The following is a 71692-nucleotide window of genomic DNA, read 5'->3' on the forward strand; positions in this document are numbered from 1 at the left end:
GGCGATGAAGTTGTTGGGGTCGGAGAGGATGGCCTGCTTCAGGGCCTAAAGGGTGACGTAGGCGTTGCGGAGGCGCAGGTTCTCGAAGGGCGCGGAGGGGTCGACAACGACGTGCTCGCCGTGGTCGCCAAACTTGTCGAGGTAATAGAGGAGGTGGCGGTGCTTGGCGGCGGAGAGGACGGCAAGGGAGGAGAAGAGGACGAAGAGGACAAAGAGGGTGGCGGTGGCTAAGATTATCCGGCAGATTTAGGGTTTGGGATTTTGAATTGGGGGAGAGACACCAAACGACGTCATTTTATGGTTTACATGCTGACTATACTTTCCGGCGATCCACATCAGTGTCAAAAATTAATAAAAAAAAGTGTCATGTCGGATTTCCGGCCAATCTTATCGGAGTTGACACTAAAATGATCGTTTTTTAAACTTTTTGGCACTTAAGTGATTCGACGGAAACTTTTGGTGCCAAAGTGAGCGCCGTACACAACTTATGACACTGATAATGTACTTCTCCCGTTTTTTGTGACATTTTTCCTTGACTTAAAACCTTTTTAACTTTTTAGAAGTTTAAGAAGTGAGTCCAACAGCAATGTTGACAACACGATATTTGTTGGGGTAATTGCCTATCTTGTTGTGTCGTTGCTCAACCTCCTCACGTCAATTGAACTTTAGGGTCGTTACTTTACTAAAGTTATCTTTGTTAATAGGGTTAATATCCTGAAAAACTTCAAATTGGTATACTTGAGACAAATTTATCCCAAACTATTTTTTTGACCACCAAAAACCCCAAAACTGATATACCTTTGACAAATTTACCCTAAATTTGTATACTTGTGACAAATTTACTCTTTGTTAGTTTTTGTTAAATTTTATCATCAAATTATTAAGTTAAATGACATGTAACAGTTGACTAGTATACCAATTTGGAATTTTATGTTCCATTTGTCACAATTTACATTTTTTGTGGTATTAATCCAATTTAACAGAGGGTATATTTGTCGCAAATTTACCAATTTAGGATTTTTTATAGTCGAATAAAATAGTTTTAGGTAAATTTGTCATAAATGTACCGGTTTAGGTTTTTTCATGGTTGGTCGGGGTACATTTGTCGGTTATACCGGTTTTTGGTTTTTCATAATAAAAAAAAAATAATTTATCATAAATTTGTCACACGTGTATCAGTTTGGGATTTTTTAAGGTATTAATCCTTGTTAATATAGGTTTTGTTGTAATAGATTTCTTAGATAAGTACTATCAATTCCGTACTATGGCCCGACCCTTTTGTCATGGACATGGACGGGAGGTTGAATTCCCCGACCGACGCGACGATATTTTCGTGGAAATTTTTTGCTAGCCAGTCGCATTTCAGCAAGTTCATCACCTTTACATAATTCGGGGGCGAATGCTCTAAATTCTGGTTATGATGGTTTTTTTTTTTTTTTTGTCAATTCCTACTCTACACTTACTCTTAGACTTTTGCCCCGCCTTTTGCGGGACGTGGGAGTCGAAACCCACTCCCGAAACTTAAGCGTCCCCACCGCATCCCCGAGAAGGGGGATTTGAACCTCACCTCCCCCTTCCATGTTGGAAAGGCGACCACCGAGCGAATCGAATCTAGGTGGTTGGTTCGAATGGTTGGACCGTGCGAAGAATTATGAGGACGACTTGAGTTAACTCTTAAGACTTTGTCTATCAATAGCATTACTATGGTGAAGCCGTTTTTAGTAAATAATATCTTGGTTTTTAAAGCAAAACAAGTGCGCCACAGATTTCAATTCGATTTTTCCTTAGGCCCACCCACACAATGGATAAACAGTCCGGATATTTGTGATTAAACCTTAATTCTCCAACGGTTACGCAATCAGAGATCCATCGTCTAGTAAAAACTGGCATTCGTAAGTAAGGTGAGCCAATTTTGTACGAGTGTGCGTGTTTCAATGCTACAAGAAATCAGGCTATGGCGACCAAATGTAACTCCATCACCATTGATATGATGCCACGACGACAGCACAATTCATCCCCATAGCTTGGCTCATGGCGGTGAAGTTGGAAATTAGCCGCCATTGGACTCGTCAATGATCGTCGTTATAGTGAGACAATATCAACCTTGTCACGTTAGAGCACATCAGAACAAACCTTAAATTGGCGAATTGTCTTCTAACCCTACAACCCTTAGAGTGGCCATCGCACGCACAAACTCCCTCCCTCAGGTTGAGCGTGCAAATCTGAGGCCCTTATTAAGGTCGCGATGTCAAATCAAAGGTTATCAAACTTAGCCACGCCCCGCCGTTCATGTGGGTCAACCTTGCAAGTTGCAATATTTCAGGAACCATACATAGTTGCAAATGTATAAATTTGTAATATAACTGATAATTATCAAAATAATCATAAACTTATTAAATGGATACCAATTTAAAGTCTTAAATATGTTGATGATTTATTAATGTAATATTTTGGCTGAAAATCGTTGATATTGATGATTTTTATAATTTTTTATAAAAAAATATTTTTTTTCTTTTTAAAAAGAAATTGAAAAAAAAAATGTAAAAATTAGGAAAGGAACACTGCCAGATGTTGACCGTGAGTAGTAGGCCCCCTGAATCGACTAAAGATGCAGGACTTCACGGTGTCGAGGATTCCAGCGCAGCAAGCAGGCTATGACACGATGGGGCTTCAACGACGTCCTGAGTCATGACAGCTGCGCTTGCCTTGGCTTGGACATGATATTTTTTGAATTTTTGAATTGTTTCTTCTTCTTCTTTACTTTTTCCTTTTTTCTCAATTTCTCTTCTTTTCTTCTATTTTTGTCTTTTTTCCCCTTTTCCTTTAGGTCACCGGCCTCGAGCGAGGGCTACCCTCGCCATTGAAAAGGCCCGGAAAAATGGGGGAAAAAGAGAGAGAGAGAGAAAGCAAAAAATACAAAGAGAAAAAGGAAATAAAAAAGTTTACAAAATACGAAATATTATTGAAAATTATTCATTTAATGTCAACTATATCACATAGGACTGTCGATGTCTACTTCAATTATTTTCAATCAAATTTATGGATGGACTCAATTGCAAAACATAAAAAGATTTATGACTTAATTAACAAAAAATTAATAGATTTAGAATTTTATAGGCATAAGCATTGGGTTCTCTTACGAGAACAAGAGATACCCTATTTTAGATTATGTGATTTCTTTATCAGGAAATTAGGATATTTTCTTCCTTATTTCGCCATGACAAAAGTTTTCAAAAATAATGCCCTTGTTGCTTCAAAATTTGATCTTTCCTAGTCTGAGACTCCCCAGGTGCTAGACACATGAAAATTTCGGCCACTATAGGTTTTGAATGGGCCAAATTTCATGCTCTTGTGGACTTAGTCCTAAAAATTTAATTAAGTTCAAAGCCTCCCTGCTTGAACCTATTCAGCACCTGGTTAATTAAAATGCCATTAACGTGGGCCTGTGACGATTAAAATGTTCGTAATATAATGCAAATTAACAATATTTTTGTTTTGGTTTTGACCAACTCCTAATTTTTATGAAGTGAATAATTAAATGGGGTTGCGTAAATTTTACGTGTCAACACCCACTTAGCAACCCTCATTGGCTCAATTGTAGCAAAGCCCAATTCTAGTTTGAAAAGATTCTGAAAAGCAGTTATGTACACTTAAAAGTCATTTTCACAAAAGTAAACAATGACAGGTGCTTTGAATTGTTGACTTGTAAAAAATATGCTGCGACTCCAAAAATCTTTCCATGAAAAATACTTAATAATTGACTTTGAGGGTTTGTCACTACTTTTTAAAATGGGTTAATCTTTAAAAAACCAAAAACTGATATGTATGTGACAAATTTACCCAAAACTAATTTTTTAACTATCAAAAACTCCAAACTAGTAAATTTTTGAGAAATTTATCACAAATTGATATACTTGTGACAAATTTATTCTCTGTTAAATTTTACTAAGTAAAATGATACGTGACAGTTGACCGATGTACCAATTTGGGATTTTACTTTCCATATGTCACAATTATACAATTTTTGTAATTTTTTGTGGTATTAATTCAATTTAATGGAGAGTATATTTGTCACAAATGTTTCAATTTAGGGTTTTTGGTAATCGAACAAATTAGTTTGGGTAAATTCGTCACAAACATACTAGTTTGGATTTTTATGATCAAAAAATTAGTTTAACAAGTGTATCAATTTGGAGTTTTTCAGGATATTAAACCTTTTAAAATTTTCCCAAAATGCTATACTTTTTCTGCATGAAGGTGGTAGGCAGCTATGAAGAAACCTTACACAAATTTGTTAGCTTATCGTATCCAAGAATTCTAGAAGTCACAATTGTGATTATAAGTTAGGTAGCTTTGATCAAGCTCAGCATGATAGCTTTAATTCTATTCATTGACTCTATCACTGGTTACATGCACGAATAATGCTAAGGATACTGAAATTAATAATAGCGTGGCAAATTGCAAGCAGCTATTTGAGTAAATGATATTTAAACACCCAACAAGAATATAAATTTTTCTTTGTAGATCGATTTTGTATAAAACCATTTATTATTCCTAGATAAAACATCATCAGATATGATCTCAAGGCAAAAGGTTTTCCAAAATTAATAAAGCCTGATGCACAAGACAGTTATGTTGATTACTACCCATTATATAGGTTTTTCAATATTAACAGCGAATTCTAACTTATATGTACCAAAACCAACATCGCAAAGTTTTGGTATCTATCTAGTGGAATGCGTCTGAGATAATTTCATCGGAAAAAGAAAGAGATTAGAAGCAAATCATATTCCCAGGCAATCATTTCGGGGCTCTAGAGTTTATTACACATGCAATTAATCACATGGACCAATTCTTCACATAAGAAGCACGCACGCACGGACCCATTTGATTCATGAGAATTTCGCATAGAAATAATCGCACAAATGATATGGTACACGAGAAAACATCCACTAGACGTTTATATCAGTTCTACATCCATGGTCGAATTTAAGATACAGACCCACTTTGAACGGACTATAAATTCGAAAGAACTAAGCATCTACTTAGCACCACCGAGGTAATTCGAAAGAACTAAGCATCTACTTAAATCATGACAACATGAATCTGCGATTGTTTATTTATACGTATTGAAGTAACATTCTTAGTTAGGACCAGACCAGAACTGTTCCCAGTCCTGCAAGGACAATTCGCTCTCACCGGGCAGCATCTCGATGTCAATACCGCTTCCTAATCCCCCTGCTTGCGACGGAATTGTCCCATGGTCCCCGGAGGCGCTTGAACTGTCTGCCGAGGAGCTTGCTCGCTCCGTGGGTGGAGGACTACCCCGACGAGATGATGTCATATCCTGAGGATGTCGACCATCATTTGGCATGGTGTTCTGTTGAAATGTGTGGCTGCTGCTTCCAATTATATCTCCTATCGGTCTTCGGTCGAATGACCTCAAGGTCTTTGTTTTCTTGTACACCCGGCACACGCTGAATTCTTGCGTCGCCTGCAATTATTCATTCAAAATAAAGACGAACGAGAGTATGCTCAGGTTGGTACAAGCACTTGCACTTAGGTTACGCGGATCTTTTTTCGTCTTGATTACTGTTAATGCCATTGCAGTTGCACCACCTCCAGCATAACCATGTCCAGAATAAGATTACGCGAGAAACATTTTCAACCACGTTAAACTATTTCATACGTGCGTGACATAGATTATCCAACAGTTTTTCGTTAAAAAAAAAAAAATGGATTAGCGCATCACATACCACCACTGAGATGTCTTGAGGAGAAGTAGCCTCCCCTTCAATGGCTCTGTACTCATTCATCTTCCATTCGGTTTTCCCACCGTTCGGAGCTCGTCCTGTGTAGAACACCATAGTTCTCTTCACTCCCACAATGTGATTGTTTGAGTAGACGAAACCGGGAGAGCCCGTGGCTTTCCAGTACCCAGTGGTTGTGAGCCGCCTCGGCCTCCCACCACGGTACTCGCTCTCCTGCCTCGGGATGAAGAAGAACCATTGCTCCGGATCTCTGCGGCATAGATCTCCTGCAAATTCTGGATCCAAAAGAATATTTTTGTTACATAATAGAAGAGTATAGATCTTATCATATATAATCTTCCGTTGGTAGGGCTGTATTTAATTTTTTCACCATTTCTAACACATGCGCGTGCATTCAAACTATATCATGAAATCATACTGTGTGTACATGTTGCATATGCATAAGAACACTGCTTGGGAAAATAAATCAAGAATTTATGGAATCACTCCATCAATTACATGCTAATATATAAGTTTGGTGAATTTCCATTCATTAGCTATCCGACAACCTGAATGATGTGAAAAAGTTGAAGCCCATGGCGTTTTACTTATTTAGAAGAAAACCATGCATACATATCAATAGTTGGTGTCTAAAAGGTACAACTTGCATATATAATTTCTCCAAATTCTCTTTGGTTATTTTCTTTTCAGACAAGGGCATAAAAAGTGAAGGCCATCATAGAATCTGTCATAATACGTCGTCCCAAACTCGTAGTACTTAATAAGAAACCGAGTTTCGAAGGAGAATCCATTTTATGATTTAAAGAAATGCAAGAAATCTTAAAAGAGAAGCATCTTAGATCACTACTTCATTAAAGTTGAAAAGGACGAATGGCAAATTCATGCAGAAATGCATAGTAGGTCCACATGAAAAAACGAAAAGAGCTGGATGGAGAATGAATGCTCTGATGTTAAGTGATAAAAAAACTGTAATGCTTTATCTTCTCCCTCTGCAGTCAGATCTTTTAATTTGAAAGTGCTTTGCAACATGAAAGCAAGCGACGACCGTCAAGAAGAAGAAGAAGAAGAAGAAGCAAGGATTGCTACATACGTGGAAGGTCCGACGGATTGAACTCGTAGATATCAAGAACGGGTATGACCCGGTCAATAAGCCCGTGCAGAGCCCCTCTTGTTCCCTCGAGCTTGCTTCGTAAATAGAACGAAACCAACTCTTCTTCCGTCGGGAAGAACCGAAAGCCTGGTGGCAAATCCTCCATCTCTCTCTCTCTCTCTCAAAACAACTTGCTTTTGGCTTTCCTATCTTGCTGCTGTTGGTTGTAGTTGTGTACAAGAAGGACGTGTTGAAATCATCACACTGCGAAGAGATCGAGTTCTCGTGGAAAAATTGAGAGAAGAAGAGGGAGAGAAGAAAGACTTCAAGAGCAGTGAAATGAGAGAGAGAGAGGGAGACCTGGGTTTTGCTTGCAAATTTCCACGCGCTTGTGCTGGAAAAAAGCTTGTCGTCCTATATCCCCGTACTGGAATACAGTAGGGTTTTCCCGGGTGTGTATTCTTCTTCTTTTTTCCTTTGCTGGGGGGTCGTCATGACAATGAAACTCAGGACCACCGCGTGCGACCAGTCTAATCAACTTGTGGCACAAATCCAATCGAACGATTCATCGAATGGGTACAATTTCTAGATCGAAGTGTGTAAGGACTGACTGTAACCCTGCAATCGCTCCTAATGTCTGCGTGGGACTTTGACAATGATAAAGCTCGCTTATGTCTAGGATCGATGGAACGTGAGTGAAATCGAGGGAAGATCTGTCTGCAAATTTAAGTTCGAACATTCATTCTCTAAGCAATGTCGGTAGGACAACACCATTCCCTGTACAATGACAACTCATGAATATTGTGAAGTTTAGATCTCCTGCCATGTGAGCCAACATTACTCCATGTTACTTTATAACCATAAAATTCAATGTATCATTCAAATTTTGGAAGGAAAAAAAAAACCAGAAAAATCATATACTAATTTAAGTGTTAATATATATAAATTGTGAAATTTTTACATATTTCAAGTTGCAAAATAGAAAATCAAAATACATACGCCGCAAGATTTAATTAAGTGAAAGGTAAACCAAAGTCGATTCAATTAATGGTTTTGCTATTAAAATCTATCCTCAAAACAAGTTGGGGAAATTAATCACTTCCTACACTGGAAAATGGATGTGACATTCTCAAATCTCCACAGAGAGGTAAGGGTGTGGATGATTAATTTTAAGTGTGAGTTTCAATTTTCATGTCTTGCAAAATAGTAGAGCAAATTACCGCCTCCATTTTTTCTATAATTATCTTTCTCTCTATTTTTCCCTTTAAGTTTCTCTCGGATAACTTAGATTATAATTAATATAGTCTAACTGCAGCAAACAGATATTTGCTCTACAGCTCCCGTGCAGGCATGCAGGCAGAAGTTTCGCGCTTCCAACGAAAATGGTTGACCATTTCCAAGTAAATTGCACTTCAAAGAAGAAACGTATATTTTTTGATCAAGTGACTTAACCGTCTTAAATCAAGATCAGATGTTTCTCTATGCTATATTATTCAAGACATCGATACACATCATGCCTTTCCTGTAAAGGCTGTAATCTAAGTAATTGTCCCACATCAATTTGGAATTTCACTGGCATTTCTCTCCTAATTTCGACTTGACCCTCTTCGCAATCTAGAAAAAGCTTTATCTTAGGCTGATGGAATCATGATATCATCAAACCGTGATCGCATTAAGTTTTCCACACACTATATATCAAATTATTATTTTTTCAAGATACAAAATTACATTTGCTTCTTTCTTTTTTTTTTTTTTTATTTATGACAAAATATACGTTAAATTGAGAAAGTTATATATATTCGCTAGCAACCGTAGGGATGATATTTTATGTAAATTGTGATTTACACAATTTTTAGTTAGTCAAATGGCCTGTTAACCATATGAGAACATTCCATCACAAGTATGGAACCTTTAGAGTAACACTAAAGGGGGCTGCCAAAACTGGTTGCCCCTTCTTATTTTTGTCACCTATTAAAATGGTGGTTAGTAGAGGTTATCGGTTCTTGGTTCTCAAAAATCGAAATCGGGAACCGAACCACACCATCGGTTCGATCCGGTCCAATGGAACCAATCATTTATTTTTTTCCACTACTCGGAACTGGACCAAAATATTGTTTGGTTTACATTTTACAAATTTTTTGAAGAAACAATAAAATGAAAGAAGTATGTTTAGTCAGTCTGGTCCGATTCTCCCTTAGAAATGGGAACCAAACTGACATTCTAGGAAACCATACTAAATCGGTCAATCTAATTTAGTCGGACAATTTTCAGTTCGGATGGTCCATTTTGTACATCTTGTAGCTAGCCAGCCAATCAAGAGACTCATGGAAGGGCTTTAGAAATGCGTCCTTCTATCTTCGGCCAAGGAAAAGAACATGAGGTAGGGTCAAGATGAGGAAACTTACTGTTTTATGAACACACACGGCTAACTCGTAACTAATTACGTCATAGAAAATTTTGGGTGGACATAATTATTTCTTTCTTTTATATAGATTAAATCTAATTAGTTGGATTCACATGAGTCTTCGAGTAAAAAAGAGAAAATGGAATAAAACAACCGCCTCCTCTTTGCCCCAAGAATGGTTTAAGTGGACCTTGGTCATCATGGAAATGATATCTCGTATGGTTGTAGCTAGTTAGGATTGACTTTGTCAGGTATAAGCATCTTCTTCACCGTTCTTGACGCTGAGTCTAGACTCCAGTGGTGCGTGGTCCGATGGAGTTGACTTGGGCATGATGAATCACTATTCATTTTATGACTTGAAATGGACTTTGACTCGAGTGCTTTTTTGGATGCCCCATCACGAGGAATTGCACAAATCTCACTCAGCCCATTTGGTAATGAAACGATCAAACCGATTATATTAATTTCATGTCCCACATTGATACGTCTCCACTTCCAATTTCTGCATGACGATGGGTTCAATAAATAGCAACATTAGGTTCATTAAAACTGATGTAATATATATATATATATATATATATATATACATGTCAAACTGTCACCGGTATTTTATAAATGAATTGTATTCAACAACTAATAATAGTTTGACATGTAATTTAATAGGCTGTTGTTATAAATCGGTATTAATAAGTTTAGCATTTTCTATTGTTATAATCAATTTCCGACTCACTTTTTATGTTTCTCCTTTTCAACCTAACTGTATTTTTTTAGCATCTTTTATCAAATGAACTTATCTTTGGGCACCCACCACCTGAGTGGCGTTGCTGGCTTTGGGCCCTCTCCCCCTCGTGAAGGGGAGAGGTTCAAATCCCCAGTGCGTCGCAGAGTGATTTAACTGCTGGCGTAAGTGTGGTGGCCAGCTTGCGTCAGCCCCAGGTTCTTCCGGCCGGCTGTCGACTTTCGGGGTTTCCTAGGTCATCAAAAAAAAAAAAAAACTTATCTTTGGGCATAAAATAAAAGCCAACCAAAAAGTTGAGAGCTCTTCTTGGAACCAGTACACGAAGTTACAGACAAACCTTTTTCCCACAAAAAGTACGGCAAAATAGGCATACCGATCACGGTAAAGATTCTCCTTACACTGCTACTTCACTTTGTCTCCTTACTTTTCAAAATAATTGTTTGGCATTCAGGACAAATTTGCATGACCGGAAGGACCAATAATTTGTTTGCTGCGGTCTAATGTGAAATGCCAAAAGTAGCCTTTTTATTTTTTTTATGCCGAGGATCTAGCCTAACTCATCGGCCTAGCTCACCTTCGGAAGCACGGTACCAACTATATCTCGAGGAAACTGACTCAGTAACCCACTGCCGGGGCCTCCCTCTTAAATCACGGAACTATTCTAAGAGTCGTGAACGACTCAAAGAATTGAACCCTTGACCCGATGGCCTAATCAAGGGTATGTTTCAACCAGTGCAGCCATGCGTGAGTGAGTCAAAAAGTAACTTTTTTGCTCTCCACTAAAATCTAAAGTATTATTCAAATTTATGAAAAAAAATATATTTACATATACGTGTCAACATTTATCTATTTTTAAAGTTTCAAGCCTTTTAAAGTCCAGTGCGTCTAGGTGCAAGATTTGGAAGTTTAAAACAAAAAGGTGAAATGCGACAATTTTTCTAGACAAACCTTGAATTACTATCTGTGTAAAAAGAAGCCCAAAAAACCTTAACACCAAAAGTAGCCAAAAAAATCCTACACCAAACCCTAGTATCTTCTCCCGCCACCGGCACCACCAAGTCATTTTGCCATGGCCGCCCCAGTTGTCGACCACCAAAAGTGCAGCATCACGGCGCTCTTACAAGACGGAGTCCTCATGTGATGGGGGAGGGTAGATTAGCTGGTAATAGTTAGGATTTTTGATTTGCGAGTTCTTGGATTGACAGGAGATTTAAAATAACGGCAAGACGGTCATAGAAAAAAAAAATTATGATTCTGTATATAAAAATATAACTTAAATTGATTGCGTCTAATGTCATGATGCAGAAATTTGCAAATCACTATACATATATTGGTCTTTTTTTTCTTGTGACCAAGCTATCTAAACTTTTTGACTTGATTAATGCTTAGGTAGGTACTTAAAATGTCTCGTTCACATGCATAGAATTATACTTCATTCATATAGGACAGTTGGGCGATGCTCCAATATCATTCATGGAATCGGTCTTTACATTTCATTCATATAGGATAGTGCTGAATATCATTAAATGAATGGGGTCTCACCCGATTCAGTGGTTCATGTAAATTAGTCTATATATGCCCCGCAAGAGCTTAAGTCATTGTCTAACTATCTCTCTCTCTCTCTCTCTCCCAGAGTCTCTCTTTAACTCTTGGCGCAATCCCTGAAACAACGTGTTATACTTTTTTTCTTGTCCATTAGCGCGTGAAATCTGCTCGACTTTGCACTATAATACAATCTTGGAAGGAACGGGGTTTGAGTTGACGTACCTTGACCTCACCTATTCCCAAGGATATTTAAATTTATATTAGTGAAAAGACAAGTTCGAGAGAGAGCGGACGCGGTTACGTAAGTTTCATGGAACCATCCATAGGTGGGAAGCTGCAAGACGACATAAATCGAAGGAAAACGAGAAGCAAAGCTATCAAGAAATGGAATTAGTCTACAAGGTGTGAATGCCTTCAACTCTGAAACGCCCGGTTGCACCGTGCGATGAATTACGGGGACGACTTTGGCTTAGACTTTGTCTAGTAATAGCATGACTCTGGTCAAGCTGTTTTTTTTAAATAATTATAATTTGGTCGTTAAAGCAGCACAAGTGCGCCACAGATTTCAATTTGACTTTTCATTAGGCCCACCCACGCATCGGAGAAAAGTCTGGATATTCGTGATCAAACCTCATTTCCACAAGGGTTATTCAATCAGAGATGCATCGTCTGGTGAAACCATTTAAAGTGGATCGTCAGTGTAAAAAATAGCATTCATAAGGAAGGTGAGCCAGTTTTGTATGTGTGCGTGTCTCCATGCTACAAGAAATCAGGCTATGACGACGAAATATAATTCCATGACCATTGATACGCTACCACGACGATAACAAAATTCATCGCCATAGCTTCGCTCACGGCAGTGAAGGATTGAATTTCGCTATCATTGATATTCGTCAATGATCCACACCGTCAGAGCAATACCAAAATAAACCTATGGCGTCGAATTATCTTCTAGGCATAACCAGGCCTACATAGCTAAGCCTTAGAGCCGCCATCACACGCACAAACTCCCTCCCTCTGGTTGAGCAATCAAATCTATGGGTCTCATTAAGGCTGTGACATCAAATCAAAGGTCATCAGGCTTAGCCGCGCAACTTGTGTGAAAGTTGCATCTTGCGCCGTTCAGGTGCTCTTACGTAGACACAGATGTATGGACAAGCAACGTGAAGATGGTGGCAACACATGGAGATGGTGCCCGGTGCTAGGCAAAGAGAGGGAAGAGATTTCCATATTAATGTATACTATATGTACGAAGGCAAATTTTCTCCCAAGTTGGTATGATTTCTAGTGAAGTTGGTTTAAGTGAGTCCCGTGGCTTTAAATTCGATGCTTTCCTTGATTGCCATTTTCACTAGTTAGATCCCATTTAGTTCAATTTTCCTAAGAGACTTTTGAGTCTCCATAGCCCCTTGGGAAAACTATAAAGTGTCTTGTTCAGTTTTTGTGGGCCTCATTAGCCAAATACTAACATTTGGAATACTGAAAACCTAACCTATTGCCTAATCTATTGAAAGCCCAAAGCAAGTTAGGCTTTCAGCATTTTCAGAACAATATTTTGAGGATTTAATGACTTTTTTTTTTCTTAATATTGCCCTAACTGATAATTATGTTTTCCTCTTTTATCCTAAGAGAACACTGTTCATTGTCTTCTTCCTTAAACTTGCTGATCAACCAGCAAAGCTCAACTGGTGGCAACGGAGTTATCTATTTTCATTTCTCCATCTTGGTAGATGACTAATCATTGACTTGGGTTAACGAGGCACTTGTTGCAAAAACAATTTCACCATGCCAAAAGAAGGAGAGGGTAGATGAATTTGAGGTTAGTAGGTAACTTAACAAGGGCTAAAGAACTTTGACCATATCAAGCATCTTTCCATGATTCCATACCATAAAAGAAGGCCAAAATCAATGGATTTGAATTGACTCAAAACCTTATTTCCTTTTCGGAGACTTAAGAAGTGGGTCCGATGGCGGTGTCGACAAGATGACATTTTTTGTCGGTGTAATAGCTTAACATGTCGTCTCATTGCTCGACCTTCTAACATCAATGGAACTTCGTAGTCATTACCTTGCTGAAGTTATCTTCGTTCACATAGGTTTTTTTTTTTTTTTTTTGAACAGACACATAGGTTTACTTTTATTAGATTTCTTAGATGAGTGCTGTCAATTCTATACTACGAAACTGCCTTTCTTGACCGGCGAGACGAAATTTTCGTGGGAAGTCTTTGCTATCAGGTCGATGTTCTCACTCTTTCTCAATTTTTTTCAAGAATGGGATATGACGTTTATGTATAAGATTCATCACAAGCACTTCAACAACTTCATTACCTTTACATAATATGATTATGTACCGACCTCTATATTATGCGTAATTTCCAACTAATTCAGTCAGGCACCATTTAGCCTAAACTTCAGAAAATTATATGCTATCTCATCTCCCGTTTGTTTGGAAATATAAGGACATCGGCCAACTTTTGGTGAAATATCAACAGAAAATGCACGTGTTTGGTCGCCTGAATAGGAAAAAAATGATCTCATTCAGTGTTTGAAGACACCTTTTTGTTGAGATAAGCCTAGATATTCAATGATGGCAATGCTACCCTATTGTTCTTGGTTTTAAGGGTGGCCGACCACCACGCTGGTTCTTAAGACCACCATCGCGATGGTCGCCACTGATCTATAATACATCATAAGATTGGTTACCCTGTCCAGGCAACCACTGCAACAATAGTTGGCCACATAACTGATATAGATACAACATTTGGATCTTAATGTATTATTTCTCTTTTTATTGTGTTGGTCTCAAGCAACCACCATGAGAGACTCAACCATCAAAACTTGATTGTTGTGGACAAGCAATCACATTAGGTGATATTTTGTACACACTAAATAACAATGTGGGATCAAGAAGCAAACTAAATAAAGAATCAAATTCTCAAAATTCGATACAAAATCAGTAAGGATAAATATCACGCGAACGTTATGATTGATCAGTTGTATTTGATTGGTTATGGTTGATGTATGGGGAGGAACGGGAGGAAAAAAAAAACATGGTAAAGCATTTTCTTAGGCCCATCTTGTATGTTGGACAGGCCCAGTGGACATGAGATGATATTGGACCCTGTGATCACATCTCAGGCCCATCCAACTTATCTCCCAATTCTCCTGCAACTTTCCAGCAAGAACTTTCCAGTATTGTCTTCGCTGCCTTTCTTTTCTCATCGTTAAGCGCAGTTCTTGAGATGGCCCTTCGAAATGACTCGATCCTCAGCTCCATAGAAGTGCTTTGTTCTATTTACAGGGCAAAGAGTGGGGATACCATTATGCTCAATGAACAGCTAAGAAAGACACATTGCTCAATTAAAGAAAACACTCGCAATAATGTTTAGGAATACTTTTTCCACACGCTTATATGGGTCATCTCTTGGCTATTACAGCCCTACCAAGGAGGTGATCTTACCTCCCTAGATATTTCTAGAAATCCATCTCTCCGATAATTTTAGGGACAACTAATAATACGAGATTTAGCCAATCTTTTAGCCACTTCCTCTTCTGCTATATTTTCTCCTATCTCGCCTCAAGAAAAATCTAGATAGTCAAAGGAATAGAGGAGTGTAGAGAAATCTAGAGTTATGGAGAAGAGACACGATGCAACTTTTTCTTCAATACTTCCTTTCACTGACTACTCTTCTCTCGATGCGAATGTAGCCTCAAGAAAAATCTAGATAGTCAAAGGAATAGAGGAGTGTAGAGAAATCTAGAGTTATGGAGAAGAGACACAATGCAACTTTTTCTGCAATACTTCCTCTCACTGACTACTCTTCTCTCAATGCGAATCTAGCAACCATGTCAAGTTATTTTCAGAACTCTTCAAACTTTGCAATGCTAGTTCTTTGGTGAAAGTATCTTCAAATTAATCACTTATCTTTATATCTTTCAGTAGTATTTTTTTCACGCAAGAAGTAATAATACTTCTACATGCTTAGTTCTTACGCAAAAGATCAAGCTCTCTATTAATTATATGGTTGATGGATTATAGTCAATAAGCTGTTGTAGTTCTTTAAACATGTATTTTCTTGAGTCGTCATTGCCGCTACTTTGTACTTAGCGTCCATAGTTGATAGTGATAATGTGGGTTGCTTCTTACTACACCATGACGCTACCCCTAATCCATATTAAAATAGTACTTAAGCATTATTTGTCATGGTCACCAACATAGTCAACATCGCAATATTGACCTCGCAGTTTACTCATTTATTATAGAGAAATACAAGATCAGAGGTTCCCTCCACATACCTTAATATGTGTGGGCTTTGATGATTTCTCCATAAATCAACTTGCTACTCCTGCTACAATAGTGACGTTAGGCTATATTGTAATTGGATAGATTAGACTTCTTATCTATTGCCCGTACATAGTTGACTCTTCTAATTCTCGTCCTTTAGCCATGCAAGCTCTATATTTCCATCTATACACATAGAGATCGACTTGCGATCAAGCATCCAAGCTTCTCTTGGAGATCTCATGTAGGAATAACTCTTTCTTATTTGCTCAACCCCGGGTCCTAAGTAGTGCTTAAGATTATCCAAGCTCCTTCATCTAAAATTGCGTAGATAAGTTGGCTCTGATTCAATACATCGCGTTTTCATCATGTTCGATAGTGATTAGATCATCCACATATCTTAGTACCATAACAAGCATTTCGCATTTCTTTAGAACAAGCTCGAGTCGCTATTTAGTAACCACTTTGTACTAGAATTCTACCATCATAAAGCATTTTTTTTTCTTAGATTGTAAAGGTAACTCAAACGAATCTTACTCTTAAACCATTGGGCGGTTCAATGTACATGTCTCAACCTAACTCCCCATCTAAGAAGCGTAAATCACATCCACCTGCCATGACTTGCAGTCCAAATCCGGTCCATACCATCGCTCCACGGACGATCCGACCCGCCAGGCGCCAACCCTCTCTCTCTCCTCTGCGCAAATTCCAGCATCTTCTTCCCTCTTTCAAACTAACCAGAAGCGTCGAGCTCACCTGAACTTCAATCTCTCTCGCTATCTGCGCCTTTCGACTCTTGCAAGCAATCTCTCTCCGCCGTTGCTTCTTCCATAGCCACTCCTTCCTCCTCCTCCCCCGGTCGCTCCGAATCTCGCTCGAGAGACGTCCAATCGGGGAGGCCCGGGAGGAATTCGACGCCGATTGAATGTGGATGGAACAGCAGCGGAGTCCCTCGGGGTCGTCGCAGAGCCCCAGATCCCCGTCCGCCCACCCGTACCTCTCGGTCTCCGTCACCGATCCCGTCAAGCTCGGGAACGGCGTCCAGGCCTACATCTCCTATCGCGTCATCGCCAAGGTAACGTCGGATCGGATCCCCCGGGTCTAGGGTTTGTCGCGTGTGTGTGCCGTCTTAGCTGTTGTTGTTGTTGTTGTTTTGGTCGACTTTTGCCGGCGGAAGGAACTTCCGAGGAAGAGACCGGGGTCAATGCATGCTCGTCAATGTCGAAATTAGAAGAGAGATGCGTGTATCGGTGGCGCTTTCTTGAAATTGGATTGATTGTCATCCGGCTTGCTTTGATTGATTCGTGTATTCGAATTTTATCTCATAAGTTATGAGCTTGTGATCTTTATTTAGTTTATCTTGACGGGGTCGGAGGTTTAGGAGTTTGGCGAATTATGATTTGTTGCTTGTGTAATTTGAGAATTACCCTTCTGCAGACGAACTTCCCGGAGTACCTGGGGCCGGAGAAGATTGTCATTCGAAGGTACAGCGATTTTGTTTGGCTGCATGATCGGCTTTTTGAGAATTACAAGGGCGTTTTCATCCCTCCTCTGCCCGAGAAAAGTGCTGTAGGTAACAAGTCAATACACGCCTCTGTTTTTGTTGTTAATATTTGTGGCACCTGGTGGGATTGTATGAATTGCATTCTGTTAAGTTGTGCAGTGAAAGTTTCTTGGTGATTTTTTATACCAGTATCCTCTTGGACATTGTGTAGGCTGTATCATCTGTTTTTCTCCCCCCTTTTAAGGTGACATTGCCCTTTGCCTTGACCGCTATTGCATGTCCAGTGTCCCCATAGGCATGTTGGCGCCCTATTTTGACTGAATCATCAATTATGATGATCATGGAGCTGGCTCTAGGTGTGCAAGGGTCAAGCTCTCTGCAACTGGAGTGTGACTTGGTTTTATTTGAGTTTGAGTAGTTCATGTGTCAAATTTAAGCTCAATCTCGGTTATACTAGAATAAAGGGGATTAAAACAATTGCATTTGTCTCCCCCCAAAAAAAAAAAAAAAAAAAAACACCCTACTCATATCTCTCTCTTTCTCACTCTTAAAACATCAGAACTTGTGAACATAGTTTTATCTGTTAGATTCAAGCATTTAATTTGACTAATTTAATCCTGACTAATTAGTCAAATTAAATTAAAGCAAACCCTCAGCCTTTTCCTTCCAGAGAGCTCTTAGAAACCTTTTGGAGTTTCAGAACAGTTTGCTTCTGTCTCATGTTAATTCCTGAGGATCATAGCGTAATTACCCTGGAAAAGCATTGCGACTAACATTCTAATGCAATTGTATTTGATGCAGAAAAATTCCGCTTTAGTGCTGAATTTATTGAAATGAGGCGTCAGGCTTTAGATATATTTGTTAACCGGATAGCTTCACATCACGAGCTGCGGCAAAGTGAGGACCTAAGAACCTTCTTACAGGTTGATGAAGAGGTGAGTCATTCACTGTTTGATGTCATGTGATGATCAAATTATTTCCTTTTCACCTGGAGAAGTATGTAGCATAATATTTCTAGTTTTTGCCATATTTCGAAATATCAAACAAGGTGGAAATTCTGTTATTGGCTGCTCGTGTCAGCCAAAATGTACACATAATGTTGCAGTTGTCCATAAGTAGCGTAATATCTCTAGTTTTTGCCATATTTTGAAATATCAAACAAGGTGGAATTTCTGTTTTTGGCTGCTTGTGTTAGCCAAAATGCACACATAATGTTGCACTTGTTCATATGTCCATGTTCCATGTTGGGACACAAATAATAAATATGCAAGCATGCACTAGTTTTCCTGCTGAGGTGCCTTGCCTTTATGCAGAGGATCCAACCAAATCTTGCAGTCACTCTTTGATGTTTGGGTGCTTCTTTCTATAAACTATAGTCCTCCCTGTAAATCCCATCAAATGAAGTAGTTATAGGAATCAGTGTGCTCGCGAGGAGGCTTCCAAATATGTCATAGTAATGCTTCTGAGGGAAAAAATAATACTGTTCCAGAAAATACAAGGATTAGTTTACACCAATAAGGATTTTGCTGAAGCCAACCTGGTGGTGGTTGTGATTGTATATGCTTGAATAATGAGGATAAATACCATAAAGAGTAGCTTTTTTTTTTTTTTTTTTTTTTTTAATCTTTTATCTGCGAATTTTTAGAAGGAAATTTCATGCAGTCCAGTGGTTTAAATAGATCATTATTTCTAATTTTGTCTAATGCATTTGTGACAATCTCATAAGGAGGCATTGGACAATATATAATGCTTTTATTTTTATTAAAGAGTCTTAACTGTTTCACCTTATAATTGTAGTCATATATTGTAAGCATTTGCGTAACTCTAACCTGTAGTCTAGTTGTATTGCATTCTTGTTGCCCTTGTGACACTCTCAAATCCTGATGCGATTATTTAATGAAGACCATTTATTCTTTAGCAAAAGGAGGCCCTTGCTTTTTCGTTTTACATAACCCAGTATATTTACAAATTACAATGGAAGAGAAAAATAAGGAATGAATTAAAACTTATAGATCATAGCCCGGTCCAAATAATCTCCTGACAACTTTATTAAAAAAAATAAAATTGGTAGTATTGAATATGTAAAACATTCAAAAGTTAATTAAATAAGCAATTACCAAAGCTCTAACTCGGAAAGATGCACTTGAGCCTGATAGGATTGGAAATCCATGTCAATGACACCTATTGTTTCAACTACAATTTTCGTTTTCAAATGGAAAGACAAGTAAACTATTATGAGATCCATATGCATCTCGTCATCAGTGTAGTCTGAGACTCCAGTAGTTGCCATTACGATATTATCAACCTTAACTGGTGTATAACAAAAGAAACAATGGGATGAGTTGCACACTCAGTGAATTAACCACACCCCGAGAGATGGGCACTCCCTTCTAATATTAGGCTGAATTTAAGTTAGAATTCAATATTGCGAGATCTAATCGCCATTATATACTCCGAAAACCTTCAAGGAATAGTTCAATATTAGTAAACCAAGGAATCCAATACCTCAAAGCTGAATAATATGTAAGTCCGAAATAATAAAAAATTAATGATCAAGATGAGAGTTTTGAACTTTCAATGGATTGTTCATAGTATGGGATAGTCAAATTCCTAAGTTCAATCATGTGGAAAATGTGCTCTCCTTTCAAAAGGCTCACTGATCAAAGTTCATAAGCAAAAGTTCAGAAGTCAGGATCTTATGACCTCATTAATCAGGAGGTGTAGTAAGTTTGCATAAGTAGTTGGCAATGGAGAAAACCCTCTTTTGTTTCTGGAATGTTGGAAGTATGCTTCTAAATGTGTTTTGTTCCCTCTTATCAGGTAATGGAGAGATTAAGGTCATATGAAACTGGCATATTTAAGAAGCCAGCAGATCTTATGCAGATATTTAAGGTAATGATTTGACAGTGATCTACATTGAATATCTTCAGCATATGCTTTGCAGAGGCAATGAATAAGATATGCCCTATGAAGCTAATAATACATTGATATTGGGAGTTACCATTCCAATAAGGGCTGTAACTATTTGACCGTTGATGACCTGGTCTCCGTTGCTGACAGGACGTACAATCCAGAGTGACCGATGTGGTTTTAGGAAAAGAGAAACCAGTGGAAGAGTCGCATCCTGAATATGAAAAGATGAAACACTATATCTTTGAGCTTGAAAACCACCTGGCTGAAGCACAGAAGCAGGCATATCGACTTGTAAAGAGGCACAGGGGTAGTGATTCTGAATGCTTTGCTTGATCTTAATATGCTTTTGGATTTTACTTTTGGGCTTTTATCTTCTGCTTTGCCTTGCAGAAATTACCGACTTAGGTGTATTCTTTTGTCTGAATTCCTGCAGAACTTGGGAAATCTCTCTCAGATTTTGGCAACGCAGTCAAACTCCTTGGTGCCTGTGAAGAAAATGCTATTGGGAAGGCATTTTCTGAACTTGGAGCAAAATCAGAATTAGTATCAGCTAAGCTGCAGAAGGAGGTAGACTGTAATTGAATTTAAGAATATTGGACTCTTAAATAGGGTTTTGTGTATGTGTCTTTTCATGCTTGCTTGTATTTGCCCTTCTAAAGTTGGGGAATTTTGTTGGTACTTATTTGGTATATTTGACACGCAGGCTCATGAGCTCTTAATGCATTTTGAAGAACCTTTGAAGGATTATGTTCGTGCTGTGCAGTCTATTAAGGTTAGCTTCATATTTCTTCTCATACTATGGAAGGCCATGGAGTCACTACAGAGCTCTTGGGTTTGGGACTTATTTTCTGGCTGCTGGAAATCATTGATGTGTTCATTTTTGTCGGTAATTCTGACTTTCATGAGCTAATATTGTGACCTGTGTGTTGTGAAACAGGCCACCATAGCAGATCGAGGCATCGCCTTCAGACAGCAGTGTGAATTGGCTGAAACAATTAAATTGAAAGAGATAAATCTGTATGTGTCAGCACAATTGGTTAATATACTTTGATACCCTGATCATCACTAATGAATCTAACTAAAGGTCATGATATGGTTCTCTGCTCCTGCTGCTTTTTCAGGGATAAACTCATGCTGACACGATCTGATAAGGTGAGGGACGCGGAGATTGAATACAGAGAGGTGAGTCACTTCACGTAATTGGTCAAATTGCTTCCCAGGTTTCCTTTTTGCTGATAAAATAGGAATCGATGCAGCTGAAAGCAGAAAGTGAGGAAGCAATGAGAAGATTCGAAACAATAGTGAGACGGATGAATGAAGAGATGGTACGCTTTCAAGACCAGAAGACGATAGATATGGGAGTCGCGTTTCACGAATTTGCCAAAGGGCAGGCACGTCTGGCAAATGGAATTGCCGATGCTTGGCGAAGTCTCCTTCCCAAACTGGAAGCTTGCTCTGTCTAGGGGTGAACTGATCATACAAGTGTCGGTAAAAAACCAGGCGGTTTTGCCTGAATGACGGGGCTCTGGCTTTGTGGGAACAGTCCCCGCGAGTTTGTGCCAGAGAAATGAGTGACTCTCGGTTCATGTTTTTCTCATTGTGTACAGAGCAGAGTCAATGTTTCGGTAACATTGTCATCATTTGGAATACTATAGTGGGAAAAATACATCGTTTGACTTTATTATTATGAGGATAGAGCTTAAATTTCTCAAGGTGGATTTATGATGCCGATCTGTCAACGTTACCGTTAAAACGGAATGACATCTAGTTTTTCAGAGAAATTCCCTTTTTTTACGCAGGGCAAAAGCCATCTATCCTCGACCGAATGTGATTCGTAAAACGGTTCTGATGTAGATAGCAGAATGGTGGCTTCGCAACCGGAAGACATAGGGGATTCAGCAGCTAGATAGCGGAAGCCGGCCACTTCCAAAGTGGTAATGAGCTCTCCTTGGTGTCGAAAGACCTCTGCTTCGGGGGCAGATATTCTAGGAATTTGTCGTCCGTGTCAACATGTCAGTTTGCACGTCATACCTTTGTTAGAAAAAGGAAGGGGGAGGTCCAAGGTTACTTCAGTTTCATGGCCATATCCGGTCCGTGCGATCGAAATGAAATGATGACTTTGCTCTATATATTTCACAAATTAAAAGGGCGATGAGGGCCGATCAGCACTAACGATCTCCTTAGAATATTATTATCAAGATATCATTTTCCTTAAGAGTATATTATCAAGGTTTCGTTTTCATTATGGAATCATTGGATTAAGCCATCACTATTCCTAATCATTCACGACTCGAAGGAGTCCTGGGTTAGTGAGCCATGTACCTCCATCAAGATTCTAGTAGCTAGAAAATCTTTGTGCATGAGGTTTGTTATTAGATTCTTCGAACAAGAAAAGCATGTTCAAATATTAGAGGTTATTGGTTCTCGATCCATTCCCAAAATTCAAAATGATGGACCACACCGGACATGTACCGGCCCAGTCTAATTGAATTGGTTAATTATTTTTTTCCTCTACTTCTTAACCGGATCAAGATAGTGTTTAGTTTTCATTTTACTACTTTTTTGAAGAAATAATAAATAAAAAAGTATATTTAATTGGTTTGATTCAGGCGGTTCTCGGTTCGAGCGATATTTTCCGCACCCTACTAAATATGAAACAAGAAAGCTCTCTGTAAACTTTTGAGGTCTCGAGGGGCGCTAAACTATATTATTTTAATATATTTAATAGATTGATCCTCATCAAAGCTGGAATAGCTCAGTTGGTTAGAGCGTGTGGCTGTTAACCACAAGGTCGGAGGTTCAAGCCCTCCTTCTAGCGATACGTCCGACCTTTTTTTTTCTTTTCAATATTCCATATTGAAATTTCAATTGTTTTTGCCCTTTTTGTCCTTACCGATTTGCCAAACAAAATCAGGGCTCTTCCTGCAGCCTTTCGTGATGATAATAGAATTTAACGAGTGCGATGGATGATTTTGATAATGTCCTATACCTAAATACCTAAAAATGTGTGCTTGAAGTTTAATTGATAACATTTTTGTGGATGGCAATGATTGATTTATGAGGGTTTTGTTAATTTTGCAATTCTAGTGTGCTTCTTGACAGTAATAAAAATATGTTGCTAATGAAGTCTGCAGCGGGACATTAGGAGAGGTTCAATATGAGTACTTCTTGAGATCTCATGAGAGTTGCCTCTGTGTTGACATGAATCGTGTTTTTCCCTTATTGATTTCAAGTTGCTCTGCGTAATTGATAATCCTGAATGAGCGAGGATGATTTTGTTTTTATTCATTATATAATCCAATTATTACCTAAATTGAAGGAATGATTATAATTATTATTCCATTTACCTTTAGTTTTCTTTTTCTTTTTTTCCTTTTTGGCTAGAGTTATTAATGAGATTCGATTGGGAGTAGCACCATGGATGGTGCATCACGTAATAGCTCCAGCAACGACGTTTGCCCATTATTGCGTAACAATGGACGGGCATGTCAACGTATGCACAGCTTGGACCCCGCAAATCCGAGAAACCGGTTCTATTGTTGCTCTTCATGGGAGGTGATAATTTGTCGATTTAGTGCAATATATTAAGAATTGATGAGTTAGTGCATGGTCCTTTGTATTGGCCATTTGATTATGAGACAGTTTAGTGCTGTGTTGTGGATTCTAGATGGTCAGTTTAGTGTTTTACATAATTATTAGTGTCCCCCAATAGATCAACCTAATACGCTATGCATTATGTTGTGCGCTATTAAGTTTGAAGTTCGTGTCAAGTAAAGCGTGCATTTGCTAGAATTTGAATAGTTCGCTTGTGTTGATCTTTTCAAATGGGTTGATCCTAAACCTTCATTAAATGACGGGGAAGTGATTTTGGGGTTGATCAATGACAAAGAAGCCTTGGAAAATAGAATATGGAAAATCAGTGATAGTATCGGATGAGGAAGTCCACATTCTCTCAATGCGGCTAGAATAGAGTAAGCTACGGAACAAGAAGATACAAGCGGAAGTGTCCCAACATGAAGAGAAGTAGATTTATTTCAGATGCCTAGTTGTATTAATGGTGATATTGAACTATTGATGTGGGCAATGTTGTTGTTGAATTTGGAAAAGAAAAAAGAAATACTATTTTTGCTGGCTTAGATTGGCAACGATGTTGAATTGGAAATGATGGTGCTATCTATGTAATTTTTATTATTTATTATTTTGCTTCTAGGTAGGACTGCAATGATTAATCTCAATGACACTACTAACATATTTATATGTCTATTATGGGTTTATTGCAATTATATCAATCTTACTGTTATTATGTAAAGTTGACCATGAAATGAACAACTAACATGTACCTTGAGTGAGTACCTTATTTGAAGTTTCAACAAACAAATACTCATCACCGAGAGGGGCCATCTATATACTATAGGAGTAATAATTAGAGAAATGGAATTGGGACGTCCACCCTAGCCGAGTTTCCTCGGCTATGCCTTTTCATCGAGTGTACCTCCTCGGGTTGGTTCCCGAGATCGGCATCACGCCCATCCAAGGTGGCCCCCTTGCCCCTTAAAGGGGTTGGACGGGGTGACCAATGGAGCCGGAATATTTTTCGAGGCCCGGTTCCCAGCCTCTACCCAAACTTTCCTGGTGGTCAAAGCCTTTTAAGGCCTTGCTTAAGACCAAACTTGGGACAAGTCCCGCCTCAGTTGACCCCCACCCTAGGGATGATCCCTTCATTGGTGGTGGCCTGTCTTGTTCCTTGGGGTTTTGGGAAGTCCCCTAGGATAAAACTCCATACTCGGTGGTTTACCGCGCATGGGCTTGGGGAAGCCTTTTAAGGTCGGGACCAACTTGTCCTACCTCTTTGGAGGGTCCCTTCATTGGCGGCGGCCCACCTTGTTCCTTGGGGTTTTGGGAAGTCCCCTAGGATAAAACTCCATACTCGATGGTTTACCCCGTATGGGCTTGAGAAAGCCTTTTAAGGTCTTGCTCAGGACCAACTTGGGACAGGTCTCACCCCTAAGGGAGGGTCCCTTCATTGGTGGCGGCCCGCCTTATTCTTGGGGTTTTGGGAAGTCCCCTAGGATAAAACTCCATACCCGGTGGTTTACCTCACATGAACTTGGGGAAGCCTTTTAAGGTCTTGCTCGGGACCAACTTGGGACGGGTCCCGCCTCGGCTAACCCCCCTACCCTAAGGAGGGTCCTTCATTGGCGGTGACCCGCTTGTTCTTTGGGGTTTTGGGAAGTCCCCTAAGATAAAACTCCATACCTGGTGGTTTACCCCGCACATGGGCTTGGGGAAGCCTTTTAAGATTTTGCTCGGGACCTTACAATAGTAATAATTAGGGAAATGGAATTGCAATACATTTCCAAACTACATAACAATCACGGATATGAGCAAGACAACCTTTCTAGTAGGAGTAAGTATGGTTCTAAGATAAAATCGGAATTGGTTTGGTTTTAGGTTTGATGAGACTCAACTCAATTATGAATTCTACATTTTTAAGAATCGAATTAGGAATTGAGAACAAGGAACCTTCAAAACTCTAAAATAGAAATTGATATAGGCTTTCTCATTCTACAAAACCCTATCTTCCTCTCCAGAGCGGCTCCCTCCTTGGCTTTCTTCCTCTCCCCAAACCCTAAAATAAAAATTGTGCAAATTGAACGGGTCATCGGCAAAACTCTTCACTAGAACGATGCTCTGAGTGAATTGGAGATGTGTACATATAAGGCTTTGACTTGGCACATCACGTAATGGGACAACAAGATGGTAACTGCAGCTAAACCTAAATATTCCCTCTATCACCATATAAGCAATTTTAACTCATTTCCGTAAGTTACCGATTGTTTTTTTTTTGGTCATAAATTAACGTAGTCGATAGATTATATTTTGGTTCAAAATGGCCTATAAAACATATATCAGAAACCATGATGCTAAGAAACGTCGTGAAATCTGGAACAACCTCTAAATGCCAGAATTTATACATGTACAGAAAGGCCCATTAGCCTTTGAAGGAAGCTAACGCCCTTTATAGGCAAAGACAAATCACGGAGGGCGGCCTAAACGAAATTAGTTAGAGAATAAAGATTACAAAGATCATTATTTTCTCATTCAACGACAGTTTGGCCGAGTGGTCTAAGGCGCCAGATTTAGGCTCTGGTCCGAAAGGGCGTGGGTTCAAATCCCACAGCTGTCAAGCTTTTTGTATTTTCTTTTTCTCAGCATGCGGGGTGCGAGCGTAATTTCGCATCCCTCGCCGAACTCCAAAACCCTAATTATCTCCCCCCCACTCTCTATAAAACTTGCCGTCTCTCTCCCTACCTTCAACCTCAGAGCCGTCTCGTCGCAGCTTCTTCCGCAGGCGTTCGAGATCTCTCCTTCGACTCTCCTCCGCTGTTGCCCGACCCCAATTCTCCGTCATGGTAAGAGCCTCCGCACAGTCTCGTCGTGCTGAACTTTTTTTCCGAAACCGGGGATCTCGGTGATTAACCGCGGAGTCTGCTCGCTTCTTTTCGCAGTCTAAGAGAAAGGTCAGGGAGCCCAAGGAGGAGAACGTCACGCTCGGCCCGGCCGTGCGCGAGGGTGAGTACGTCTTCGGGGTCGCCCACATCTTCGCCTCCTTCAACGACACCTTCATCGTAAGCATTCTTTTGGCCCTCTCTTTCGCTTCGTTTTTGCCTCGATTCCGGGGTCTGACGACGGCCCGTGGTTCCCGCGCTTGCAGCACGTGACCGACCTCTCCGGGAGGGAGACCCTCGTTCGCATCACCGGTACGTCTCGTCATCTTGGCTTGCGGTGTGTTGTGCTTCCTTTCATTTTTGCCTCGAGATGCGTCGTGAATTGAATTGGGAGGTTTCGCTGATGTTGTTGTGTGCAACTTTGTCATTGTAAACTTTGTCATTGTGAATCTCTGGGTGCTGGTTGGTTGGTGTTGAAACGAAGATGGGCTTCGATAAATTTTAACTCTTTTTACAGTAGCAGTCGAAAGTTTTAATCTTTTTTTGGAAGCGAAATGTGCTTCCCTCATGTAATTCTACTTTCTAGTTACTTCAACGGTTGTAGGGTTCTTCTCGAGATAAGGGCGCAGTGTGTCCTGTGAAGTTCCTTTGTGTTGCCTGTCCTTGCATGCGCGGTCTATCCGTTCCGTGGGGCAAGTCGTGTTTGATTGCGGGTTGTCGATGCATCAGGTGTTCGGCTTGTTTAGCCATGAGGTCCTGCTATAGCTAGGTAGTTTAGCTGAAAGGTCGCATTGCTTCTACCCCTTTACTTAATTTCTTTCTCTAATTATTTGAATTTGTCGTATATTCAGGTGGCATGAAGGTGAAAGCTGACAGGGATGAATCATCGCCTTATGCAGCCATGCTTGCAGCCCAAGATGTGGCTCAGCGATGCAAGGTTTCCCCTTCTTTTTAGTCAAAAACCCGTTTCCTGATTGTGTGAAATTGTTTGTATGCATTATCCTTTTCGAAGTGCGATCTGTTACCGTTTCTGTTTCTGTCTTTGTCCTCTCTTGATATATTCCAGTTTCGTCAATTGTTGATGTAACTTTGCTCTGATGTGTTTTATAGGAACTTGGTGTTACTGCTCTTCACATTAAGCTTCGTGCCACTGGAGGAAACAAGACCAAGACCCCAGGTCCAGGTGCTCAGTCAGCACTTCGAGCCCTTGCTCGTTCTGGCATGAAAATTGGTCGCATAGGTATATTTCTTGTCGTTCTCGCATTTGGTTCTGATCAGTGGTGTGAGTAGTGATCTCCTAGAATACCTCTCTGTCCAAATTATTTAGTTAAAAATGTTGATTTTATGTACACATTTCTTTCAAGTTAGACCGTATCATTATGATAGCCGGCCTTTTTTGTAAAAGTATTTTCTTAGATCTCTTGGATAACATATTAGGCCAGCCTATTCTTGTAAATGTATCTTACTAGGCTCAGGCACATTGGTCTTGGGTTATATTGTTATTCTTTACTGCCACATCTTTTCCTCTCTCTCTCTCTCTCCTTTCTCTCACTCTCTCTGTAAGTCAAGCCCTAACCACTAAATTCTCCTGGAACATTCTTCGCACTCTCCTATGGTTCTCTCAAGTCCGTCTTCAGTTCAACTTTCTCAGCAAAAATATTTCTGCTTCGTTCACTGCTTTCTTTTGAAGCGCAGCCCTTAAGATCGCCTTTCAAAGTACTCAATGGAAGCGTTTTGAGTCATAGCTGCGCAACATGAAAGATGACTTTTTGGGTTCACTCTTTAGGGTTTTCCTCTAGAGTTCCCTTTTTCATTCCTGCCTCAATCTTTTTATGCAAGACATTAGCTCAGGATCTTTAATCTCACACTTTGGAATTCACTGATTGTAGCTTCCTCTGCTCTATCATGGGTTCTTCAATTTGTGGGATTTCAGGTCCAATGAAAGTTTGTGAATGTCTTGTTTCGCGGTAGGAGACATTAATTCCACTCTATACTTCGTTACTTTGATGATTATAACTCCCTCCAACTTAGATAAATTTAATTGTTATTCCTTGCAAATTCTGAGACTACTAATTAATTGCATGTGGCTAGAATGATGAGTCAAATGAAGTGGAAGGGATAAAATCCCTTGTGATCTTAACTCCTTAACGCTTATTGATATTCTGACTTGCCACTTCTATTAGTTGTTCTTGTTTATTATGGGGATGCTGTTGTGCTTCTGAGCTTTTGTATGTTTACATTTTAGATTGTCTTTACCCAAACCAAGTTGCTTGGGTCCTTCATCGGTTTTAAATTTTTAATCAAACTTGGATGATGCGTGGACATCAAACATGATATCCAGATTGATGATTGAATTAGATGTGTGAACGGCAATTTCTTCATGATCTCAATATCATGAGGCTTACTAATATTCTGACTTGTTACCATTGCTTTTTGCACCAGTATTTTGCTTCAGAAATTTTGTGAAATACTCTTTTTTGTTTCTTTCTTGATCATGTGCTCATGCAATTCTTTTGCTTGGTTATCAGAGGATGTGACACCGATACCAACGGACAGTACTCGCAGAAAGGGTGGTAGAAGGGGTAGAAGGCTGTGATTACTCCTGGCATCAGGCATGCAATTATGCTGCTTCTTTTTCTGCGATGTTCTGCATTAGAAGCAAGTTCTCGCTTTTGTTGCTGTTATTGTGATTAGTCTTAGGGGTTATATGTGGATGTTAAAATTCATCTCTTGAGCTGGTTTAAGACAAAAGTTTTGGATCTAGTTTCTCACCATTGATTAGAGCTTGAGCCTCATCTTCTCATCTTACACCTTGCAAGTGCCATGGAAGTTTGCTGATTGGTGCTCTGTAATTCACTTCTCTCTTCGTAGTTCTTGGATGCACCTGGGGAGGATTCGATGCTTTGTTGATGGTTCCTTTTGTTTTGCATCTGATCTGAAGTACTTTCGTCATACTGAAATAGGTATTGCCCACCATTTTATTTAATTGATTAGCATGATAGTCTGTTGCCAAACTGAATTAATACAACCTGATGAATTTTATGTTAGAAGCATTAATTTACGCCTTTTTTTTTTTTTTGTAACTCTTTAAAATTTTTACCTAACTCATTTTGACGAATGAATTGAATCGTGGCACGGGATTCAACTTAGCCTCTATGCAGTCTTTAGTTGCGTAAGAGGTTATAAATGGTCCCAAAATTAACCGTCGTTCTTCAACTTTGTCAGCTGAGTCGATTTATAGTTCAGTTGATTTTCATGAATGGCACAATCTAACCTAGTCGAATTGAACGGTGATGCGGTGATAGTGGGCTGGGATCAAGGGTCATTACCTAAGTAGTGATAGGGGACGCCGGGTTGGTCATTGTCAAGTGGCGAATTACAATTCCGTTAAGCCAATATTTAAAAGGATTTTAGAGTTTACTTTTAATGCTCGAAAATGTTTTTGAATTTCGTTTTCATGTAAATGTTTTATTGTCAAATTGAAAGCACAAATGTAGGTTAATGTCAACAGTATTCATATGTTTTGTGGAACGCAACAATTTGTTTTGGGAAATATTAGATTTATTTTTAGAAGGTAACCATATCAAAAAATGTAGCCATAGAGCGCGGAGCCCTATGGCTAATATCTCCCATCCTGGTTTGCACTTTCTAATCAGAAATTATGGTAGAGACGTGACAATTAGAGATTGTAATCCATCAAATTGGGCCGTGGATTAATGCGATGGTCTCCCTAAGATGATGAATAACGACAATCGCATCATTTCTAAATCATGGCTCGTCCAATACGCCGTGCGCGCCTTCGAGAGGACCCCAAGGATGTTACAATTGGTCATTGGAGGAGGTCTGGATCATCAATCGGGCTACGGGGTCATAACACCATGTCTTTTTGTTTCTTACCTTAGGCTTTTGCTTTTTGTCATGTTCGGATTATTTCCAATCGATAGGACAAATTAAGATTGTTTTGCACGTACCGTTTTGCAAGCCAAAGTCCAGCTTTCCCGCCTAGGCGGCTCCCGCATGGGCCTTAGGCTGCATAGGTTTTTTGGATTATTGCTGAGTTCTCAAGCGAACGGATCACTTTAATAGTCCCGTGACTTTCTGCCTTAGAGGGTCTTTCTTAATCTTTCTTCACTGATTTTTTGTTGCTTCTGTTGTTGGGGTACCCTGATGTAATGTCCCTCAAACTTTGGAAGAACCCAAAAATAAAACGAAGGGAATGATTAATTGATGTTGGAAGTGTTAGACATAAATGAGTGATTTTAGCTACGTTTCAACATCGATTAGAATCATATGTGGAAAATAGGATAAAAAATAAAATTGACCTTAAGTCATTATTCAAGTTTGTGTTTGTTAGAAATTGCGGAGATTCACAGAATTACGGATATACTTTACTAATCCAATTTTCTCATGTACTAATAGTGTATTTTTGAATAAGAGGGTTTGTGTTAAGCTTTATGATTAACCTTACGGAAATGGATGTTCGTCTCTTATAAATCGCTTCTCATCGAGGCGGTTACCAAAGGAAGTTGTCACAAAATGGTACTAATGTAGAAATCGTATGGTGGATAATTATCACTTAAAAGAGAAAATAAGTCAATGTCCAAGAATAAGTTTTATTTAAAAAAAAATCATATCCTTAAAAGGTAGAATCACATTATATATAATATTGTCCCACTTGATCATAGTATTTTCATTATTTGGATTATTCAACCAAAATCACGAAAACTTTATGATTAAAGAAAAGAAACAAATGGATGAATTATGGCAACGTGTCCTCTAATAATGAGTGATATCTTTCATGTATCACAATACATTTTATTTCTTTAATGTCAATCTATATATGACAACACATTTTAATAAATAAACCCTATGTTTATTCCATAATCAAGGATAGATATTATTCTCATAAACAATATAATGTGTACACCAAAATTGAGAATTAATATTAAAACAAAATAAGAGTTTCATACAACAAAAAATGTCTATATGACAAATGATCATATGATGGGATCTATTCCTGTACTAGTTACATGATTTAATTAAGAGATCATTTATCATCAATTTAGTGCTAATGTGTTCTATGAAGACTTTATTTTCCTTAATATTTTCTTTATGGCTAAATACTTGATGTCAATATGTTTACTTTGACAACTACTTTTGGTATTTTTAGTCATAAAAATCATAGTTGAATTGTCATAATATATTTTTTATGGCGTATAAATAGATTTAACGATTTTAAACCCAGAAATGAAACTTCTCAACTAAACACCATGCGAGGTAGCCTTAAAATAAGAAACAAACTCAACTTCTATAGCGGAAGTAGCAATTAAAGTCTCTTTTGCACTCTTTCACCGGCTAACATAAAATATATATCCAGATGTCGATTTTCGAGAATCAACGCAACCTGTGAAGTCCACATCCGAATAATGAAATACTTCTAGGTTGTCGGTCTATTTATACATAAGCATGTAGTCTTTAATACCTTGAAGGTTTCTCATCACTTTTTTTGCAACTTTTTAGTGGTCCATACTTAGATTATTATACTATCTTCTCAATATTCCCACAACAAAAGCAATGTCAAATTGAGTGCAAATTTATGCATACGTCAAAGTTCCGACAGTAGAAGTATATGGAATGTTATTCATTTATTCTATTTCTAGATTGTTTTTCGAGCACTAGCTTAAATTAAACCCGTTACTCTTCACAATAAGTGTTATAATTAATGAACAATTTTTTATCCAAAATTTCTCTAAAATCTTATTGATATAAGTTTCTTGGGATAGTCCTAAAATTCCTTAAGGTTTATCTCTATGGATGCTAGTGTTAGTGACACAAAATGCCTCATCCATATCTTTTATGTCAAAACTCTTAGAGAGAAATTGTTTCATCTCATGTAGCAACCTATTATCATTGGTTGCAAATACAATATTATCCAAGGAAACAAATTGTGCTCTTATTGACCTTTTGGTATATGCATTGATTTATGACATTTTCTATAAAATCAAATGAAGAGATGATATCATAAAACCTTAAGTACCATTGGTAAGATGCTTGTTTCAAACTATATGGATTTCTTAAACTTGCATATCAAATGCTCACCTTTATTAGAGGAGAATCCTTCAGTTGTTTCATGTAAATCTCCCCCTCTAGTTCTCACTGAAAAATGTCGTTTTTACATTCACTTGATGTAATTTTATATCAAAATGGGCAATCAATGCCAAAACAATACAAAAAGAATCTTTTTAAGATATAGAAGAAAAAGTTTCGTATAATCAATTCTTTCATTTTAAGTGAATCTTTTAGTGACGAGTCTAGCTTGCCCAATGAATCCTTCTTAATTTTGAAGACCTATTTACAATCAATAGTCTTCACACCATTAGACAACTCAATCAAATCCCAAATTTCGTTAAATGCCATAGAACTTATCTCTTTCTTCATCCTTCATGGCATTATACCATAAATCGAATGCATCACTATTCATGACTTGTGAAAACGTTTCAAGATCATTCTTAGCTCCAATATTATAGTCAAATTTTTATAAATACACAATATAATCATTAGGAATTACTGATTTCCTCATTCTAGTAGATTTTTTTAATGTTGTATTGACATTCTCTTATGGAGCGTATTGTTTAATCGGTTGTTCAACAGATTTTGGTAATTGTTGAACAACTAGATCTACTAGATCAATATCGGCAAGTTATGGAACTTTAATGATTGGTTGTTTAGGGGTGCATGATAACCCAAAATTTATGTTCCAAAAATAGTTTTTATATTCCAGACTTATTTCTGGAAGAAAAATTCGTTTGATAAACCTATTTAATTTTTCTATTTTTGGAATAGATTTCTATTCCAGAAACAGATTTGGAAGAGAAATCATAAGCTAAAATTTTCTACTTCTTTATTTCTAGAATAGAAATCAGAAATAAAATTTTTTCTCATTGTTTGTCAATCGGTCCTTCGTTTGTCGCCGTTGACCACCGTCCGTCGGTTGCTTGCTGCCGCTGTCGCCGGTCGCGCTGCCGGTCGCCGTCGCCGCCGCCGCCGGTCACCGTCGTTGCCGATCGTCGGCCGCCGCCGGTCGCTGGTCGCCCATCGCCGCCACCGCCTGCCGCCGTCGCCGCCCGCCGCCACCCTCCAGTCGCCGATCGTCGGCCTCGCCGCCGTCGTCGTCGACCGCCGGCCGTCCATCCTTGCCGATCGCCAATCCACCGTCGTCTGAAATGAAGAAATTTTGTGTCGTTATCAAATGAATTTATATTTTTAGAGTAGAAATTTTGTATCGTTATCAAACGGTTATTTTTGCTTAGAAACTCTTCTAGAAATAAAAATAGAAAAATCTATTTATGTTCCGGAAACTATTTCTGGAACAGAATGATTGTCATGCACCTCCTTAATAGCTAGGTGAACTGAAAGGGTATTATGAGCAATAACCAACCTTATACTTAAGGTGAAAGGTTGAATGTTTGAATAATCTTTTCTAGGAGTAAAGTCCTTCGATTGATTGCTCCCACTAATTAAGTTATTTTCAAGAAACTTAATATTTCTTGATTCTACAATTTTAGTAGTGTGAGATGGATAATAAAATATGTATCACTTAGACCTTTTGACATAACAACTAAAATACCTATTTATAGTCATTGGGTCAAACTTCTTTTCTTGTGGAATTTAGACTCACTTTAGACGAGCATCCCTAAATGCACACATGTCGTAAACTCGATTTCCAACCTTTGAACAACTTAAAAGGCACATTTGAGATAGTCTTGGTTGGCAGTCGATTCTATAAGTACACTAGTGTTTTAAGAGCTTCAATCCATAAAGACTTGGGAAATTTAGAGCTGCTAAGCATATTTTGTATCATGTTCAATAAAGTTCAATTTTTTTTTACTATACTGTTTTGGTCCGGAGAACTATGCATGGTATATTAGGCAATTATTTCATGCTCTTGAATAAACTTCGCAAATAGACCGAGTGTTTGTCCATCTTCAGTATATGCTTCACGCTTATTATGAAGTAAGTAGAGACACATATAACATGAGTAATCATCTATAAAAGAGATGGAGTATTTCTGACTATACAAGTTTATATCTAGACTACAAATATCTGTATGTTTGATTTCTAATATTTTTATACTCCTCTTGACACATTTCTTCGTCTTATTGGTTTGCTTTCCCTTTATGTAGTATACACATGCATCACAATTAGTAAAATCTAAAGTACCGAGTACTCCATCATTTATCAATCGCTTAATTCTGTCTATGGAGATATGTCATAATCTCTAGTACCACAACATAGAGAAATCTTCATTCACAACACATTTTTTAGTACCAACGTTATCATGAATATGCATCGTATTATAATAGGTATTGTCTTGTAAATAAATTCCAAAAATACCATCAAACAAAGTACCACTCTCAACAACTTCAGATTTAAATGATAAATTGAAGTTTGAATCCAAAAAGTTGAAAGAGTAATCAAAGGTACAAGTCTTAAAATTGAAATTAATTTCTAGAGAAACTAGGAATATGAATGGTTCTTTCCAAATTCAAAACAAAGCCACTATTGAAAATTATTCTACATGTCTCAATAATTTCTATATGCGAATGCATCTTATTTAATAAATAGATGTTTTGTTCACTTTCCATTGGCTTTTTATGGTTTTGAAAACTTTGCAAGGAATTCAAAATGTAGATTGTAGATCTAGAATCAATCCACCAAGTGTTGTTTCTCAAATAAGTTATATTATATTTATAACAAACACAAGAGATTTAATTACATTTCTTCTCAAGTTAGGCCTTAAATTTGACAAAATTTTTCCTTATTCTTTTTACTAAAGAAATATTTGGATTTTTTCTTAATGTCAGTTTAGGGAGGCTCTTTACCTTTCCTTTCTGCTTGCCAAGACTCTTATTTTTTTCCTTGTGTTGCCAAATGAACATTTTCTTCCAATTCCATAATTAGTATTTTTTCCTCTTGAACACATATAGTCATAAGTTCATTAAATGTTTATTTATTATAAGAGATCTTGAAAGATATATACTATTGCAGGGGAATGTTCAAAATATAATACACAAGAAAATGTTCCAATATCTCAATCTCAAGGTTTTTTAGCTGAGATGTGATGTCTCCCATCTTCATGATGTGCTCATACATACCTCTAACACTAGTAAACTTAAATGATGAAAACTTCATAATTAAGATCATGGCATGCGCTTTCTTTGAAATCTTAAATTGAGCATTAATGGCCTCCAATAAAGGTTTAGTATTGCTATGTTGAGCAATTGAATCATGGACACTAGGGAATATTTTAGTCCTTAGGAACATCATACTAAGGCGGTAGGACCGCTCCCATTGTTCATAAAGGGCTATCTCAGCTGCAGTGCTCGTATCAGTAGGAGCAGGTGATCTCTCTTTCTTTATAGCATAGTCAATGTCCATACACTCTAATTAAAGAAGAATTAACTCATTCCAAAATTTATACTTTTCACCATTCAGTATGAAAACATTACTCTTAAATTCAAATAAATTTTCAGGTTGCAAAATTCCATATTAAACAATCATACTCATGTCATAAAATTTAAGGCAAAATTTATATAAGTCATGTTTTGCATTGGTAAAACATGTCACAAATTTGAATCGCATGACATAAAAATACATGTGGGCATGTTCTTAATTTAAATAAATTCATAATTATATAATGAAAACACTGCCATATTATGTTCATTTCCTTAATCTCTATGAGTAAATTAAGAAAAATAAAATGATATTTCATCTTAATTAATCATATTAATATAATGAAAATTTTTATGGGATCAAATTCGTCATATTAATATGATTAATTACAATTAATGTCCATTTCTAAATAAGATCCAGATGCTCTTAATATATAATTTAACTAATTAAAGATGCTGTGACTACTCCTTAATTAATTAAAATATATGGATCACTGGACATTTATTTTATGCATGAAATATTCACAAAATGAAATGGCAAAACAGTAAATAAGTCAGCCAAGGGCAGAATTGTGAAATTGTAGAAAGAGGCAAAACGAGAATTTTAAAAATAAGGGGAAAATGGTAATACGAGGGGACAACAATGCATCGGGTGCGTGCCGTGCATGCGCTTACCATCTGTGCGGGCGTGTGGCTTGCATGCGCTTTGGCGACTGCTGCGTGCGTGTGGCGCACATGCGCCAATGGTTGTACGCGTGTGGCGCCTGCGCGCCAATGGTTGTTGTGCACATGGGAGCATGTGCAGAGTGGATTCCACGCCTTGCAACCGCAGCGCGCATGTGGAACCACATGCCTTCTTTCTTGAACCATCGTTTTTCTTCTTTCGTGCCTCGTTTCTGCCGCTTCCGCCACCTATTTCTCCTCTGGCAGGCCACCTTTAGACCGTAATAATTGATGGGTTTTGGAGAACAAGCCGGGGCAACCCCATGGGTCCAAAAAATCGGCGAAAACGGCCAAGAAATTGACCTTGAATCAAGCATAAAATCCCCTTATGTAAACCCTTTAGCCACGAAGTCTAGCCCACAATTGGATCTTTTCTCCTCCGCCGCCCCTGTTAGCTTTTGCTTTGTACTGACATTATGCCCTATGGTGGCACTTTTGGTTGATTAATCTACGGTCCTATTCTTAAAAAAAAAAAAAAAAAACCCTTTGGCAGTGCTTCCGACTGTAATTGCTTGAAGCTAGGCAATGGGTTGTTGAAATTCTTCCCTATGGCAGTGCGAGTATTGCTTTGGCCCCAAAATGTCCGATTTACTGTTCATTGAAAAACCCACGAAAATATACACCCAAAATTGGAATAAACAAGGTAGAGGTACTAACATGCTCTAATACCAAATGTTAGACATAAACTAGCGATTCTAATCATGCATTGAAGAACAAAATTCAAGCATTGATTAGAATTATATGTGGAAAATAGGACCTCCAACCATTATTCGAGTTTATGTTCATCAGAAATCCACGGAAATTCAATAGAATTACGAGCACATTCCATTAACCCAATCCTCTCCCATACTAATAGTGTTTTTTTTTTTTTTTTTTTTTTTTTTTTGGATGAAAGGGTTTGCATTAGACCTTGTGCTTGCCCTTACATAAATGAAGGTTTGTCTTTTATAAACTGCTTCCCATCAAGGTGGTTACCAAAGGGCGGTTGTCACAAAATAATATGAATGTGAAAATCATATGGTGGATAACCATCACTAAAAAGAGAAAAGTGGGTCAATGCCTAAGGACAAGTTTTATTTTAAAAAATTATGTCCCTAAAAATGTGGTATCACATTATATATAACAGAAAGTGACGGGAAATAGCGATTAAAGAAAAATATCGGAAAAAGATGCTGCTGTAGATATATCCCGTTAGCTTAAATCTTTGAAATGCTGCATGGATGAAGTGAAAAAAAAGCAATGTTATTTTTATGAAGATATCACTACACACTTCGCCGTTTTTTGCGCCAAGCTTAGCATTATCCTTCGTGCCTTGGCTTGGGTACATAAATATCTGGAAATTGCCTGAGAGAACCGTCATGAGATTCGTGCCTTGCTCATCAGAAGTAGATGGGGTCGACGTAAGGACGACACAACGTCGGTTGGTCCCCTCTTCGAAAAGTTCCCGTCCACAACTCGGCCGCAATGGAATGGTGGGGTGGACTTTGAAAATAAGCTTTTGGCGAGATAAGGATGGAGAGTGCCAGCGCCTTTCGTGACCCGACCACAGCGTGGTTCGAGGATGGGCACTGGAAGATCCTTGTTGGCAGAAGAAGGAAGCATCGGGAGATGGCATATTTGTACAGGTATAGTGCATAATTAGTGGTGCGACCTATTTACACGAACGTGGACATGTCAGGTGGGTTATATCATTTTAATTATATGCTCCCCTCGCGTTTTAGTAGAATTAGAATCTATCGTTGAATTGGTCGATAGGGTCTCATCATATATCATTTTAATTGTCATGTCTCCCCTCGTGTCCTTTAAGGATCAAGAACATGATGATATTTAAAATTGGAAATGTTTTTGAATTTCATTTTCATGTAAATATTTTCTTGTCAATTTGAAAGCACAAATATAGGTTAATATCAACCATATTCATATGTTTTGTAGAACGTAACAATTTGTTTTCGGAAATAGTAGATTTATTTTTAGAAGGTAACCATATCAAAACATGTAGCCATAGAGCGGAAGAAGGTAAAAGCGGCTGTTCATGGCATGGTTATGGTTCGGTTACATTACTATAACCGAGGAAGGAAATATGCGGGAGATTTGCCCTGGGTGAGAGATCCCGCGCTATCCTCCGTATTCCCTCTCTGTCGAAAAGATAAAGATAGACATGAAATTTATGGACCTTACGGCAGGGAAGGTAGACTTCACACGTTGGGTAGGTTGGTATAGTAGTCACCCATACTACTTGAAATGAGTAAAGGTAGGTAAAAGGCCCATAGTAGACCTTGCACGCCTTGCAGCAGGCTAGGTCTGTTCCCCCAGTTCCGCGCAGTGCTATAAAAGCAACTATCCGGTCATTGACATTTCGATTTTAAAGATCATCATGCTCTAGGTCTGCTTGTGAAAATCTCCGGATCCACCGCTGTCCTGGCAAAGCACCAACCGCGTGACTAATTTGCAAGCAAAATTGAGGAAGAAGTGATCCCTATTGTTCCTTGGTGATAATAAGGAAAAAAGTGGACATGGTGTAAACAAAAAAAAGCTACAAAGCGTGCAATTGGTGCAAATAAATCTGCCGGTTTATAACGTGATCCGACTTCGAATCTGATCTTGGTCTCAAATAAATCTCATAGTGGTGGAGCCCTTGCCTGATTTAATTTCTAATTGTCATTATTTTTTTCATGGGTTATGAAAGAAAATGAAATACATTTTGGAACATCAATTATTGAAGGAAAAAAAACAAGAGCTGAACATTGCCTTCTCAGAAAGTGCCATCTTTCGTCGCCCCACTATGATCTCATGGCCACGTTCGTCTCTATCTTCCGCTCAACAAATTTCCTTTCAATCGCTCGATCGACGACTTCTTAACATGAACATTTGTTGCTTATAATTACATCTAAGTTTTCGTGGGAATGATATCCATTATAACCTAAATGAGAAACCTGATTAATGAAATACTGCTCAGCTCCTCCAATCAGAGACAACAAGACTGGGTAATCCATCTTGAATTCGCTTTAACTAATTCAAAAGGTTCTCATGACTGCAACCGTGCACCATTGAGCATATCCATTACACAAGTCATTTTCAAAGTAGTCCTATTCGAGGGTTGCGAAACCATTTATACTGCCATAAGTACCACAAATTTGGCGAGCGAAATCATATATGCAGTTACTTGTTGGCTTATTCAAATAGGAAAATGCCATATTCCAAATCGTCCGTGAAACACAAACAAACACGATAAATACAGAAAAGAACACACACATTTGATATAATGCACCCGTATAGAAATAGTGAAGACCCATGACGATAGTCGGGTCTAAATCCGACTCAATTTTGAATCTGAATCTTCTCAATGAAGGACTTGCTATCCAATCCCTTGCTGTAGAAGTTGTCCAAGAACTGTTGCGCGGTGAAGTCCCGGTAGATGGCCGGCCTCTCTGGCGACAGCAGCTCGGGCAAAGGCCCGTAGTGGCCGGACCCTCTCCACTTGCTCAGATTGAAGAACATGACTATGGAGATTCTGGGTTCCTTCTCCGAGTTGGCCACCATCCGATGCTGAACGCTTTTGTACTCGCCATTGGACACTATCTGTCCATCCATCGACACCAAAGTACCAAAAAAATACGTGAAAATAAGCCAAGGACCCATAAAAAATAGTCAATGTTTCGTTTTTTATTGTCGTGTTTTTCAACGGACACTTCTCTGTTTTTGGGGATAGGGTTCTTCTCACCCCAAAGAGAAAGAGATGAGAGCAGCTTTCGCTACACCTTGGTGTTATGTCACTTTTCAAAGGACGGCGAAGTTTCTCGATTCATTGAATACTGTAACGACCTAACTGATTATGCTGGGAGCAAGCTTTTGATTTGATTATTGTTCTCGTAACTAACCCGACAAAAAAACATGTAATTGTGCTAGGTCTTGTCTTTTGAGGATTACAATATAGGATTGCAATCTAATGACCATGTAATCTATCATGTCTTGACTCTTCGAGAAACACCTGTGATAAAAACAAAATCTAGTCGTCGGCCGACACTAAAGCTACTGTCGCCCAAAGTTAGATACAGTGCGTATTTAGCGTAGGCATATACACGCCTGGCGTTGAATGTTTCTTTGACTATTATCCATCTATGTCCATACCTATCACGAGCTCAAGCTTGCGACAGTAAAGGGAAAAACTCCCAAGATCCAGATCCTTAGTTTCTATTGTCGAATACATGAAGATGGAAATATTTTGAGGCTCAGATTTCATTAGTGAATTCATGCCCAAAAGAGTTCATACTGTAAAAATGTTTTTCGAATATACTACCAAGTTAAACCTTCGGAAGAATTACTTTTCTTCAAAGAAATCTCACTTCGGAAGTTTACATACCGTTAGGTAAATCAAACGCGCAGGGTATAGATGTAGACCTCGTGTAATACATGCAACTTGAGATTCAAAGAACGCCCATGGAGAAACTTAAGAAGACAGATCATCCTCACCTGAAGAAAATCACCAACGTTGATGATCAACCCTCCATGCACGGGGCTCACCTCCACCCACTCGCCGCCATGCTTCACCTGCAATCCTTTGATCCTGTTCTGCAGCAGCACCGTCACGATCCCGGGATCGGTGTGTGGCGTGATCCCCATGGTCCGGTCCGGCTCGGGGCAGTACGGATAACAGTGCCCCACGAAAACCTAGACTCCGAAAAGGTCAGCTCCTTGAACCGTCCTCTCTCCAGCCCCAGCCCTTCGCTAAGCAGCTCCATCACCTTCTCCGCCACCCCCCTCGCATGGCCATCCCATGCCTCCACCTGGTGGCGGCACACCTCCGGCAGCTCCTCCGGCGGCAGCGGCTCCGGCCCCATCCACGCTTGCAGCGAGTCATGCCAGCTAGCCGCCTCCGCCCGGTACAGGTCGTTGTTGCTCGCGTACATCACGCCCCGACCTTCCTCTCGCTTGTAGTACTTGGCCTTGACGTCACGTGGCTCATCATGGAAGGCCCTCACGGCACGGATCGTGTCATCGAGGATGGCGACCGGCACGCCGTGGTTGACCACTTGGAAGAAGCCCCAGGTTTTGGCTGCTTCTTTGACTTGGTTGATGGTCGTGCGGCGGCAGTCGGCAGATTCCAGGCCGGCAAGGTCGATGACGGGTAGCGATCCGGCAGTCTTAGAGGTGAGTTTGAGGTCGGGGAGAGTGTGTGGAGGGTGGACGAAGAATTCGGGGATGGAGGTGATGCCTGAGTCCGATAGGCCTTTCACGCCCATCTTCGACTCGTCGAACTCCTTAACTGCCTTTGCCTGGCGGTAGTTCGGCGGAGTCGCGTCGGCTGCGGTGGCCATACTCGATCTTAGGTTGTGAGGTTGAGACGCAAGTGTGAGCTACGATTATGAGCGAGGTCTTATAATTATTATATGGGTAAAGATATCAAACTCATCCGACGGCACTCAGGAATAGTAATGCTTTGAAAAAGGCGTGATTTTTTTTTTTTTTTTGGGTAAGGATTGGAAAAAGGCGTGATCCATTAAGCGAAAGGAGAAAATATTGGCCACGTCTCCCACACTTCTCCAGCGCACACCTCTGCGCCCTGGCCACCCACGCTCTCTCTCCTCTGTCCTCTGCTCTCCTCTGCAGACCGTCTCTCTCCTCTCTGTCTCTCTCGATCCTCGTTCTCCCCTCCGCCTCCGCTGGTTGCTTCCATCGCCCCCCTCCCTGACGCCGACGCCGTCGACGCTCCTCCGCCTCCCTCTCTCTTGACGTCCGCTGTGCTCTTCTCTCCCTCTCCCCCTTCCGCGAAGTTGTGCCTCTCTTCCAGCGAAACGCGACGCCGACGGCCCTCCACCTCCGCCTCCGCCTCCGCCTCAGTCGCCCCCGACGCTGACGCCGACGCCCCTTCGCCTCCCTCTCGCGACCTCCGCTCCGCTCTCTCCCTCTTTCCTCCGCGGAGCGCCCTTACTGACCAACCCCGACGCTGACGAACCCCTGCTCGCGTTTTGGCCTCCCTCTCCGCGAGTGAAGGTCGCTCTGCTCGCTCTTTCTCTCTTTCCTCCACGAAGCGCCCCCTGCTCCTGAACACGGACGCCGCCGACGCCGTCGCCGTCGCCTCCCGCCGTCGCCTTCCCGAGCCCCACCGATAGGCACCCTAGCAGAGGCGGAGGGGAGAACGGGGAGAGAGAGGAGAGAGAGCATAGGTGGGCCAGGGCGCAGAGGAGTGCGCTGGAGAATTGGGAGACGTGGACTTGACACGGACAGACAGTCAGTCTGAATGGTTCAGAAAAAAAAAATGATGTGGAGCTTTTAGGTACCCAATATTTTCTCGAGTGAAAGATGCTAACCGAATAGTTAGAGATGCCGCAAATCAAAGGCCGGGCCCTGATATCACATGACAAAGGCTCATGATACGGTGCTTCCGAAAATAAAATTTTTACTATTTTTTTATTTTTCAGTAAATCAATTATAATCTCCATCTTAATATCACATGAATTTCAGTGGATCTTAATATCGTTTTCTTATTGAAGTGTATGACATAATTACACTTATATATTTAACAAATTTACTTTGGAAAAAATATCTAAAATGTTTTAAAATTTTTCGTGCGACGATCAATTTGATCATAAACTTTTTAATTTGACCAACTTAATCTTAAATATTTTGGGGAGTTTAATGTAGTCAATTAGCGTTGATGATATTTGGCAAATACATTTTAAAGTTTTTGATTTTTTTTCTTTTTTTAGTTTCTTTTCCTTTTCACTCATCAATGGTTTTGGTGATGACTGTCGTACATGGCAAGCTACTATATTAGCAATTTCAAGCAAAAATTTGCCGAAATAATTACATTAGAATTTTGTATAAAAGTTTATGACTCAATTGACAAAGTTAAGAAAATTATAATTGAATTAACATTCGTATCATAGATTTATGATTGATTAGATAATTGTCTCCTTCTCCGATGATGTGCCTATAGATGAATGCCGCTTGAGGTCATAAGCTAAGGTGAGTGTGGCCATAGCTTGCAGCCTCAAGCAGCAATTCTTGCCAGTGGTTGGTGATCCTCATGCGAGGGTCGCTAGCTTGAGGTCCGTTTATCTAAGGTTCCGACCCTCAAACCAAAATCTCCCAAACTTGACTTGAGGGAAGCTTCACCTTCTAAAAGTCTTGTCATAGTGGTTGTCACAATCCAACTCCAATCCCCCTCCCGGCCTCCCCTAGCCCCAATTCTTTCTTCTTATTTATTTATTTATTTATTTTTAAATTCAGTTTGAGTCTTAAAGCAATTTACACCCACTCATATTGAGATTCTTTTAATTATTTGTTGTGCACATTAGGTAACTAATTGCGGTTCCGAAAAGCCAACTACGGTAGCACAAAATTTGATAAATCGCTAATATGGACATGCTTCGGATAAAAGTTAAAGCTAGTGGAAATCGTACTGAAGCCTATATGCTAATCTCAGTTTGCTTCGCTTTTGCTCGTATATTTATTAAAGCTAAAACTTGTTGGAAATCATATAAAATCTTGCAGTACTAATATCATTTTCCTTCACGTCTGCCCGGATTTATCAAAGGGTTATGCGTCAAATCACGATGATGTCAGAATATACGCACAATAAAGACAAAGAAGTGGAAAAAAGAAGCGAAAACAATGTTTACCCATTTCCTCGAGGAAGAAACCATGAACGTGATTCATGACTCTCAATGATGGCGAGAGAGGTACCTAGTGGCGACCTAACGAAGGAAACGGGAAACGAAGGCCGCTTTATTTTGACAAAAAAACGAGTTAAAAAATATTTTTTAAAAAATAATTACTCATATTATTTAAAATAAATAAATAATTAAAATATTTTTATTATCGATAATAATCTAAATCTAAATATTTTCGTAAATGATAAAATTGTAAGCGATACAAGTGATAGTTTTAAAAAAAAATATTTTTTAAAATATTTGTTTTACTACAAAATAAACGGAAGCAAAGAATTTAAGGGTTTATGTTAAAATCACCTCAAGCATAGATAGATTTTGAAGAATGTACAAGAGAACTACACGAAGTCCCCTAAACTGAAAATCGTTAAAAAGGAAGCTTGCAAGTTAGGTATTCCATGTCAACTTGTTTTCACAAAGAAACATAGATAGTAGAGGTGTGCAGAAAAATCGGGACTCGCCCGGACCGCCCAGAAGCGGATCGGAACCGCCTGGAACCGGTGGTTCTTGAGGGAACCGGTTGGGTTCCCGGTTCCAATTTATGGGAATCGGTGGATACCGGTCCAGTTCCCGATTTCATGGGTGGATCCGCCCATCCGCCCACCTTGACCGAACCGATTATATTAAAATAATATATTAATTTTTAATATTAAAAAATAAAATTACAAATTAACAAACCCAAATCAAATAATTAAAAATTAATTAAAGTGGGAAAAAAGTCCAAAGCGCACCAAATGGAGAGGCGTTGATTTCCAGTCAAACCAAATGGAGAGGTTCTGAAGCTAAAAAGTCCAAAGTGCACCTTGACAAAACATCAAGCAATCGGTGGGCAAAAAAACAAGCACGTGAAGAAGCAGGGCTGCAGGAGGAGGAGAAGGTGGGCAAAAAGCAAGCACGTGAAGAAGTAGGACTACAGGAGGAGGAGAAGGTGGGCAAAAAGCAAGCATGAAGAAGAATAGGTCAAGTGATAAAGAACCAGCAATTTTGGTCAAAAACTAAAGTTGTTTCCCGTTAAGATCGGAGCTTTCAAGAAAATGATATTATTATTATTGTGAGACCGGTTCCATGGATCCACCCGGAAACCGGACCGTACCGGCAGTCCAGTTCTCGGGTGGATTCATGCAACTAACAAGTGGATCCTTGTTTCAATTTTTCAGAATCAATCCTTAACGGACGATTCCCAATTCTAGGTCGGGAACCGCCCGCCCGGACCATGCACACCCCTAATAGATAAGATGAGAAAATTGCCAAAAAATATGATAAATCTATTATACTTGTATTAATTCAGTCAAAAACACATTAGTGATTTACTAATGTAGTTCTTTCAACTTAATTTTAACGGAGAAACACTGATGTGACAGTTTAGTTAATGCTGGCTGTCTTATATGGCGTAGACAGCCGACGCGTAGATAGCCAACGCTGACATGGATAATTTAATTTTTTTTTCCTTTTTCCTTTTCTTCTTTTCTTTTTGCTAGTGGCTAGAGAGAAATGGGCGAGAGTCGCCCTTGTTGAACGAGGGTCACCTCCCCCATGGCTAGCAAGGGCCATGACCCTTGCCCATGGTTGACAAGCGCTTGAAGGCCCTTTGCCTGGTGGCTAGCTAGGGTTGTCAAGCCTCACTGGCCAAAATAAAGGAAGAAAAATAAAAGAAAATAATAAATAAATAACATAAAATTTCAATTTTTTTTAATTTGTAAAAATTGTCCATGTTATCGCTAGTGGTGCCATAAAAAATTTTGATTAAAATTGATTGGATGGATTATATCGACAAATTATTAAAATATTTAAGATTAAATTGACCAAACTAAAATGTTTAGGATCGAATTGTCATACATAGTTCTTTTTTTTCCCCTTTTGCTAGAGAAAAGAGACGGAAGCAATAATTGATATATTTAACTAAATATTGAGACAAACTATAACCCATGAGCATTTGAAACGTTCACGGAACATGTTCGAGCACCCAACAGGAACCTATCTAATCGTTTTTTTTAAAAGTAATTTATGAGTCGGTACTAATCTTTGTGGCAATTATTTTTATGACACTGCTGTACTCTTGGCTGAGAGACATATAAAATTTATAATTTCTGTCTTCTTATGCTTCAAATTTTAATTGCCTCGAACAATACTATTGAGTTCTTTTTTTTTTTTTTTTTTTTTTTTGGTAAGGTACAATACTTTTGAGTTGTTTATTGTTGAAGATTCTATTATTAGAAAGTGTCTCGTGGTATCCATTAATATGAAATCTGTGACATCCACGGACGCCATAGTCGCGGGGATGCGATGTCCCAGGTGCGTTGTGGACCAATTTCTTTTTTATTTATCTTATTTTAATGAGTATGCGTATATAAAGCAATCACCCAAACAACAATGAAGCAGTTAGGAAAACATACCACAAAACACACTACTTCTATTATGTGTCAGTATATTTATGCCGTCCTTCTCTACAAGCACTTCTTTATTTACCTCATCCATCCATCCGTATAGGTCAGGGATTCCTATCTCCTCTAACGAAGCTGCAGCTCCAAAATTGGCATCCCCTCGTCATGTAGGGTACTCTATGGGTTAGTCACAGTTCCGTCAGGCTCAGACCTACCGATGAACCCAGGTGGCCCGTCGAAGTCTCGAAGTGATTCGATGAGGTTGTCGTCAAACCATTAGCAATGAGGGACCCAATCATCTAGGCCTTGCTTGACCCATACTGTGCAGTTATATTTACGGTAGGTAATATCGTTCTCTACATCAATCATGTCAATAGTGACACATTTGGTGACTATTAACACCTAAATTTTGACTTCATATTTAGTCATTTTTTATATAAGAAAATTAGGGATTGAATTCACATTTTGCATGGATCGCACATGATTTAGTCGCATGACTTCTCATGACGTCACCATAGACTAATGCCCATAGGATCAGTCTTTGTTGCACAACGCCTTTGTAAACAAGCGTGCATAGGATCATCTCCTATAGATCTCGATCAATCATTCAGAAGGAAAGAAAGGCAATCACGATTAGCAAATTGAGGATGCCCATTGGTTGAATGGAAACAATAGAAATGGGTGTCATTGAAGAGATCGATTGGGAGGGAATTTGGTCTTTCTTTGCTAAGATTCAGGAAGATCCAAAGCGATACTTCGTATGATTGCCGGCCAATAGTGGGGACAGAATACAGCTCTTGATTGGCATATGCACAAATTAAGCATTTCTCTCCCAATGAACAGCTAGGAATCCGAGCCACAATGAGAGAAAGGGGGAGAGCCAGATCATACATAAGCAATTTGGAAGGAAATAAACGAGTGAAATAAGTCCGGTGTCAAAGGAGAAAAACGTGCTTTGTGGGTGCGCCGTCATCCACCATATCCTCTCCTTCTACATGTTGACTCGTACAGAGATTCCTCTGGGCAAGATCAATCAAGAAAGGAAAAGAATCAATAGAGAGAGGAATCAATGGAATATCGGCAAGAGATTGATGGAATGGGCTGGCCGATCGCAAGTGAATTTGGACACCTTCACGGCAGCATTTGTAAAAACAGAAAAAGGGTCGCCAATCATCCCCAAATGAGTCTCCCTGGATTCAAAACTTCCAAAGATACGTGGGAGTTTTCTGCTATAAAATGGGACGATTAGAAAGAGAAGGGGCAGCTCGCAATAGAGGGACAAAATACGTGAGATACAAAAGAGTTCTCTATGGTCATGGTGGTCTCACCTCCCTGTCCTCGGTGATTCACAGCGAATTCTTTTGTTCCAGTGAGCTTCTCATCAGCCCGATTGCGTCTACCTTGCTGCCCATTGCTGCTGCGTCGCTGCTGTTTGCCATTGTTCGTCACCGTTTGCTGCTGTTCCCTGCTACGTCCCTACCTTTTGTTTCTGCGTCGCTGCTTGTCGTCACTGTTTGCTGCGGTTTATTATTGCTGCTGCTGCTTGCTGTCCTCTGTCCGCTGCTGTCCGTTTCCACATGCTGCCGTTCGTTGCTGATCGCGGCTGCTGCGTCCCTCTTGTTGCTGACCGCATCCTGGTGCCTTTACTTCACATCAACTTCTCGGGGACACCATCAAGGGGAGAGAGCATAATCCATTTCAATAATACTCATATGCTCTTGCTTCCTTCACGGCGATACTCATGCACTTCGCCACCCTCATCGTTTTCTCTATTCATTTATTATCTTACTAGTTTGTGGCTATCTCCATCGCATTATTGAGCCAGACTTGAGGACACATCCATCTCCATCTCACTCCACAGACCACCCTCACGATCTTTCCTCTCTTGACAATTTTCCAGCACGTTTACAAGGAGTCATCGCGAAAAGGGGTGCCACATGCGTCCATGCCATCAAAAGTACGTCGATCACATCATCACTGCATCCTGCCATCATCCCCGGCCTCCTCACAAGCGATCTTAGTGATTTCTTCTGACGAGTACGCCCAGCGCTTTATCGACTTGGTAGCCCAACATTTCCAGCAATACCAGCAATTCCTTACGGATTCTTGCAAACAGGCGACCGGCGATCTCGAACCACACTGACAATCCCGTTGGCATCACTGAGTCTTTTTGCAGGTACACCCAGCAAATTTGGCGCTCTTCATTCCATCATCGGTGTTCTAGTGGCATTCCTGTAAGTTGACGACATCCTAACGTCTGGTGGAACTGCTCAGTAACCACCGGCGATTCCTTTCCACCATTGCACGCGTGCGCGGAATTTCTGGTCTTGTAGGATTGAATTGGAGTTGGTGAAGGATTGTAACATAACTCCGCAGTTTGTGACCTAGACTTTTTGGCCTTGTGGGAGTGACGTCCCTACTATTCCTTTTCTCGGTCTATTCCCTCTCACCTTGCTGTGATCTCATCCTCAGTCAAGGTCGTCAAGGTTCGACTAATTTCATGCAATAGTATTATTTTAATAATTTTAAACGAATGATATTTAGTGATAAGACTTTAGGGTGTCCCGTTTATTTCCCTAAATTGACAAAGACATACGCGACTTTTGGACCTTTAGACACTATGGCCTAACCCCAATGTCGTTTTGCATGGATTGCTATGGTTAAGTGTGTCATCAGTGATATTGCGCGTAACTATATTATGCATGTTTAGACTTTATGGCGCATTCATAATGTACAGTTTTCATATTTAGGGCTATACATGTTTAATCTTATAACATATATATGTTTAGGACATGTTAGCTCTAGAATCCATATAGATTCAGGTTAGTGCATAACTTTCATAAAATAAAATCAAATAAAAATGTTATTTGGTTTTCATTTTGATTGCGTGTAGACCTAGGGTTCATTAGGCTCATGTCATTTAATACTAGGAAATTTAGAACTAAGTATCATATACATAGTTTTAATAATTACACTACATGCATCATCCGCATTGCACATAGTTCAATATTAATTCTAGTTCATTAGATCACGTTACAGTCCTAGGACTTAAATTCATTATTTTCATAAAAAAAAAAAATAGCACTTAATGTTGGTTTGTATCACAAGGTTAGTTCATGGAATATAAAATGCATCCGCTTATAATTGTAGACTTTAAAATAAGAAAATGTATTAGCAGTCTCATATAAATTGCATTAATTAAGAGAAATAATTGAGTATAGATCACATAGTCAATAATGCATAACACTCCTGCACTTTATCTGTGTATTTTTCTAAAATAGCAATTTGCAGAAACCTTGTGGCAATGGATAGGGATACATTTTACTTGCTTAGCACATCTAGGTTCTTTAATTCTTGTGCAAGTTGCTTACTACGTTGATTATTGGGTGTTAATCATCTGAGTGAACACCTGCATGATCACTCCTCAGATGTCCATAGCATAGGGTAAAAATGGATAAAGATTACGTGCAAAACATTTTCTCAATGGCATAGTGTAAAAATGGATAAATAATGCATGCAAAACATTCTTAAAATAAAGAGAAAATGTATCGAAAATACATTATATTAATCTAGCGTAACTAAATCTCCATACTCATGAATTTTTGATTCGCAGAAGTAAAATATACTCCCACATTTTACTTGGATATCTAATTAACCCATAACTGATTAGTGGTGGCTTCAATAGGTAAGTTTAATCACATGTTGTAGTACCCTAAGTTGCAATTGGTAAGGTTTAGGAGAGCCCGTGCTAAGTGCAAGTGATCGCTTCGTGAGGGGAACCTTCATTCTTATTTAGTAGTCTATTGTCTTCCCACCGGTGATCCAAATTCGGGGAGGCCGCGACAGTGACATTGGCAAGCCATGATGAAGAAGGGGGTGAGACATTCATAATTACAAGTCTGAAAAATAACGGACTGAGTCAAAATAAAATCACTAATCCTCAGATAGGAGGACATCTCGTCGTCGAACATAAAATGTGAACATCAAATAAAATCACTAATCCTCAGATAGAAGGACATCTCGTTGTCAAACATAAAATGTGAACATCACTCGCACTAATGCATCAATGGTAGATCAATAGCAACACTATTTTAGTAACTTAACTATATGCATATGAACAACTTCAGCTTATCAGCAATGCACCAACTATCTTCAACTTACCAAACAAGTTTTTCAACTTACCAAACAAGTTTATGCACGGCATAGGAACATGCATAAAAAGGTTCATTAAAGGGCATCCAGCCTAAAGCTGGGCATTTGGCTTCAATCGAGCATTGCGTACCTAGTGGCATCCCAGTTAACAATCCTTCCTCGGGAGACCTCCTATTTCTTCTTACGAGACATCGCCCACTATTGGCAGCATCTTGAAACTCTCCCTAGGGCATCCTCTTGACGTGGGGGCATTTCATTCTTCTAATGAGGCAAATGGCGACGGGTCTTATCTTTCATTTTATGTGACCACACATCATGCACATAAGCTGATTCATTATCTTTGCATCTTAACTGATGCAAACAAGGCCCGTAGGCATGCTCATGTGCGTATCCACACGTGTGTGTGTGACATTACCTATAACAACATAACTACAACTACAGTAATATGTTGGGTGTGGCACGTGACTCACAGTTCGAACCAACATGCCTCAATGCCGATTCAAGGCCAATCAAGACCCACCTGTGACCCAAGGTGTGATTGTAATTTGTGCATGCAAAGACATGAGCAAACCATGCAAAACAATCATCAACATGTACACCATTAAGCCAAATGAGAACACAATCAAGCTTGAAACGTGACTCACAGCTTGAATCAATGCGCCTTAATGCTGATCCAAAGCCGAGCGAGACCCGTCTGTGACCTGAGGCGTGATTCGACTTATGAATGGAAAGACATAAGCAAACCATACAAAACAATCATCAACATGCGCACAACTAAACTGAATGAGAACACAACCAAGCCCAACCATCGTAGCACATTGCCTTAGTTGAAGGTTAGAGATTCCACCTACGGCCGACAAAATTGCGGCTAGTAACCAAGAAGTGGCTGAGTGGTAAGGTGAGTAGGAGAGAGAGAGAGATGTGAGCCAAGAGTGGTGGAAATGAGAGGCGGTGTTCTATTTATAGACCTTCCATCATTTAATGACCCCTAACAAGTAGTCCAATCGGCTTTTCCCATGTGGCCTAGCTAAGTTGATGTTGTTGCATCCTAGAGTTCTAGGGAAATGATTAAGGACATGTGATATTCTTCTCAATGGTCCATTTGTGCCAATGTATTAATTGTCTAAGATTTGTCATCATTGATTTTGGATGTTTCCTGCCACCCAAGTGTCATGAAATTATGGCCAAATCTTCTTCATGCCACCCAAGTTGATGAATCACCTCTTCGTTAAATGCACACGTTAATTGCCTGAAATTTGGTCACCATTGGCTTTGGATCATGCCATCTATTCATTGCCACCTAAGTTGGTGATTTACCCTCTTCACTTATTTGCTAACATCCAAGGAACATTGTGTGAGCATGAGTGTCACACCCCAAACCCCGAGCAGGCGAACATCCCTCCACGGTCAATTAAAAATGCGACGTCCTAGGATGCGTCGCCGACCCGTTCTTTTTATCTTTCGATTAAACACATGCGGAAGCAGATTAAATTAAACACCCAGTCAACCATCATAATTAGGGATAGTAAAAACACACAACGATTTCTTTTTTTTTTCACAAACTACGATTTATTTATTAACCAGTTAACCTGAATAGTTCATATGTACAAGCCTACCAAAAAGTGAACTCCTGCGCGACCTAGTAACAAAAGGGTCTAGATTGGGGCTAACTTCTAACTGTACAACTACCACAAGCTCCTATAACCTCCGCCCTAATACCCATACTCGAGCCTAGCCAAGAACTCAGGCAAGTCGCCAGGTGAACACGGCTCCCCGGGCCCTTCTGGCTCGGTATCAAGAGCTACCACGACACCATCCGAGATGTCTATATCCATAGGGTCAGTGTCTTGCTCAACATCGCTTCCTTCTGGCGGCTCGTCAAAACCGTGCATAGGACCCTCTCGACCACAATTCGGCTCTGTAATAAACCAAGCCTTGAAGTGGTGGGGCACCATGTTCACAAAATCCTCGTCGACCCAAATCGTAGTCACTACTAACTCACGGCATTAGTTGATCCTGAGGATAGGGTAGAGGGTAGTCTCTAGCTCCATATCTCATGGAATCCCGAAACGGACCGGGTGGATCTCCATACTAAGGACTTGAAAATGTTTAACCACGACGAGGTGAGATAAAATCTCAGTGAGTTAAAAACCCTAAGCCTCAATTAAGACGTTAATTCGCCTCGAAGGTGGCCTAACCATGCGCCACACATAAACTCACCTCGCCTCGGCACATCCTTGCACATTAGCGCGTCTCGTACAATAATAATAGAGTAATGTGCATATATAATAGTTAGGGGCTAATTCCATAAAAAAGCATCAACTTTAGGTCGATGGACAAATCTGGCCAAAACTTTTTTTTGTCTCATGAAAAAGCACAAACTTTAGGTCCAGGGACAAATCTGGCCCGAACTTTTTTTTGTCTCGTAAAAAAGCACAAACTTTAGGTTAAGTGACAATTCTGGCCCCATTTTTGTTTTGTCTCATAAAAAATAACAAAAACCCCTACCATTAACTTTCTATTTGAAGTTAACCTTATTTCAAGAGAAAAGGTTCTAGCTGTGAGGTTGGTGGATCTCATTCATGGTTTCTCTTGACAGACGGTGATCTACAATTTCATATTACGACAAAACAATAAAGTCTAGCGAGAGAAATTCAATTAGGAGATTTTTTTACTTGCTAGTGAAGTATAGGAGATCGCATAGTTTCACTGTTATTCTTCAAGCTATGGCTCAAACAAGAAGAAAATGGATGGTGTTAGCCAACAAGTGCACATGGATTAAGGACAATCAATGAATATAAGTTAAGGGTGGCCAGATTTAGAATTTAAGTGAAAGTTAATGATTTTTTTTCCAAACAAAAAAAAATTTGGGCCAAAATTGTCACTCGACCTAAAGTTTGTGCTTTTTTACGAGACAAAAAAGAGTTTGGGCCAAATTTGTCCATTGACCTAAAGTTGGTGCTTTTTTACGAGACAAAAAAAAGTTTGGGCCAGATTTGTCCATCGACCTAAAGTTGGTGCTTTTTTTTTGGAATTAACCCTAATAGTTAGAACACACATAAGAATTTCACGCGTATTGCAACACACGTGTTCCAATTATTACGACCCCTCGGGCCACGGCCAACATAAGAGTCGGTGGTCTTCCGGCATAATTAGGCATCGTCCCGCCTCATCGGGCGTGGCATCATCCTGCGTATGCATACACCTCAGGACAACATTCCAATGAGGAGCATCGGTTCGGCCTCAACCATGACTCGGCTTCTGGACCCTCGCTGGGCATCCGATAAAATCAGGCATCGCCCCCAAACTCCCATTGGGTGACGGGTTCAATTATGTGACCAACTCAAGTATATCATCAATCAAGCCAACCTTTATTACCGTTATTTAGCCAAGAACACCAAAATCCCTTTTGCAAATAATAAACTTGGCAACTCTTTGTTTTTTTTTTTCCTTTAAAACTCTCCGAAATAAATTCTTACATGGTCACGTACTTAAAATCAACCCATCAAACTTTGCAGACTTCTACTTTAAAACCTCATTGTTTTATTGAGCACATAACATTTGGCATCCAAACCCGACACCTTATTTTTTTTTGTATTTCTTTGTCCAACCACCCTTTTTGAAACTAAACTTGGGTAATCCCCCTTTTTTGTTTCTTTAAAACTTTTGGAAAGAAATTCGAACGGGGTCACGTATTTGAAATCAACCAGTCAAACTTTGCATGCATCTATTTTAAAACCCTATTGTTTAATCGGGCACGTAAAATTTGGTGTCTAAACCCAACACCTCATTATTTTTCTATTTAATTGCCCATAAAACCATCTTTTGCAATAATAATAGACAATTATCATAAAACAACCAATCACATAACATTGTACATGCAACACTCAAATTCACGCATAATTGCATCCAAGAAAATGAGCATAAAATTCTACGCAACACCTAATCCGTCACTAAATACGCTAATTACGATTAAATAAATAAATAATGATTAAAATTAACTAAATTACGATTAATTAAACTAAACCCATTTAATTAATCTAACCATGATTAATTAACCCAATCGTAATTACTTAGACTAATTGCAATTAAAATTAATCTAAACCATTCTTAATCTAAATTAAAGTAAACCAAGCTTAATTAACACTAAACACTATTAGTGCTAATCTAATCACTCCTAATGCAATTAACGGTTTAATCAACGATTAGGGAGTTAACTCACGGTTTTTGACGGTGGTGGGCTCACAGCGACAGCGACGAAAACACGAAACAACCACGGCTTGAACGGAGTTCGACGGCGGTGGTGACAATCCCTCCAAGCTCTCGGCCAAGAGGGGAGCTTGGCTTGGGCGGACAGCAGCTTGGCTGGACGTGGAGGAGCTGGTTGTTGGTGGTGCAGTGAGGCGGTGGCGTGAGGCGCAGGCGGTGATGGAGCTGCGATGCGGGGAGGCTGGACGCAGGATGAAGCCGTTGGTGGTGAGGCGGCTGTGGGTGAGTTGGTGGTGGCTGGCTGGCTGTGGCGTGGAGGTGGTGGCTGCTCGGTGGAGTTTTGGTAGTAGGATGAGGAGGTGGGATGGTGCGGCAGCAACAAAAATGAAGAAGAACCGAACCAGTGGGAGACAAGGGAGGTTGGCGGTAGAGGAGAATGGAAGGAAATGAGAGGAGATGGAGGGAGGAACTGTCGGCTGCAACAAGAAAAGAAAGGGAAATGGCGTGGGGGGGGTTGAACGTGCATGAGAGAGAGACACACACACAAGGGTAGTTAATCAAAAGCTTTGAGAAATATCTAACTCATCATTACTCTTGCCTCTAAAGTCTCCTACTCTCATCTTCACTCCACCAATCAAAATTTAACTCCAATATCCCAAAATTAAAGTTTTTTGGGTATAAAAACTCTAATTTCTCATCCCATCCGAATTTTCTTTTTATTTTCTTTTTGTTCGAAAATCGTTTTTCCACAAAATTTTGGACTCGTCGAAAATTCGCCGAAAGACGAGATGACATCCAATAAATAAATCGTGACACGCTCAAATGTCCGATTCCCGAAACCGGATTAAATTTCGTGGTTAAAATCGATCGAACGCGACTTTAGTACGACCTATTCTACCATGTAGCTTTTAGGGGTTTTAGCACGTTTGACCGGTGGTCGATAATTGTCAATCCACGTTTGTGCATCTTTGAATCATAGATAACCCTCGGTTGTCATGTAATCGTGAGGGTTCAATTATGTGTCCCGAATATAATATCGATAGAATATCGGTTTATTGCTATTCGATGCGAATATTGCAATCGTGTAAAACCACTCGCAATTCGACTACGTAATTCCATCGAATCAAGTTATGTTCATTTGCTAATCGATTTATAACAGTGTCGTATTGATTCTTGCCGATTATTACGGTCGAGCGGTCGATTTCTAATCGAATTCTCTAGTCTGTTGCGTTTATATCCCTTAATGGCCTCACATAATATATTAGTTAACTCGTGAGTGATCAGTTTCGAGTAAATTAACCATAAGTGCATCGACAAAACAACCATTTAATATATTCAAAATGGGGCCAAATTTCGGGATGTCACAATGAGAGAGAAGTCGATGTAAGCATCGACATCCTTGGGCAAGAGTTTCTCAATCCATCCATAGTCAACTACATGATTCGAATTGAGGTTCGTGGGTGGGCTCACGACCAGGCATAGCTGGGTGTGTCTGACACAACTGGGTCCATGGTTGGAACTAGTGGGGCACATGGCCGGGACAGGCTGGGCACATGGCCATGCAGTCGAGCTGAATGGATCAAGCGGCTAGATAGTTGAATTGATTTGCGATTAATCCGTGATCCATCGCAAACAATCCACAATCAAGCATAACCGATTCGTGGTCAATCCTCGGTTGACAACTGCATCGATTGATCCATAACTAACACATGGTCACATGGAACAGATTCATGGCTGCCCACAACCAGTGCATAACCGAGCGGAATCATCCGTGGCCAATACATGACCACATGGGGTTGATCCATCAACCATCAATGTGATGGTCCGTGGTGGTGCACGATCATCCCACGACAAACTCTCATGGCCGAGTGGCTGATTCATGGCCGAATAATTTTGTCAACTTGTGCGATTGACAGGTCGATTCACTATTGATCCCTTGTCCATGGACGATCCTTTGATCAGGCCATGGCGAATCCCATGGTCACCCTTTCAACTGGGCTAATTGGTACATGACCCATCCTTGGATCGGTCCATGGCCAATCCTCCCTATCAACGCATTGATCCCATGGCCATTTCTCATGGTCAATACATGGGCCTAAACCATGGATGTCACAAAATCATTGGGACTTCATATATATCTTATATTGGGAGATATATTATTTTGTGTGGAATAGGTTAACATGATTAGGGGTACCTTAAATTTATCCAAAAATAGGTTTACATAGCCCAAGGCACTTCAGGCTACATATATGAGTTCTCACATTAAAAAATATAAACCCATGAATTAATTAAATAGAAGAGCGTAATGCCTCGAGGTGACGACTCCCTTAAGAGTATCTTCTTGAGTGTTGAGACATGGATGCGTCTAAAGTACACCTAATCTAAAATGCACTAGATATCTTGATAACTCTATAAAAACAAAGTTATTTTACCTATTTTAGGCAAAAAATAATGCAATATCTATGATAAAATATTTAGATTTCCTTATGATTATTCGAATTTTCCTTATTTATACAAAATAATGAGATATGGAGAAGATAAGGAAAAAAATGACAAAAATCAGGAAATTAAATCAAAAAACAATGGAAGATGGATATCAAATAAGGGAATCATTAATTTTGTTCCCTAATATTATCTGCAAGCGTTTGGAGATAGATATCAAATCAAATATCCTTTGATTTACTCCCTAATTTTATGCGCAATTGCTTAGAGATAAGGATCTTGGATATATCCTATAAATATGAGAACAATGAGAGCCTGAGAGGGCAGCTAAGTTTTTGTTAGATAGTTTTTCATTATTTTGAGAGTTTTTGAAGTATTTTGAAGAGAAGACAAAAGTGGTGACAAAATTCTTGTTTTTTGATTCAAGATATTGTATTTGATCTATATATTTATTTCTTCTTCTATTATGTTCTATTTTTTTTTTTTTTTTTGGTTAGGGCTACGATGTAGCCTAACCATGATGATGTGAATTTCGCGATTTTTATGTTTTGCAGTTGATTTCATTCATGCGAGTTATATATTATTGTGCATAATGTTTTTGAGTGACTGGCCACTACTTGAATGATTTGATGTGCATGTTTGAGATTGAGAAGTGATAATATGCAATTACTCATTATAATATATAACCATGAATTAAACGTGGATATAGATATACCGCGTTATTTGTGTTGTTTTCGGTGATAAGGTAATTCAAAAGACTCATTATAAGCGAGGAATATTCATAGTTTTTAATGCACTTGTGTTTGTTTTAATTCATATATAGATATAGTGGATTAATAAACTGAGTAGGTTTGCTATACCTAGAGATATGATAGTGAATAGATTAGGAAATTCCATTATCACATGTTTAATATCGTTCTGGTACTCACAACAATATGAAATTCATATCTAGTGGTTATGGTAAAATCGGATGCTCTAACATATTTATCTGATTGATTTACTGTATTTAGTCTCCAAATTTTGCTTTTAATTTATTTTTAATTATATTTTGATCTGTTAGATAAATTTTAGAATTAATCTATTTTGGTATTTAATTGACTTGGTCCTCTCTAGTTCAATTTCTAGGCCCATTCAATGGTATCAGAGCCATGGTTTTGTTTCCAATGATATTCGTTCAATGCGCTTAGTAGGTGAATCCAGTGCTGAGAATATCTCTTTACACCATGTCTACTGAACCAAAAATTCTCGAAGCACCTGTTTCTCTTACTACAACCCCATCATCCTCGACCCCTTCAGATTTCCATATTTCAAATGCTTATAAGATAGACTATCTCTGTGAAGTCTCTCTTAGTGATGAAACTAAGATCTCTGAAACCCAGCTTCCTTTGATGAACCCTTATTCGGCTTTTGCTAAACCCACTTCATCATTTTCACCCATCCGCTCTATTCGCCAACTCATTCGCCAGACTCCAAAGGAGGTAAAAGAATATGTTCAGTCCTCCAAGTTTGACCAGCACCCCATTCTTGCTACTGAAAAGGAGTACTTTGTTACTCTTCAGATTCCTCCAAAATTTCCTAGGCAGTGGAGCCAACGAGGGTACACTCATGTTCATTATGGAGCTGTTCGTCTTGCTCTTACTTTTCATGGTTGAAAAGGTTTGTTAGTTGTGGCAAGAATTGTTTTATTGGACACCAGGTTTTTAGAATATTAGCATGCTTGCATTGGTACTGCTCAAACCACTTTAAATGTTGGAACAGTCTTTGTAACATTGTACCCAAATTTCAACATCGCCCTCTCAGATCCACAATTACTTTCCTTGCTGAAAGTGCAGATCCAGCTCACTTGAGCACCTCAGACTGCTGATTCAGTCGCATCAACTTTGCACTACTAGATGGTTTGTAGAGTGCAAAACCATGCACTTGACTTAAATTTTCACAACGGAAATGAAGATGCCTTGTTCATTTCCATGCAAAATGATCAAGCATCATGCATTCATGTCCCTAGACAAATCCTTAAGGAAAAGTTGGCCACTCTCCTTCCAGAGATGTGGATTACCAACTATGAAAAACTTCATCAAAGCAACAAGCCTTTCCAGTCATCAGACTCTAAATTCGTCAGAAAAGGGATGGAACTGTTTCCATCAAATTCGGCAAAGAAAAGGAAGAAAGTCATTCTATCTTCCAGACTCTCTTTATGATTGAACCATGTGTTTCTAAGTCTATTTCCGAGCCAGATCCAAAAAAACTTGTTTGACATTTTGACAGTGGTGGACATCCTGTCCATTACTATACAGACCAGTATGGTCATTATTTTTGAGATCCTTTTTGCCAGTGTTCCTATTGTATAAAATCCCCTGATGTGGTAAATCCATTTGCAAAATCTCCACCTCGGAGAAAAAAGCCAAAAAATCCTGTGTACCAAAGGTACTTGAACAGAGATCCCTCTATTGACACTCTTGGTGAATGTAACAAATTCCAGTTCATGGTCTCTTATGCACCAACTCCACCACTAGAGTTTACTGCTCCCCCTTCAGTATCACTAGGTCCACCACAATCACCTCCTCCATCTCCTCCTTAGAAAAAACCAGCCATCTCCCCATTTTATAAGCCAATTGTAAAATGGGCCAAGAAACATTCATACCCACTTGAGGTTCCACAAAAGACACCACCAAGTTCTTCCATTGCTATGTTCCAAGAAATAGACTTCCCTCCTCTTGTTTGGGAAAGTCCTGAAATCTCTTTTCCTGCCTCAGAAGAGTTTATTGATCCATAAGGCAGATATAGGCATGTTCCTAAAATACCTGCCCCAATTGATGTGGATGAGCATGGAAGACAAAAAAAAACTTCTGTTGCTGAAGTTGTCTTAAATTGGTAATCGGAGACCCTCCTAGCACACAACAATGCTTTTAAAGCTATTGATTCTAAGATTGGGCATGTGCAACAAGATTTGCGAAGATATGATGAAACCATCAAAAATATGCTTTCAAACTTCCAGAAGAGGCTTCATGACTTAGAATCTGGACAACATCTAGGCTATCATCATCTTGAAAGTCCTAGAGCAGAAATAGAAAAGCTTAAAAGGCAAATCCAGATCCTCGAGGAAGGAAGGCTCAATCCATTTCCAACTACCTTGCAAGTAGATCCTCTCCCTCCTCCACCACCTCAGACATCTATCTTTGCTGCTATTACAGATACACCTATCAAACAAGATAGGACAAATGTGGCTGAGATGAGGAATTGTCTCAAAGAACTTGACCGCATAAGGAAAGAAAAGGGAAAAGAAAAGATGCTCGAGAAATCCTCTCTTATCATAAAGGAGCTTGACCAAATGATGTTGTCAAATTCGTTGGAATCCTTTTTAAGAGATTTAGGCAATTATGAACCACAACCTGATCCTGATTCTATTATTCCACAACCTGATCCTGATTCTATTATTCCACAACCTCCACCCCAAATTGATTCTATTATTCCAGAATCGGCTTTTGCAAATATTTTTGACACTGAATCAGACTCGGTATCTCTTTCATCCTCATCATCCTTTTCAATCCCTACCATTGATTCCTTTCTTATGGCACCAATAACTTCATCAATGTTCATGGCCGATCCCTCAGACCATGATATGGAATCAAATCCTTCTGAACCAGAGGTTGTTCAGCCAAATAATCACTCTCAGAGTGTATCCACTTCATCATAGCAGTTCTTCACTATTGATGACATACCTTACCACAAATGGCCAGAAAGACTTGAGGAATTTAATACTTGGTTGAATACCCAAGCTATTACCAACCAGGACAAGTATGATGTTCTTTTCAACTTTGTCACAAAGTTCACAGGTAGCCTTAAACTTTGGTGGCAATCTTTAGTAGAACAAGATCAAATTCAATTTTTGCTTTCCCCAAACTTTGGCCATGCCATTACTCTCCTATATCATTTCTTTGTGGGAAAACCTGTTGATCTCATAGAACTCAAAAGAAAAGATTTTTTTGAAAGAAGATGCTACTCCCTCTAGAAAAAAACATCTTGATAAGCATTATTGTGAAATGCTTAAACTCTTCTATCAAATTGGAGTTGATGCAAATTTAAAGCATGTTTTCTTGACCTTCATCCCCAAAGATCTATCTCAGACAGTAGAAAGGACCTTTTTGTCCAGACAAAGAAGGATCCAAGATGTTCAATTGGGAGAAATCCAACAAGAAATTCATCTGCATCTCGAAGAATTGTGCATCAAACGCCAAATGATCTAGACCTATGTCAATGACAACAAAGAGCTTGACAGGGCTTGTTGTCACCAGAATTTGAAAATCAAATTCTTTAAGAAAGATTGTGATGGTTCTTGCGAAAAATCTTCCAGAAAAAAGAAGCACTTCAAGAAGCTCTGGATAAATAAATCCAGACATGGCTCTAAGCACTTCAGAAGGAAGAAAAATGGCGATACTTACGCAAGAGGGAAGATCATTCAGGTCATAAGAAATCAAAACGATGCTTCATCTGCAACCAAAAATGACATTTTGCCAAAAACTATCCTCAGGCGAAAAAAGGTCAGAATCATTTGATACATCATATAGAGAATGAAACTAGTATTTCTTTTGAAACTAATGATATTGAATCTTTATTCTCTATGAATGAAGAACCATGTGAACAAACTCTTTGTGTCATTCCTTGTTACCAAACTCCCAGCGAAACTGATTCAAATTTAGATCCCAAAGATATCTTCCACATATCTTTGACTCTTTCAAAGGAAAGCACTGATATATTTTCAAGCCAAACTCATTGTCCCAATTTTCCTATGAAAATATTCACTTCAAAGTTTTCTAAGCCAATCATTGTTATTGCTCTTATAGACATTAAAGCTACCTCTTCCATTTTGGACACTAAAGTTCTTCTTGAAGAATATTGGACTTCCGGTGTCCAATACTTCAATTCTGCTTCAGGAGATACATTCTCTACAAATGTCAGAACCACTCCAATCACCGCCCAGTTTTTTTCACAGTGTTCTTGTTGACACCTAATTTAAATTCATTTTTAGAAATAAAAGATAATATTTGATTATAGAGGGAAATTTTTAAAAAAAAAACTTTGAATTAAAAAATGCAATAACCGTGTGATTTTGGAGCTTTTTGATTGTTGGATGGTTGAGTGAGTATTTGCAAATCTTCAACAACTTTGAGCTTTTCCACTATAAAATGCGAGGCTTCAAAACCGAGCAGGGAGGAGGGGCTGAAGAAATTAACAAAAAGTGTTCGTGTGTTTTCATGGTGAGAGAATTCGGCAAACTATGGTGAGGTTTAATGGGGGACTTTTGGGATGAGTTTTCGAAGCATTCACAAAAGGGGATAGAGTTTTTGTGAGAGAAAAGTCAAAAAAGGTGAGAGTGGGGGAGGGTTCGATAGAGAGTAAGAGAGACAGGTGAGAGAGAGTGTCAGGTGAGAGAAAAATTTAAAAAAAAAGGGGAGGAAAGAAGAAAACTATTCTTCTTCCTCGCTGGTTTGTTCGCTGCTACCCAGACCAAGCTCCTGTGTTACCGGTCTCTCCACGCCACCTCCGCTGCAATCCCGCGAGCCTGTTGCCTACTGCTCGCATCAGCCCTCCTCGCCGATCAAGCCGCAGGACTCCACACCGCCACGAAGACCCGAGTGACGCCGCTGCAGCGCCCAAACCTCGTGCGCTACTCTTCCTTCGACGTGCCCTTTGCCAGCGACGCCCACGGCCCGACGTCGATCCAGACGATTCCCCCTTTTGAGCGCTGCAACCAAGCAACACCGTTCGACCGACTGCAGCAACACCAGAATTTGGCGCCTCTGCTTGAGCACCGACGCCCCTGTCTCCACTCAGCCGATGCCCGCACCTAGAATCCTCTGCCCACGACGCCCATCGCCGGTGGTTCGAGCTATTGCGTGCCCGACGCTCGTAGCACACCTCACCACTCTACTCGCTGTCCGCCGACGCTCACTGCGCCACCGCTTGCCTTCACCAGAGTCCCGACACTGACCTGAAGCTCCGCTGAGCCGTAACCCGCTCCGCTCATGCCATAGCCCTGCGCTCGACGTTGCTGCTCTTCTGCTTGCTGCTGCCACCCGAACAAAGCCACCTGCTGCCTCCCCTGTTTTTATTGCAGGTCTGGTTATCACCTGAGCCTCGCCGGAGTTCCGAAGAACAACCCCTGTTTCGAGCGGCGACCCATTACCGAACCACCATCGTAGCTCGACCACCACTGTTTCTTCGCCATTCCTCAAGTTAACCGTGAGGTAGACTAGGTAGATTTTTAGATTAAGTTTATTTTAAGTATTTGGACTCATAGTTTTCTTTTTATTCTAACTTGATTTGTGCTGATTTATTATACTTGATATAGGAAATTGGTCATATTAAGTCATGATAATAAAAAATATTGAGCCGCGAGACATCGGGTTAGATTTTTGATTATTTTGACTTTTTATGGCAAAATTCATGAATTGCTTTGCATCATTGATTCATATTAAAATAATATGCCATTGATTTACATGGATGTATTTTTTTATTTTTATTTTGATGTGTCATCGTTATTTGCTCATCATATAGCATGCATTATAGAACTTAGGTATTTAAGTCCATACATATCTCATGTTTAAAGCAACACATTTTATTTTTTAATATTCATATAGAATTAGGATAATTTTCTTTTAATAAAACCAAAGCAAAAAAAAAAAAAAAAAATGTTATTTATGTTATATAGATTCATAATGTGCATACTACATGTTGTGCTTTAGTTAATGGGTCATAGGTTAATGTTTTAATATTCCTATCGTGCATTTAAAAAAAAAAAAAAAAAAAAGCCAAAGATTATTATTGCATCATTATGTTGTTTTAATAATAATTATTAAGTAATTTTAAAAAAGAAAAAAAGAAAACACAAAAGGTCATTTATTTGGTTATAGGTTAGTTCATATTTGATCCCATTTTATGTCATCATGGTTTAGTGTAGGTTGCATACATTAAAAAAAGAATCATAAAAAAGAATCATAAAAAGAACATGCATATAGAATTATTATGTCATTCATCCCATATCATGAAACGCATGCATCTTTAGGATTATATAAATTAGATTGCATACATATAGTGATAGTTCAAGTTATGCCATATGAATCGCATTTCATATATCATTAAAGTAAAATCCATGCATATTAAATTTAGATTAAGATTGCATATAATTAACATTTTTTTTAAAGAAAAAGAAAAATTAGGTGTCATGTCATTTAGAAATCATGTTTAGGGCATGCATTTTGATTAACATTTTTGTAAGTTTTTCTTTAGAGAGTGGACCTTAATTAAGTTGTAGTTTGTAATTTCTTACAATTTATCACTTCAGTTGATTGAATGTTATTTCATTGATTGTGCACCCGCATGACCACCCTTTACATATTAGTAGCTTAGGTTAAAATTAATCAAGACCGCTTACAAAATATTTTTTTTTAAATTAAAATGACAAGGTACAGAAAGGGCGTTAGATTTTTCTAGCGTAACCATGTCCTCGGACCTATTGAATCTCCGGTTCGCAAAAGTAAAGTATTCTCCCATACTTTACTTGGGTTTCTAACCAACCTTAATTGGTTAGTGGCGGCTCCAAATTGAGTATAATTGCATGTTTAAATGAGTTAATTTCTTAGTATCAAGTCGCAATTGGTAGAACTTGGAGGGTCCGTGCCAAGTATTCGGACTTAGTAATCCAATAGCCTTCTTTAGGTAATTCACCCTCAGGAAGGTCGCGACAGTTCTATAACCACGAAGATCTTTGGCTCAAGTCTTTATAACAAAGATTTAATCATTGGTTGGGACATTATGACCAAAATTTCTCAACTTCACATCATTCCTGGAAAATGTCTTAAGTATAAAGATCAATTTTCTGAATTTGTCAACATTAAGAGACTATTTTCCATCCAAATGAGTCTATTGGATTCGATCATGCAAAAGTTGTTAGAATCTTGTTTGGAATCTCATTCTGAATTCGCTCAGAAGTGTTCCCATCATTTATGGAAAAATCCAGAATTCTTTGTTCGCATTCAATTAAAAAAGAATGAAGATATCAATCCAATTAAGGCGAGTCATATGGGAATGAATCTAGAACATCTAGTTTTGGCTCAAAAGGAATGGTCAGAACTGCTGCAACAAGGCCTTATTGAGGTCTCACATTCTCAATGGGCATGTAAAGCCTTCTACGTTAACAAACATGCTGAGCAAAACCGAGGAAAGATGAGACTAGTAATTAATTACTAGCCCCTTAACATTTTCCTTCAAGATGATAAATTCCCTCTACCATCTAGAAACTCTCTTTTTGCTGGATTATCCAAGGCCCAAATTTATTCCAAATTTGATCTCAAAACCGGATTTTGATAATTGGGCATTCATCCTGAAGATAAACCCAAGACAGGGTTTTGTATTCCAAACCAGCACTTTTAGTGGAAAGTTCTTCCTTTTGGCCTAAAAGTTGCACAATCTCTCTTCCAAAAGGCCATGTGTCGGATCTTCCAGCTGATCCTCTCAAGTGCCGCAATATATATATATATATATATATATATATATATATATATATATATATATATATTGATGATATTTTACTCTATAGTCCTGATGATCAGTCACACTGCTAACTTCTCGAGCAATTCACTGAAATTGTGAAAAAACATGGAATTATGATTTCTCAAAGAAATATGAACATTGCCTAGACAAAAATTAAATTTCTTGGTATGCACCTTAACAAAGGGACATACTATCCAGGGCCACATATTGCTAAGGAATTATTGAATTTTCCTAAAGAAAACTTTACAACAAAACAAGTTCAACAATTTATTGATATGATTAATTATCTTAGAGATTTTGTTCTAGATCTTGCAAAGTTACTAATCCCATTGTAGACAATGCTGAAAAAGAATTCCCCACCTTGGGGAAAATCTCAGACTACTGTAGTTGCTGAACTTAAAGAGATTATGCAGTCTCTTCCTCCGTTACAAATCCCATCAATTGGAAAGAGAATTCTCTAGACTGATGCTAGTGATGAATATTGGGCCGCCATCCTATTCAAAGAAATTTATGGTAAGAGACATTTATGTGCTTATAAAAGTGGAAAGTTTTCCCAAGCCAAGATGCATTATCATTCTACTTTCAAAGAATTCTTAACAGTGAAAAATGGAATAAAAAAATTCGAGTTCCATCTCATTGGCCATCATTTCCTGGTAGAATTGGTTATGTCATCTTTCTCTCAAATGACCAAATTCAAACCGAAGCAGATTCCAAATTCTCAACCGCTTCGATAGGCTGAATGGTTTTCAAAATATTCTTTTGAAACCAAACACATTCTTGGAAAGAAAAATATGTTTGCTGATTTTTTGTCAAGACCAAAAGCACTAGCAGAAATCAACATGTATATTATGAGGCATGCTTTTTATACTGGTCATCACAATGAGAAGTATAAAATTGAGAAAGTTAAAGATTGGCCAAGCTGGTAATACCCTCCGGAGATTATCAAACAAATCCAGAAAGACAGTCTCACTGAAAATCTGGATAAATTCATGTGGCAATGCCATGCATACCTATTTAGACTCAATGGGGGCTTGATTCTCTATCCTTTTGGATTAAATGCTGATTATCCATTTATCCATCCTCTGATATGGAAGGAAGATGATTTTCCTGATCAACTTCGATGGTTATTATGGTACTTAACCAATAAGTACTTAATAGCTATTGAAATTCCAACCAGAAGATTCATTGCCAACCTCACCAGGACATTTGGACTCGACAGAGGTAAGGTTGAAAATGAAAGTGGCAAAAATCTTTTAGATTTTCTTAATTGGTTTTATCCTCTAACTCACTGGAAATGGCTCTTGGAAAAAGAATTGAGAACCACATAGCAAAACCCTGAAATCCATATCATCTTGTTTTTCCAAAGACCATGGGCTTTTCTCACTAATAATGGTAACATTATCAATGCCCCCATAAGTATAGGTACCTCATCTTATAGACCTATTCCACATAGTGTACATGCTCGAGTTCACAAATCTTATCCAGGACTTGTTGGTTGCTGTGAGCACCAGTATCGAGAACTTTAGAGAATCCAATGCCAGGAAAATAAAATCATTCCTCCAGATGCATGGAATTATGATGTATCGACTACATGGGATCATTATGACCTAGCATCATAAGCCAAATAAGCACTTGAAGAATTCAGATAAGCTCCATCATCCGACGAACATGCACAAACCTGTCAAGACCCTTATGCTAGATGGGGATGTCCTCTTTCTCAAGACCCTTATAGCTAAGGACCCTTGTCCTTATCTCAAAACATGGATACATCTATTTATGCATAGCCATCCAATTGGCCACAACTAAGCACTCATACCCCAGATGATGACAATACATACTGGGCTTAGGAAGAAGCATCCCATTGGGCTCATGAGGAAGCATCTGCATCCACAACACATTAGCTAAACTGGATCCTCTCACCTGAAGACCTTAAAACCCTCGAGCAGAAATATGATGAACATGTTCTGGCAACAGTTCACAGCTCAGATGACTCAGACTATGACTACAATGCTCGTGACGGACGAGACCCCTGAACAAGATCATTGTCCACCCAAGTTTACCGTAGCAAGTTACTATTTACTTTTACTGTAGCAGTAGGCTAGGGAAGTTTATGTTCATTGTCACTGTTCATACCGTGCGAATAATTCCCTATCGAAATTTTCAAAAGCCTTTGTTTGTTCTTGGGCCCGTGAGCTTGGTCCTTGTTTGTGTGTGACCTCTTATTGCCTATAAAAGGCGAGGATGATGTAATGTGTTGGGTAAAGTCCCTAAAGTAAGTGAGTGTTTTGCGAAATTCTCTCATGGCTTTCTGAACTACTTTTTCTTCTCCAGCCTGGTAGGATCTTTTGAGAAATGTAGCTTGGATAGTTAGGAATACTACCATCCTAGTTCCATCTAGGTGTCTTTAGATTCTGAACTAAAAGGCAGAGTGGTTTTCTGCTAAAAAGTTGTTCCCGAAGGGCTTGAACTGGTTGTTCGCCTACTATGGGAAGGCATACCTGCAGGAAATTGACTTGGTCCTCCCTAGTTCAGTTTCTAGGTCCATTCAATGATTAATTTTCGTAAGACGATACTTTTTCTTATCATTATATTACTTGTTCGACACATTTACTTGTGTTTAAAATTTTACAAACATATCTCAATCATTGGAAAGCATGAAAAGTAAAGGCATGCCAAAACTGTAATTTTCATTTCAATTTCACAAAATTAAAGACGTCATATGTGAACTTACGTGTCAATATTTGAGTATTCTGAAAGTTTCAAGGGTTTCGTGTATAAAAGAGTCAAATTACATGAGTGGCGAGATTTAAATTAAGCAAAATGACAGACAAGCAAATGTCAATTAAGGCAGGCCCAGAATTAGCAAAATCCAATGAGGAATATAACGGCTTATCAAAGGTTGGGAAACCTTGGGATGCATCTACTCTTTGTCCATGTCCCATGAACACGCATCCCCCCTCCAAAATGCGTCAGTCACCGTAGATGAGAAGGTAATATAGCTGTCATAACTTTAGATGTACGAACCCCGGCGTATTTAATTTGGGATCTTGATCTTCTCGATTAGCACTTGCTGTCAATGAGAAAATATTAAGTATGTCTCATTTGTCAGCGTGGCAAATAAGAAGGGTCTCCAGAATACGACACGTGTCGTGATAGGCCCAAATTGTCAGACGAACTCTTCTCTCTCTTCTTTCCACTCTCTCTCTCTCCTCTTGACACGCACTTTCTCTTCTACTTCCCACACGTTCTCTCTCCTCTCTCTCTCTCTCTCTCTCTCTCTCTCCTCTCTGTTCTCTCTTCCCAGCACATTTTCTCTTTGCCGGCGCGGATGACCAACCGACCACCTCAACCTCCGTGGCGAACACCTCCTCCAGCATATCTGGGAAGGTGCACGAGTGTTCGATCTGCCACAAGAGCTTCCCCACCGGCCAAGCTCTTGGCGAGCACAAGCGTTGCCACAACAAGGCCCTCACTCCTACCTCCTCGGCCGCCGCCATCTCCGCCACCTCGACTGCCAACGGGATGAGTATCTCGGAGGGCGTGGGGTCCACTCACATGCAGAGCTAGGGGCAAGTTCAATCTGATCCTCCCGACACTCCTGGAGTTCTCCACCCGGTTCGCGGTCTCTGGCAGCTACACCCCTCCAAGAAGCCTTGATTCCTAGCGCCGGTGAAGACAAAAGCGGCCTAAAATGAGTTGGATCGAAAATGCGCAGAAACTCACAAAAAAAAAAAAAAAAAAAAAAACTGGCTATTGAAATTGAAACGGGAAATTGATTGAGTTTTAGATAGGAATAGAGACGATTGTTTTTGTTCGTCTCTTCTCGTTTATTGGGTGATGCTGAAGTTCTTTTTGATGGAGAGAGGGTGGTGTATAGGGGAGAGAGGAGAGAAATGAGACAGAAGAAGAGAGAGAAAAGTGGGGCTAGAGAAGAGAGAGGAGAGAGAACGTGTAGGAGGCAGGAGAGAAAGAGTGCGTGTAGCGAGGAGAGAGAGAGAGGATAGAAGAGAGAAAAGAGTACGTCTGATAATTTGGGCCCACCGCGACACGTGTTGGCAAATAAGACGTACCTAATATTTTCTCCTTGTCATAGAAAGTGTCATTTTTTATTTTTATTTTTACCTTTTGCTACAGAAAAAGAAAAGGGAAGACGAAGCAGTGATCGATATCGATTACTAAAAATCGAGACAAGCTCTAACTGAGGACCATTCCAAGAGTTAGGCAGAACATATTCAAACTACCCAAAATGAGCCTACCTCATCATTTTAGAAAGTGACTCAGGAATCGATTCGAATGTCTGTAAGGCATTAATTGCCATGACGCTATTGTACTCTTGATGGAGGAGACTCATTAATCTAATTATGTCTCTGCCATCTTATGCTTACTATAGTAATCTTTTCATGTGCAATAATTAGTTAGATAGATCATCGCTGAAGATTTTATTAAAGAGCATCTCGTCGTACATATTAACTAACCAAATAATACTCGATGCTTTGTTTAATTTATTTTTTCAAGTTTCATACATAAGTTCTCATATCTAGAAATATCAACTAGGGAAGATATTAGGTAGGAGAGGTTAATGCCTCCATACGGTGAATCATTCAAAAATATTTTCTTACGTGGTGAGGCACGTGTGTCTAAACTTTCGGGTATCTCAATCATTGAGTGTCTATTGGTTTGGACCTAAATTATTATTCCAAGTTCAGAAAATTATGGAATAATCATATGTAGAATTTAGTGTCAATATTTCGGTGTCCTGAAAATTTCAGAAATTTTATATTTGAAAAAAATCAAAATAAGTGAGTTACGAGATTTGAATCAAGCAAAACCAAAAACCAAAGGCCGATAAAGAGAGATTGAAGTAGCATGCTGTATAAGCAAAATCCAGTAAAAAGAACATTAAGGTTGAGAAACCTCGTGATGCATCTACTTGTTTCCATATCCCATGCTGTCGCACTCGTCCGTCCTAATGAAGAGCGTGGCATAATCAACCAGACGGGATTGGAGTTTTATTGTCGAGAAATGCTTATGTTACTATCCTTAATTTATTGTGAAAATAACCTCAAGTGCATTCAATTTGGGATCTTGATCTTTGCGATCAGGGACTTGCTGTCGAAGCCCTTGCTGAAGAGGTTGTGGAAGAACTCCTGCTCGGTGAAGTCCCTGTAGATGGCAGGCCTCTCGGGACTCAGCAACTCGGGCAAGGGTCCATAGTAATTGCTCGATCCGCTCCGCCACTTTACCACGTTGAAGAACATGACGATCGAGATCCTTGGCTCCTCAGCCGCGTTCGCGGCCACGCAGTGCTCCACGCTCTGGTACTCTCCGTTCGACACGATCTGTCATATTTACAAAGCAATTGCACTGGTTTCAGTAGGCAAGATTAATGATAGTAACCAAACTGGAGATAAAAGAT

At 39.3% G+C, this 71692-nt stretch overlaps 5 protein-coding genes and 4 non-coding genes across 9 annotated transcripts in view; 6 read left to right on the forward strand and 3 right to left on the reverse strand.

Annotated features, from left to right (window-relative positions):
* Positions 1–4929: 4929 nt before the first annotated feature.
* Positions 4930–7283, reverse strand: LOC104415199 (NAC domain-containing protein 90). The gene is made up of 4 exons (XM_010026455.3): positions 7222–7283; positions 6862–7125; positions 5757–6046; positions 4930–5494 (listed from the first exon to the last, which is right to left on the reverse strand). Exons 2-4 carry the CDS (start codon positions 7025–7027, stop codon positions 5144–5146), a joined length of 807 nt encoding a protein of 268 aa, XP_010024757.1. The 5' UTR covers positions 7028–7125; positions 7222–7283; the 3' UTR covers positions 4930–5143.
* A 9258-nt stretch (positions 7284–16541) lies between these two features.
* LOC104447532 (sorting nexin 1) lies at positions 16542–22029 on the forward strand. The gene is made up of 10 exons (XM_010061259.3): positions 16542–16906; positions 17269–17404; positions 18137–18270; positions 20156–20227; positions 20396–20555; positions 20682–20815; positions 20952–21020; positions 21186–21265; positions 21370–21430; positions 21505–22029. Exons 1-10 carry the CDS (start codon positions 16757–16759, stop codon positions 21709–21711), a joined length of 1203 nt encoding a protein of 400 aa, XP_010059561.1. The 5' UTR covers positions 16542–16756; the 3' UTR covers positions 21712–22029.
* Positions 22030–22992: 963 nt separating this feature from the next.
* TRNAN-GUU lies at positions 22993–23066 on the forward strand. The gene has a single exon. It is a non-coding gene; the product is annotated as a tRNA-Asn (tRNA).
* Positions 23067–26355: 3289 nt separating this feature from the next.
* Positions 26356–26435, forward strand: TRNAL-UAG. The gene has a single exon. It is a non-coding gene; the product is annotated as a tRNA-Leu (tRNA).
* Positions 26436–26522: 87 nt separating this feature from the next.
* On the forward strand, positions 26523–29657 carry LOC104447543 (40S ribosomal protein S14-3). The gene is made up of 6 exons (XM_010061269.3): positions 26523–26661; positions 26758–26877; positions 26964–27009; positions 27549–27634; positions 27808–27937; positions 29226–29657. Exons 1-6 carry the CDS (start codon positions 26659–26661, stop codon positions 29291–29293), a joined length of 453 nt encoding a protein of 150 aa, XP_010059571.1. The 5' UTR covers positions 26523–26658; the 3' UTR covers positions 29294–29657.
* On the forward strand, positions 28779–28873 carry LOC120293047. The gene has a single exon (XR_005550706.1). It is a non-coding gene; the product is annotated as a small nucleolar RNA Z266 (small nucleolar RNA).
* On the forward strand, positions 29029–29123 carry LOC120293046. Its single transcript, XR_005550705.1, has one exon. It is a non-coding gene; the product is annotated as a small nucleolar RNA Z266 (small nucleolar RNA).
* Positions 29658–40005: 10348 nt separating the features above from the next.
* Positions 40006–42360, reverse strand: LOC104447564 (1-aminocyclopropane-1-carboxylate oxidase homolog 4). The gene is given in 3 exon segments (XM_010061289.3): positions 40006–40451; positions 41343–41539; positions 41542–42360. Coding segments are annotated over 3 exon segments (1104 nt in total). The 5' UTR covers positions 42188–42360; the 3' UTR covers positions 40006–40190.
* Positions 42361–71130: 28770 nt separating this feature from the next.
* LOC120292996 (1-aminocyclopropane-1-carboxylate oxidase homolog 4-like) overlaps positions 71131–71692 on the reverse strand; it is a 1503-nt gene continuing 941 nt past the window's right edge. The window contains exon 2 of the mRNA XM_039311729.1: positions 71131–71615. Within this exon, the coding sequence (XP_039167663.1) occupies positions 71349–71615 (267 nt within the window). The 3' untranslated portion in view covers positions 71131–71348. The remainder of the gene's footprint in view (positions 71616–71692) is intronic.

Source organism: Eucalyptus grandis, chromosome 4, assembly GCF_016545825.1.
Source record: "Eucalyptus grandis isolate ANBG69807.140 chromosome 4, ASM1654582v1, whole genome shotgun sequence".
NCBI lineage: Eukaryota > Viridiplantae > Streptophyta > Magnoliopsida > Myrtales > Myrtaceae > Eucalyptus > Eucalyptus grandis.

Bases quoted from the DNA above. Each gene is read 5' to 3' on its own strand.
- LOC104415199 (XM_010026455.3), bottom strand. From the start codon at position 7,027: ATGGAGGATTTGCCACCAGGCTTTCGGTTCTTCCCGACGGAAGAAGAG. The intron at 6,047-6,861 runs GTATGTAGCAAT...TTTTGGATCCAG, and splicing joins CAATCCGTCGGACCTTCCAC to AATTTGCAGGAGATCTATGC. The intron at 5,495-5,756 runs GTATGTGATGCG...GAATAATTGCAG, and splicing joins CTCAAGACATCTCAGTGGTG to GCGACGCAAGAATTCAGCGT.
- LOC104447532 (XM_010061259.3), top strand. From the start codon at position 16,757: ATGTGGATGGAACAGCAGCGGAGTCCCTCGGGGTCGTCGCAGAGCCCC. The intron at 20,556-20,681 runs GTAGTGATTCTG...GAATTCCTGCAG, and splicing joins ACTTGTAAAGAGGCACAGGG to AACTTGGGAAATCTCTCTCA. The intron at 21,431-21,504 runs GTGAGTCACTTC...GAATCGATGCAG, and splicing joins CGGAGATTGAATACAGAGAG to CTGAAAGCAGAAAGTGAGGA.
- LOC104447543 (XM_010061269.3), top strand. The intron at 27,010-27,548 runs GTACGTCTCGTC...TCGTATATTCAG, and splicing joins GACCCTCGTTCGCATCACCG to GTGGCATGAAGGTGAAAGCT. The intron at 27,938-29,225 runs GTATATTTCTTG...CTTGGTTATCAG, and splicing joins CATGAAAATTGGTCGCATAG to AGGATGTGACACCGATACCA.